At 41.7% G+C, this 60,948-nt stretch overlaps 1 protein-coding gene and 1 pseudogene across 5 annotated transcripts; one reads left to right on the top strand and one right to left on the bottom strand.

Moving 5' to 3' along the window:
- Window positions 1-4,737: 4,737 nt before the first annotated feature.
- On the bottom strand, window positions 4,738-46,074 carry HABP4 (hyaluronan binding protein 4). Of its 5 annotated transcripts, none has more exons than XM_019423428.2 (8): window positions 45,573-46,071; window positions 39,812-39,974; window positions 32,080-32,220; window positions 31,775-31,843; window positions 22,291-22,374; window positions 10,801-10,972; window positions 7,625-7,810; window positions 4,738-6,141 (listed from the first exon to the last, which is right to left on the bottom strand). In XM_019423428.2, exons 1-8 carry the CDS (start codon window positions 45,964-45,966, stop codon window positions 6,085-6,087), a joined length of 1,266 nt encoding a protein of 421 aa, XP_019278973.1. In that variant the 5' UTR covers window positions 45,967-46,071; the 3' UTR covers window positions 4,738-6,084. The 5 variants fall into 5 exon arrangements, with proteins under 5 accessions (XP_019278973.1, XP_019278974.1, XP_019278975.1 ...); XM_019423429.2 differs by having other exon boundaries at window positions 7,726-7,810; XM_019423430.2 differs by having other exon boundaries at window positions 45,609-46,070.
- Window positions 46,075-48,754: 2,680 nt separating this feature from the next.
- On the top strand, window positions 48,755-48,937 carry LOC109251653 (ATP synthase subunit ATP5MJ, mitochondrial-like; annotated as a pseudogene).
- The last annotated feature ends 12,011 nt before the right edge of the window (window positions 48,938-60,948 follow it).

The following is a 60,948-nucleotide window of genomic DNA, read 5'->3' as shown; positions in this document are numbered from 1 at the left end:
CCTTGCTGAAGTGAATATTGTCCCCCTGCCCTGTTCTGCTCTGGCGCAAACCCCAGAGGGCAAAAGAAGGGGCTGGAGGAAAGGTTTCACTCATGAAGGGGGCAGCAGAGGGGGCTTGGCCCTCAGGAATGGGGTTCATGAGTATTTGTGAGACTGGGGCCGGGGGCTCTGAGACAGTGAGCGAACTGCCTTCCTGCCTGAGCCTAGCATATCTCCTGCCATGTGGAGCCACGGAGAGGTCTCCATCCTTGAGAGTGAGGGGTGTGTTGTGACAGAGCTACATGACACATGGGAGCTCTGTAGGCAGGCCAGTGGCTGACAGGTTCTTAAACAGGAGTGGACAGAGCAGGGGCCTGATTCCAGCACCCTGGAGCACTCATGTTCAGGGTGATTCTGCTGTGGCCAACCCCAGATTTGCCTTGCAGTTAACTAAGGAGTTTACAGTGTGCACCGTGGAGTCTTTTCTCTAGCTGCCATATTAAACTAGTCCTTGTCACACCCAGTGACTCCCTAAGACAGGTTCTGGTGTCATAAATACAACTCGTTCTATCTTCTCCCTTTTGCAGTGATAGTTGGCCGTCTCGAGCTGTAACCTTTCTAGACCGGCTTTTAATCTGGCTTGGGATCCGCAAAGACTAGGCCTCCCAAGAAGATCTCTCCTGGACAGCACAATGCTCACCAACAGAAAGTCTCTCCAGGTGCAATTTAAGCCTGTTTCCTCAAGCGTGTGCCTCAGCCTCAGCAAGTGTGTCTTCTATCCACTGGGTATTGAGGGTTCAGCCTGAGGCTAGAGCTGGGCCTACCAGTAGGTGGCCTGGAGGAGTGACTGGGATGGCTCCTCTCTGGTGGCAGATCCCAAGTAGCGTTCCTTGCTTTCTTACATTAGGGGCCCCTGTGACTGACTTGGTGGAAGCTGGTCTGTGTCCCCAGAAAAGTTAATGCAAAATTCTTGAAGAGTTCATGGGCAGGCCCTCTGTGGCCTCCCCGGCTGTGCAGCATTCAACTCCAGGGGCGCTGCTCATACAGATGCAGTGCGAAGGGCGCCCCCTCAGGTGTCCCGCTTCAGAGCCCGTTCACCAGTCATTCCAAGGCCCTGCTCTGGGCATCTACAGATCCTTGGTTAAAATCCCTGAGGGCTGTCTTTCTGCTCTGGTCACAGGTTCCTGGGTTGGGATGCAGTCAGGGTAGGGATCCCCACTTCTCGTGTTAGGCTATGCAGCCTCCACATTTCTCTTGCTTCCTTTCTACCCACCTTGCTTTTTCCCTCTTACTGAAAACTCTTCCAGCCACCGTGCTTGCTCTCCCCTCACTTTCCCTCACCGCCAAACACGCAGGTGGTGGTCATTTTGCATGGCTGAGAATGTAGGACTTACTTTGATACTTGAGTAGTTTTCCTCCCTGTTGCTCGGATGCTCCCAGTATCTAGACAGGTGAAATGCAGGCCAGGGCCACTAACATGGCCGTGCGGGTGTATCCATGTGGGTGAGCTCCCCTGGGTTGAGCAGTGCACCCATGAGGTGGAGGTGTTCTCAGTGCCCCTGGTGGGGTGGCTGTTCTCAAGGAAAGTTCTCTCTACCCTCATTGAGCCCTGGAGACTGATGTGCGCCTTGACACCACTCCATTCTCACCTGACAGGCATTCCCACTTACAGATGACTCTGTGCTCTGAAATCAGGCCACATTTCTGCAAAATGCTTAGAAGGCATTGTGGCTTGGTTGGGGAAATTCCATCACCTTGAGTCACAAGCAGCGTTGTGGCTGAGGAAAAGGGTTTCCAGAGCATTTGGGAGACAGGCAGGGAGCAGCTTGGGCCTAGGAGAGGCATAAGCAGCCGCTGGACCCTGTAGGCTCCATGAAGCCCCCGGGAGAGCCAAACTTCTGTTCATTTCCACCAGTGCCTCACTGGTGACCTTGAACCTAATCTCGTGGCCTCTCAAGTCATGCCATCTCCACCTGTGCAGGAGATCTAATAATAAAGCTGAGAACACTTTTTTTTAATGTTTATTTTGAGAGAGTGAGCGGGGGAGGGGCAGAGAGAGAAAGAGAATCCGAAGCAGGCTTCAGGCTCAGAGCGGTCAGCACGGAGTCCGACGCGGGGCTCGAACCCACAAACTGTGAGATCATGCCCTAAGCCGAAGTCCGAGGCTTAACCGACTGAGCCACCTAGGTGCCCCTCTAAGAACACTTGTAATCCCATCGTGTTTTCAGGAGAATGTGTTCAAGAGGGACTCACTTATGCCACTGCTGTGTGTGGTCACCATGTTACTTGCCCCTGAGCACACAGCAGGTACTCATTGTGTCTTCCTTTATCCCCTGCAGAGGAACCTGTGTCCTCTGGCCTTTGCCCCTCTCCTAGCAGCTTTACCCTGGGGACTAGTAATTGAAGTAATTTTGGGAGTGTGGAAAGAACACTGGGCTAGAGGGCTGGATCTTGTTTCTGCCTTATCTCCTCATCAGGTGCTAGCTAGGGACTAAGAGGACCAAGAAGACTGTCCTTCCCGTTCCCTGACTGGAAAGCATGAGTTGCAAGACCGCACACAGCAGCCACTCCACCACTGCTCATCTCCTCACGCCGCTAGTTTCTGCACCAAGGGTGGGAGGGCGAGCCTGCAGATGTAGAAGACATCCAAATGAAGGGCAAAGCCTTAATGTTAGGGATGACCCTTGGGACTAAGGACAGTGGTTCCTTTCAGGGGAGGGGGAGGCTGTGGTTGGCATGGGCACTGGACAGACTTCTGGGAAAATCAGTTTCTTAGGTGGTGTTACAAGGAAATTTGCATTTGTATCCATATTGTTTTACGATATATATTTTTTCTAAGACTTTTTTTTTAAGTAATCCCACACTGAACATGGTCATCGAATTCACAACCCCGAGATCAAGATTCGCATGCTTTACCGAGTCAGTTGGGTGCCCCTACAATAAAGACGTTTTTAAAATACCTTTTTCCCTTCCTCATTTTCTTCACCACATAAATACAGACCCCTTTGGGACAAAGCTAGGCAAAGCCTCAGACGTGTGGGGCATGTTGAGGGCACTGACCTCAGGCCAGTGTCGGAGGATCTGGAGAGGAGGGCAGATCCCGAGTGGCTGTTTGCACGAACCGTGACCCTTGTGGAGGCTGAGACACAGCAGCAGTGAAAGGAAATGGGCAGGTCTTCTCTCACAGTGAAACTATGCTCATCTGGCTGCATGATGCCATGCGGAGGGGAGGAAAGCCCCACCTGCTGTCAGCAGCGTGGCTCCTGAATGGCTCAGAAGAGGGCTGACCTTTCCCAGCTTGAGACCCAGGTCCAGTAGCTCCATAGGACTTAACCAGCACCACATGGTACTGTCTCAAAAGAAAAACAGTGCCTGCACTGGGGTGGCCCGGAGGACCTAGCCAACCGAGAGGAAAAGCCCTGAACTAGTGACCAGCACTAGAAGTGCGGGTCCCCCTTGCGGCCTCTTGGGCTCTGAGGGCCTTGCCTTGCGTGGGAATGAAGACATCAAATGCTTATCAGCAACATTAGGCTAAAGATGTACAGCTTCTCAAGTAGCCTGGCCAGATGTTAAAAACATCCAATGCATGATTTTAACCTTCCTGAGGCGCTTCCCTGGCGGTAGCCTCTGTAGGGAGTCTGCCTCTTCCCAGACCTTGTCAGATAAGCAGCTTAGGTTTTCATCCAATCAAGACTGGTGCCAACCCCTGCTTCCTTCAGGGGCGACACCTCTCTGTGAGGCTCCCCCAACCTCCAGGCCCTGGGACTCCTCCCCCCCCCCCCCCCGCCCCGCCCTGCCATCTTCAGCTGCTGTCCCCCCAGAGTGGGGCCGGCACATTGACCTTGGCATTCAAACATGTTTGACGTCTGCTTTCCAAGAGTCTTGGGGACTGACACACTAGTTTTCTTTTGTGGGATCAATTTGTTCACTGTTACTTGTTAGAAACAGGACTACACCCACCTCAAAAGAGGAACTTGGATCAGGAAGGCCTTGCCTTGTGTATAAATCCAAACATAAGCCTCCTGCCTGCTTTGATTTTCCTTATGGCATGTTAGGGATTTCCCCTGCTCTTTGCTTCTGCTTGGTCTTCTCTGGGGCACTGTGGACAACCACAGGACCAAACCCAATTATCTATCTACCCCACCAATTGGCAAGACATAGTCCTGGTGAGCAAAGCCTTCTACAGGCTCAGAAACTGTACCCTATCCCCCAGAACGGTTTCCAACTACAGGACCCAAGACTGTTCCATGGCACAGGAATCTTCAGTACATCTAAGAAGGATGCGGTATTTGCAAATACAGTATTAATTCCAGTGCTATGGGCTTTTCAGCCACTATTTACAACATCAGGGAATTTTCTTGAAAGGGATCTTTGTTTTGCCTATCTTCAGAGCCAAGGTGGGCAGAGTAACTTCATGTCACAGCATCAAGCCTGCTGAGGAAAGACACACCCTCATGCTGTACCAGTTGATCATTATGGCTAAATGTGACATTCACTCTCCTGAGACTTGACTTACATCAGGTCACTCCCACTCACTGTGTCCTTTCCAGGGAGAGGAAATAAAACAATCAGTTAATATATCTTAGTATTCAGATATTAATTTAGTAATAAGAGACCAAGGGTGGACAGTCACCCACAGCAAATGTCCTTAACTGTCATATGGCAGGGAGGTCAGCCGATTCCTTCTACTGGGCTTTTTTCCACATTCTTTTCTCTTGACCTGGGAGTGACCAAAAGGATTCAGCTTTCTGTACACAGTTAGGAGGGAATACCAACCTTTATTTACACTTGGGTTCAAGTTCAGAGCCATCTTAAACAGTATAGCAAAGCGGGGGAAAGCACAGATCCTGGGACCAAGTTCAGATTCCAACAGAAGCATATTAACTGTGACAACAGGCAAAGGTTATTTTCAGTTTCTGCAGTCAATTGGAGAGAGCATCACCCCCAGCTGCCCGCAGCTTACAGCTGCCTCCGCCCCAGTCCCTGCCCCGGATGCTCGGCCAAATTCAGGCTCTGGCAGGACTCACTCTGCTGGGCATGGCAGGACTCGGTGAGTTACTGAAACTCTGAGGTAGCCCCCAACCCCAAACGTTCACCAAAGGCAAGAAATAGGAACTCGAACTGGTGTATGGGCTGGGTGAGAAAAACTGCACACGGTGTTCAATAAATACTATTTACAAGTCTTGCCAGGCAAGGACAGAGGGCATCTGTACATGGGCACTGATTTCAGATATTAGTTTCTAGGGGAGAAAAGGATACGATGGTAAGGTATAACACTATTTTGCCTGGACCCCCTTTCTCTTGATCAATGGGTTAAATAACGATTTTAAAAATCATACGCTTAATACTCATCCTGAAAACCACCCAAACACTAAATATGCACATTTATACTAAGCGTGCGTGTATGCGTGTGTACATACACACAGAAACCACGAGGTAGTTTAAATCACCATTAAAAAAAACCCAAAAACAATACTTTTCCTAATTCTCTGTCACAGAGTGGTAGCCAATGGCTGCCCACCAGCTATTTAAAATTATCGGTTAAATGAAAACCAAAACTCAAAAACTTCCAGGAGACTGTAACACAAGTAAACAGTAAGTACAGGTGTATTTTACTTCGTCAGTCTCTGGAAACTAGGCTGTGACTGCTTTCAATTAATGGTCGGTGTTACATGTATTTGCTCTAATGCTAAAGCACACAGCCTTCCCAATCTATACACCTTATGAAGTAGTCTCTGTAGATTCTATTTTACATCTTTACTCTCCAGGTTTTTGTGGAGGATTCAGTACAATCTCTATGTACACATTTTAAACATTATTTCTGAACTTCATTTGGAATTATTTAAATAAAAAAATAATCACCATTCTCCACCTTCTTGGGAAAGTGCCAGACTAAACCCCCCGCCCCCCCAACTGGAACTGCTGCCTTGTGTCTAGAGAAATCCCTACCCCACAGCCCCCAGGCCAAAAAAGTGCAATGAATTCACACTAAACGGGAAAAAGCAACATCTATTGTTCTTAGAGTCTGACTCTTCCCCACACCAAGAAAAGTCTCTTCATAGGTATGCCAATGCTGTTGTAGCTTGCTAGGGAAATAGGGCTCTCTCAGGCCAGAGCAGGAAAGTCCTCAGGGTCATCTGGGTTGGGAGCAACGTCTTGTGTCTAAAGAAGAAAAGAAAAGTTTTTAAACCAACATTCACTTTACCCATTGCCACTTGGGCAGAGCCCTCTGAGAAACACATGCCTGCTCTCAACCAGGTGGGCGCTGACAGTGGGTGTGGCCCAAACACTGTAGGGAGAGGCAGGCTCCCAGTGGGAAGAGACACAGAGAGGGGGGGTGCGGAAGGGTCCCTTCTCAGACTCGCTCTTGTCCCCTCTGCAAAATGGCCACCAGTTCCTGCCTCCCTCCCTTCCTCCCACAAACCCTTACCAAGTGACCCTTTTTGTATCTGGCACCTCCACCATCCAATAAACATGATTTAGAATATTTACTATATGGAGATACAAGGTTGATTAGAAGCAGTTCCTGCCTGACCTGGGGTTCCCTGGGGTCAGGGGAGATGCCCCGAGGAAGTCACAGCCTGGTAACTTCAGCAACAGATGGCCTATGAATGGCCTACAGGAGGGGCACCCACTGCTATTTGGAGGTGGAATGCACATCACCATTAGGTAAGGTTTTCTAGAAGAAAAGGTTCTTCCAGAGATAAGCCTCAGTGAATGAGCAAAGGGAATATGGATCCTCAAACAGGGTAACCTGATGGTGAAGAGGTGGGGGCCTGAGGGCAGGTCTGAGCTAGAAGAGAACAGTATGCATATATTTGTCTATAAAACATTTACAAAGTGCCTACTATACACTTAAATTGTGCTGGGCACTGGGGAAACCAATAATGAGCAAAAGCAGACATGGTTTGTGTCCATCCACTGTACAGACAACAGACACTGATCAACAATCACACCAGTGAGAATACAGTTACAAATGAAGACAATGCTTCAAAGAAAAAATTCTTTGCTCAAGGACTCTGACCTGGTCTGGAAGGAAATGTGACCAAAGAAGACTTCTCTGAGGAAGCAAGGTGAGAGGATCTATTCTAGGTGAGCAGGCAAATGGGCAGAAGGACCACCAGGTGCAGATGCTCCGTGGGGTCAGGAACATGCTTGTGTGAAGAACTAGAGGTAGAGCAGTGTTGGCTGAGGAGCAGGGAAGAATGGTTTGAGGTGACAAGGTGAGCTTGGGGAGGTCACAAGGAGGCCCTGAAGCCTTGGAAGGGTTCTGTCTACCCTGAAAGTACCATAAGGGCACAGGGCATATGATTGGATCACAGTTAGGAACTGTCAGGTGATCTGATAGGATTCCAAGCCTGGGGACTTGTCTGATGCAGATGAGTGAGTTTTCTCTGGTTCTGAGAGTGCATTTACAGCAGTGGATGTGCCCGGTGACCATGGAGGCCACGGCCACTGAATGGTCTGTATCCAACTATGTCCATGCTGCTGACCTCACTGTTCTGAACACCTGGATGCCAGACCCACACTAGATACAGGAATGTACAGCAGACCCTGACAGGCCTCCCAGTGGCATAGCCTGGGGCCCCCTCATCCTCTCACCTCCTTCAGAAAACCGTCCAGGTCACAGAGTACACACACTCACCACCACTTCTGCTCTGGGTCCGTAGTTCTCCACCCTTCTGATCCTTCCCCGGCCTCCCCGTGTGCCACCTCTGGCTCCACGCCCAGGACGAGGGAGGTTACCGAAATTAATCTCCAGCTGGGATGTGATGTCATTGGCTGCTTTCCGGAAAACGTGGGCATCATCTTCATAGTCATCCTTTACCATCTGAAACACAGTTACAGCATATCACACACACACACACACACACACACACACACGCGCACGCACACACCCGTCTCCATGGACACTCACTCGCTCAGCGTCGAAGCGCTATGCCGCCAGGGAGCCAATATGGCATCACAGCGGACAGTGGCCCTCCCTGATGTGCTGTCGGCACTGGGCTACAGGGCAAGGCAAAGGTGGTGACCCCGCTGCTCTGGTTCCAGCACAGGGGTTCTGCACATTTCCCAGCCACATGTTCTCATACTCACCGTCTTAATCCAAACATCTCTCAAATTACTATTAACTCAAGTGACACCTGAGTTTTTAGCAGTTTGGCAGGTTAAGATGTAAGATTTGACATGCCTACCAGCAATCAACATATATCTTTTATACCTAAATGTATTTTGCTGAGATTAAAAAATTTTAATTTCTGCCTTTTATTTGTTCACAAATGCTACTTTGATAAATAAGGAAATATCACCTCCTTAGAATAGAACTTGATGGAAAAACTCCTTTCAATGTGGGTGCTGACTGTACAAATACCATATGTTAAAAACTGCATGATTTACAATAAACAATTCTGACTCAAAATCTAGGAAAATAGTAAAACAACAGAGTATGGTTATCTGATGATTGCTGCAGAAAGAATTCAAGCTGCTTTTTAAGAACTATTTTTGGCCAAAATACTTTGAGAAATTACATTTTATTATATATGAGGTCAAATAAGTTCTGTTTCTTGTTAAAAGAAAACTATATTAAATAAACTTTGTTCCAAATTTGATTTGGCTTCAATTCCTAATAATGGATAAAAAAAAAAACTCACTTTTGAGTAAAACATAAATCTATACAAAATATGCCAATGATCTTGGATGAGAATCTCCAAACGCTATAATGCTAAACATTCCTACTACAACTTGTCCAGAAAATGGAATCAAGTCTCCCTGAACTTATCAACCCCTTTAGGCCATCTGTTCATTACAGGTTCTGTGTTTAACATTTATGTTCCCTTCAAAGCTGCATTAAAATAAAGCAGAGGCCTTAGCTGGATGTACTGTTGAAACTAAAAAGGTGAAGGAAAGAACAATTCAGGAGCATTGACACTCTGGTAAAAAGACAGACACAAAAAACCAGTAAGAGGCGAAGTAATAGCCTACCGCCTGCTTCAGAAAACAGCGGGCTCTGTGTGCTGGAGTGGGGGAGGCCGTGACGGAGTAGGGGGAGGCTGCACAGGAGTAGGGGGAGGCTGTGCCAGAACAAGGGCAGCTGTGCAGGAGTGGGGATGGTCGTGGAGCAGGGGGAGGCTGTGCTGGAGTGGGGGTGGCCGTGCAGGAGTCAGGGGAGGCCCTGCAGAAGTAGGGGGAGGCCCTGCAGAAGTAGGGGGAGGCCCTGCAGGAGTAGGGGGAGGCCGTGCCAGAGGAAGGGCAGCGGTGCCTGGGACAATACTGAGTGCGCTTTCTTGAAAGGGATCAGCTCATTTCACAGGCTGCCGGTGGTCTGAACTTTGCAAACACAAGGCATTTTACTCTATTGCTTTGTCTCTTAGGGTGCCCAGAACAAAGTAAACCAGTGACCCTAAGATTTGGCTTTTGTTGCTCTCAGAACAATTTCTGGCTAAAATCTTCAATGCCGTAACATTAACAAGAGACCAAAGACATGTGCTTCGTGGAGACCAAGCTGGATGACTCAGCTAACCCAGTTGCTTCAGATATTCCAGGAGACCTCTCTCTGGAGCCAGGGAGGATGAATCTGGTGTGGATGCAGGAAAAACAGCTGCTATTTTTACCTAACATGTCAGCTGCACATTTCACATCCTGACAGCACATTTGTTTTAGGAAAAGCTTTATTTACAATGGCCCAGAACAAAAAAGAACAAAAGTGAATAGGAAAAGAGCCAACCCAGTTAGCTGATGGACGTGAAGAAATACCTCACAGAGACTTCCAAGAGAAGGCTCTCCCCTCCATGCTGCCTGTGTATAACAGCTAGTGGAGTGGCTCCAAACTTCTTAGTATGGCCTGGAAGAGACTGGAGGTGGTAAGGCATCCTGTATTATAAATGACCCTCTGATGAAAGTATTCATTCAAAGAACACAAGTAACCGAAGTGTCAATGGAAACACATAAAGCTACACAATTTCAAACGGAAAATCAGTGTATAATATCTAGTGGGAATATCTGTCCACCACCATCATCAACACAGAAATGTGTATTAAGATAAGCAGCTGTGACTGAATGATGTGAATTCTACAGTTTAAAACGAGAATATTCAGGGCACCCTTAAGTTCAGTAACTTAAACAGAACGCGATTACATGACTCACTGATCGTCTGCATCAATATATGCTGGGAGTCCTTTTCAAAGCCGAGGCCTCCAAAAAGGCCTGAACACAAAGCATGAAGAGCAAGGCCCTCACGGGAGGGAGGAACAATGTGAGCAATCCTGGCTGCGGCAGCAGGGTGTGGCCAGGCAGCCGCACTGTCCCAGGGGCTCCTCCTGGGTGGCGGCAGTTACACGGCGGGGACAGAACTGCTGCAGTAACACAGCACAGAACTCTGACAGGTTGCAATGATCAACTCCTCCCAATAAAATGCTCTTATTAAGAACGTGAGCTGAAAATCTAACCTAATCATGAAATGCGGAGTAGTTACCCTTTGAAATGGCACTATTCATGAGACACTGTACCTCTCTTGAGACAAAAACGAGATGCAATTAACATACAGTATTTGCACAGTCAAAGCACAGCTGTGGGTTGAGCGGAAAATGCACTGTCACTGAAACTGCTTTGTATGAAGTGTTGACAGGCCAAGTTTCAACTCTTTTTATGAACAATACAGGTACAGATAAAATTAGGCACACATCATATCTGATTAGTCTTAGGCAGAAACTAGAATGCCAACTACCAATGTCCCATTTTCACACTAGAAGTGGAAAGGCTCCATCTGGTTTCCAGTAAGGTAAGAATGAAGATTACCTCTAGACAAGAAAATGTCATACTTACATCATCTCTATATTTGGACTTGTGTATCACCACTGCTTTGGAAGGGACAGTGGACTCAGGTTTCCGGATGTTAAACTCAGGCTTTGGTCTTGTCTGTTCTTGAAGATTTTTCCACTCATCAAGGGTCATCTCTTGAACTTGAGTTTCCTCTTCTAACTCCAACTCAGGAACTCTATGAAAAATCAGAAGTTTTTGATGGATCTAAAATGTCTACTTTCTCAAAGAAAAAGTTACTACTATTAATTAGCATACTTTCATGGTTCTGCATCTCATATTTACATAAGGTAAGAAAATCTCGGAACTATAAGCTTCCATATTTTAATCATTTTATGCTGTCACTACCAACTGAAGATACTTCCTGTCTGTTTTCTTTTTTATTTTTTTAAGTAATCTCTATGCCCAATGTGGGGCTTGAACTCACAAGCCCCAAATCAGGAGTCACACAGTCCACCAACTGAGTCAGCCAGCTGCCCCACTTCTTGTTTTCAAAGCAGTCTTTGAAAAATAGGAACTGCACCATCCCATTAGCATTACACTTGACCACCAGGCACTCCCTTCCCAGATGGCATTACATACAAAATGAGATAAAATTGCAGAAGAAAAGGGAGAAACTATTGGAACAAAACAACCATAGGCAACCATGAACAGAGTTATAAAACAATGGGTTACAAATACATACTTTTGTAAATATCCTCTTTAAATCTCTTCAAGAATAGATCAATAGAATAAATTTCAGAGCCCAGAAAAAAATCCTCACATTTAAAATCAATTGATTTTTTTTCAAGCAGGTGCCAAAGACAATTCAAAGGAGAAAGAATGGTCTTTTCAGCAAATGGTGCTGGGAAAACAGGGTATCCACGTGCAAAAAAAAGAAGTTGGACCCCCACCTCACACCATGAATATAAGAGTTAGAAATATAAACCGCTTAGAAGACGACACAGGCATAAACTTTCATGACCTTAGATTAGGCAGTGGTTTCTTACATGTGACACTAAAAGTGTAAGCAACAAAGAAAAAGGGGTGCTTGGGTGGCACAGTCGGTTAAGCATCTGACTCTTAATCTTGGCTCAGGTCATGATCTCACAGTTCATGAGTTTGAGCTCTGCATGGGGCTCTGCACGGATGTTGCGGAGTCTGCTTAAGATTCTGCCTCTCCTTCTCTCTGCCTCTCCCCACTGTGCGTGCGCGCTCTCCCTCAAAATAAATAAACTTAAAAGAAAAAGTAGATAAACTGGACATCACCCCCAAACTTCTGACAACTTTTGTGCTTCAAAAGACACCATCAAGAAAGTGAAAAGCCAATCCACAGAATGGGAGAAAACATTTGCAAATCATATATCTGATAAGGGACTTACCTTGGATACAAAAAGGATTACAACTTACAACTTAATGAAAAGAAATAACCCAACTGAAAAACAGGCAATGCTCCGAATAGACATTTTTCCAAACAAGATATACAAATAGCCAATAAGATGTTCAATATCATTAACCATCAGGGAAATGGAAATGAAAACCACAATGACCTATACCCACTCCACATTCAGTAGGATGATTAGAATAAAAAAGACACTTAACAAGTGCTGGCGACGATGTGGAGAAATTGGAACTTCATACATTGCTGGGGCGGGGTGGGGGGGAGGTGGGATGTGAAATGGTGTGGCCACTCTGGAAAAACAGTCTGGCAAATTCTCAAAAATGTAAACACAGAGTTGCCATTTGACCTGACAATACCACTCTAAGTTACACATCCAGGAGAAACAACAGCATATGTCCGTGTGAAAACACCATGGCACTGCCATAAATAACACTGTTCATTTATTTTTTAAGTTTATTTATTTTGAGAGAGAGAGAACCAATGGGGGAGGGGCAGAGAGAGAGGGGGACAGAGGATCTGAAGCAGGCTCTGTGCTGACAGCAGTGAGCCCAATGTGGGGCTCGAACTCATAAACTATGAGATCATGATCTGAGCCAAAGTTGGATGCCTAACCGACTGAGCTACCCAGGTGCCCCTAATAATGCTGTTTATAGCAGCATTATTCACAATAGCCAAAGAGTGGAAACAGCTTGACTGGCCATCAACTGATGAGTAGATAAAATATGCTATCTTTAATACTGTGGAATACTATTTGGCTATAAGACGAAATGAAGTATTGATACATGTTACAATATGAATACACCTTGAAAACATTATGCTAAGTGAAATAAACCAGGCACAAAAAGTTTACGTACGATTCCATTTATATGAAATACCCAGAAAAGGCAAATTCATGGAGACAAAGAGCAGATTATGGTGGCCAGAGACTGGGGACAGGGAGGCCAGGGAATGACTGCTTAATGGGAATGGGGTAATGGAAATGTTCTGGAACTAGATAATGGCAATGGTTACATAACACTGTAAATGCACTGTCACTTAATTGTACACCTAAAATGATTAAAATTGTAAGTTTTATGTTGTATGTATTTAACACCAAAAAAAGAGATAATACACAAAAAAGAAAGAAATGAAAAGATAATATACAAAAAGAAAGAAATAAGCCAGACACAAAAGGACAAATATTATATTCCATTTATATGAGGTATCTAGAATAGGCAAATTCATAGAGATAAAAATAGAGGTTACCAGGGGTTAAGGGGAGGGAGAAGTGGGGATTTACTATTTCATGGAGTTTCTGTTTGTGATGATGAAATGTTCTGGACATGGATGGTGGTAATGGTTGCACACAATGTGAATGTAATTAATGCCACTAAACTGCACACTTGAAAATGCTTAAAATGGTGATTTTTATGTTATATGTGTTATGTAACATACCCCAAACCACTGAATTGTACAGTTTAAATGGCTGAATTTTGCAGTATGGGAATTATAGCTCAATAAAGTTTACAAGAAAAAATAATTAGGTGGTGAGTGGGAAGGGAATCAAATCTAATACCTTCACAGAAGGGCTAATGTAACTTGTCCTACATTATAGGTTAATGATATGAAAACTATTAGTGAAATCAGGAGAGAAACTTAAACACAGACCATTCAAAACAGGCATATTTGTAAAGGGACTTTAAAATATCAAGCCAGTGGGGTGCCTGGGTGGCTTAGTCCGTTAAGCATCCAACTCTTTTTCTTTATTTTTAAATTTATTTTGAGAGAGAAAGTGAGTAAGTGTGAGCAGGGGAGGGGCAGAGGGAGATGGGGAGAGCAAAACCCAAGCAGGCTATGTAATGTCAGTGTAGAGCCCAATGTGGGGCTCAATCCCACAAACCGTGAGATCATGACCTGAGCCAAAATCAAGAGTTGGACGCTTAACCAACTGAGCCACCCAGGTGCCCCAAACAGGGGACAGAGAACATGTTCAACTACTCTACAAAAGTGTCACATTGGAATTAACTTGCACCAGTTCGAACTGGCTCACGGCCAGTTATTATTATTATTATTAAATCAAATTATTATTTAATTATTATTAGATTATTATTAAAAATTAAATTATATAAATTATAATTAGCTATACTAAAGGTAATAATCACAATTCATTATTCCCTAATTATTCCACTATATTGTACCTTTATCCACGCTCTTGGGGTTTATTATACCTAATGTATGTGCATAGTGAAAATGTTACATAATAGCGTACTATTGTTTATCTCTTCCCAACTCTGCGTTCAGTATGACACAGTGGTAGTTTTAAATCAGCCATGGTGGAAATATTTACACCACAAAAACCAGCAAGTGCCAACAGATCCAGGCTTTTTCATTCTAGAGAGCCAGATGTTGAGTATTTACCAGCATACCATTGCCTGCAGGGAGGCACTGAGTAAAATTCTGACTCTGGGAAACATTTTGTGGACATATGACCCAGTTTCTTAGACAAATAAATTACAAGGGAAAGAGAGAACATGTAGATTAACAGTGACTTAAGAATAATCAAGATAGTGTAATATTAGTGTAATATAAACAGACCAATGGAACAAAATATAAAGTACAGAAATAGGCCTGCACATTTTAACAATGGTATTTCATGTGCTGGAATAACTGGATATACATATACCAAAATGAAAAAAAAGGGAACTTTGATCCACACCTCACACTGTATACAAAAATCAACTCAAATGGATCACAGACCTAAATACAAAAGCCCAAATCATTAAACTTATAGGAGAAAACCTTTGTGGTACTAAACTGAGCAAAGATTTCTTACATTTGAGACCAAAAGCAAGATCAATAAAAGAAAAAAAAATTGATAAAGTGGATTTAATCAAAATTTAAAACTTCTGCTTTTCAAAAGACACTGTCAAGAGAAAGAAAAGAAGGCTACAGATTGGAAGAAAATACTGGAAAATCATATATCTGATAAAGGGCTTGAATCCAGAATATATGAAGAACTCTCAAAACACAGTAATAAGAAATAGTTAGAAAATGGGCAATTTCAACACTCTTTATTTTAATAAAGATATACAGATGGGAAATAACCTGTGAAAAAGTGCTTAATGTCATTAGTCAATAGGGAAATGTAAATTAAAACCACAATGAGATATAAACCTATCATAATGGCTAAACATTGTAAAAGCTGGAAAAACCACTTCAGAAAAGAGCCTGGCAGTTTCTTTAAAAAGTTATACATACACCTGCCATATAGTCCAACCATTCCACCCCTAGGCATTTACACAGGAGACGTGAAAATGTATACTCCACCAAGACTACACAAAAATGTCCACAGCAATTTTATTTGTAATAGCAAGAACTGGAAACAACCCAAATGACCATCAGGTAGACAGATGAAGAAACTGCAGTCTATCTGTACAGTGGAATACTGCTTGACAATAAAAAGGAACGAAATATTGATACATGCAGCAACATGGATGCATCTCAAAAGAAGTATGCTCAGTGAAAGAACACAAGACAAGAAAAGAATATATGATGTGTGATTGCATTTATATAAAACTGTAGCAATTGCAAACTAATCTTTAGTGACGAAAAGTAGATCACTGGCTGCCTGGGGGAAAGGGGCAGGAGGGAGGGATTACAAAAGGATAAAAGGAAACTTTTTGGGTTGATGAATATGCTCATTATTTTGATTGTGGTAATGGTTTTACAAGTATATATGGTTGTCAAAGCTTGTAAAACTGTACATACTAAATATATGTCACTCGTTGGATGTGAACTCTCAGTACTGTTTAAAAAAAATGAGATATGCCAATTGAGATGTATATTTCAATATTAATTCAAACAAGTAAGTTGTTTTAAAAAGTTGTCAGGGAAACTGACAAACTGCCCAGATATTTAAGGAATTGTTAAAAACTTTAGATGGGATAACACTACTCCAGTTAAAAAGAGCAGACCTTTAGATATAACTTCGTGAAACATTTATGAATGAATATGATATCCTGACAGAAGAGGAAGTGGGTAGAGACATACATGAAACAAGAATGGTCATGATTTGATAAAATTTTAAGTTGAATAACTTAGAGGTTCATTATACTATTATTTTATATACATCTTTCAGTGATATAATCTTCTAATACAGAGCTGAAAATAAATATTAAGGGTTCATAAAGGTTCTTTAGGCTACTTGTGACAGAATTAGGAAATAATCAGAGCTGATTTCTAGGAGGCTATTCTGATTATAGACTATAATCTAGTTATGATTTCTAGAACTGATGCTGTAAATTTGAGGATTCTTTCATAACTAGGATGAACTAAAGAAGTTAATAAATTCCAAAAAGTTCAGTAAGAACACATCTTTTGTTAAGACCACAAAAGAAGTACTTTTTCTGTTCGCTTATCTTAAAGAACATCATATATAAACATGAAAGGGCTAGAACAAAAAAGGATAAGGCATATAAGAAATGTAGTCTTGGGGTGCCTGGGTGGCTCAGTTGGTTAAGTATCTGACTTTGGCTCAGGTCATGATCTCATGGTTGGTGGGTTTGAGCCCTGTTTCTGGCTATGCTAACACCTCAGAGCCTGGAGCCTGCTCTGGATTCTGTGTCTCCCTCTCTCTCTTCCCCTCCCCCAATTGTGTTCATTCTCTCTCTCTCTCAAAAATAAACATTTTGGGGGTGCCTGAGTGGCTCAGTCGGTTGAGCATTCGACTTCAGCTCAGGTCATGATCTCGCGGTTCATGAGTTTGAGCCCCATGTCAGGCTCTGTGTTGACAGCTCAGAGCCTAGAGCCTTCTTGGGATTCGGTGTCTCCCTCTCTCTCTCCGCCCCTCCCCTGCTTGTACTCTGCCTCTCTCTCTCTCTCTCAAAAATAAATAAAACATTAAAAAAATATTTTAAAAAATTATAAAAAAAAAAAAAAGAAATATAGTCTTTAAGTTGATACATAGACACACCCAAAGTGAAGCAAACAGTGGAGAGCTCAGAAAAGAGCATTTGCTGCAAGTGATTCCCTCCTTGAAAATGATCACCTGACCCTGTTCACTCTGGGGCACTCCATTCACAAGTATACATACAGATGCCCCCTGTACATTCTCCTCTGCCATTTGTCATTGCAACAAGCCGTGTTGGGAGCAGTACAAAATCACCAAGGACAGACTCCTTAACCTTATTCTCTATTCACTACAGATTATTACAAAAAACACATTCTATGAAAGTTCTGTGAGGCAGATCCCATTTCCATCCTATTTGAATTGGCACTAAATGCAGTTTTTACTGGCAGTTTTACCAAAGACTGGATTTTCAACAGGAAGAGATGTATAATTAATCCCTCAGTTCCAGGAGGGATGAAAGCAGTTATATTTCTAACAGTTATAAAAGCATTGTAATTGCTATTTACATCCTCCAAATTTAACAGCACCCCCCCCCCCCATTTTGACTAATTCAAAGTCCTTCACAGTTCTTGGTCTATTACCAAAAATCTTGGGAGATGATTTTCCATCAAAGCTGCTTATAGATATAAGATGGTCTAATCTATGACTTGTAATGTGAATAATGCTATATGCAAATTTGATAGTTATACATTTGTTTCTATATGGGTGAAATTATAGGAGAAATAGAACTGTTTTAACAAACTGTTACTTTATTTAAAACATAAATGGGGCAATAATGGTAACATTTACTGAGTGCTTCCTAGGTGCCAAATGCTATTCAAAGGACTTTACGTTAATTTGGTCGTGACAATTAATCCCACAAGTTAGCTCCAATTAATAGCTCCATTTTATAGGTAAGGAAACTGAGGCAGAGTCATATAGCTCACAAACAAAAGAGCCATGTTGCATACCTATACATTCCATCTCCAAAGCCCAGACTCCACCACCTTGAGGGAATAAGAGGACAGAGAAATGCACGGAGACGGAAGAGAGTCAAGATGTGGGCACAGAAAACATATGTAACACCAAACGTCCAAATATCCATTCAGGCAATATCTTTCACCTCAATATATGAAAGGGTGCAGGGAACCAAAAAAAGTGGGTTCTAGAAATAACATTTTATGAACTAAATACTTAACCAGGGCAAGTGGATTTAAACTGACGTGTAAGTAACACCTCTTCCTTCCTTCCCAAGTACTGAAATTGAAGTGAATTTCATGCTAAACTTTGAGCTCCTCAGAAATTTGCCATATAAATTTTAAAGAGGTGTTTTCCAGCTTTAAGAAAATTCAACACAGGACAATCTTCACTAAGCAAAAATACTTGGAAATGAATTACAATGAAAAATATTTCACTGCAGGTATTTTGTAATGATGCTTCTTTAACACTCTTTTCATAATGGCTTTTTTATTTTTAAGGAAGGAAGGGAATGTCATTCCATGTTACTGAATAGGAAAGTCCTCAGCAACCCCAGCAGCCCCCTCCTCTGCTCACAGAACCAGCAGCTTCTCCCCTGTTCAGTTCTTTGGAGCAAACTTCAAAGCGTTCGTGGCACTTTCAACCGTTCCTACCATTCACTACAGGAAAGAGCATGAATGTCGGTCCCACATCTAGTTGCCACTTCTTAGCAAGCCCTTTAACCTCCGTATCTCCATATGAGGATAGTAACAGTATCTCCTCCTTCACTAAAGGGCAGCAAAGGATTGAGGAGTTAAGACATGGAAGCATTTCGAGTTCCTGGCACACAACAAATGCTCTATAAATGTTAGATTTATTCTTATAGTCTTGTAACAAAATACTCCCGAGAAGTTGTCACAAGCATCTTCAGACACGAGGACACCATGTGATTAAGGAACATGCAATACTTCTATGATGAAAGGGGGAAGGAGGGAAGGAAGGAAGGGCACAGCACATATAATTGTCAACAAAACGTGTCCAATCTGAGGAAAATATATCTTCTTTGGGGTGTACGTTTGAATGTAAGTGAGGGTATATTAAATTAATCTATCAGGAAGTTCTAAACTGAGCGGCGCATTGAATATACATTTTGGCTCGGGGTCCAAAGTCTGAGCGTTAGATCAACGTGAGAAAAAGCTGAGATCAGACAGCATCACCATCATCGAATGTACTTCTCAAATACAAACCTAATTCTGAAATTATCATAAACCTGTAACTGCACTACTAGGAATTTTAGTGATAACTTTAAAGTGTGACGGGGCAGTGCGGAGACAAGAATGTCGCAGCGCGGTCGGCCACTGGTCTGCTAGTGTGGCTGCTCGGCCGCGCAGCTCCTGCAGACCTAACTAGATGCTCACTGCCTACTGCAGGCAGGGGAGGGGAGAAAGCGGGCTGGGCTCTCGTGCAGACACGAGACCGCCATCAAACCATTTAGAATTCTGTCTTTCAGAGTAACTGACTGAGAGAACTATTTTGTCTATTTAATATTAGGAAAGCAAGGGTATCTCAATCAATTCCACAGAGTTATGCTATAATTTATTATTCTGCCTTACATAACCTGAATTTGTATAAATGGTTTATTGGCTCAAAAAAGATACCATTTTTCCTGAAGGGATCTAGTTTAACTCACTTTTTCAACATTTATGTAAACTGTTAATCTACTTCCTTAGTTAAATCACTGTCTAAATATTCATATTGTTAATTTCTCTCTTTACTTGAATACACTTCTTGGTTGTTTTGAACAGTAAATTAACAGCTTTCATAATTATCAATCATTGCAGCATTTTACTTTTGCAATAATAATAGCAGATACTTATATAGCATTAACTACATGCCAGGCCCCACTCTGTGACTGACAGACACACACACACACACACACACACACACACACACACACACACAATCCTTATAACAACCTTATGATGTAGGTACTATTATTATTCCCATTTTACATGTGAAGAAAACTGGAACAGACAGAATAAATAACTTGCCCAAACTAATGAGTGACAGAGCTGAGATTTGAACCCACACTCTGGCTTGGGGTCTGTGCTCTTAACCACTAGACACCTTGCTTCTTGGCAGCTGAAGGATGAGAAGAGTTAAATCAGTGAAGGGGGAAGGGAATTTGGAGAGGTATGGGGTGGGGGGAAAGGCAACAGCACTTGCTGAAACGCTTTGGCATGTATAGGACAGGGGTAGGGGAAAGGTCCTTGAGAACATGACATAAGGGCAACATGATAAACCCAGAGAAGGTACACGAATGGCTGCACTTGAGAGCTCTGCAGGGTATAGACCACGCAGGACCCTGCAGGTCAGGTCAAGGGATAGGAAGAGAACAGCAAGCCACGGGGGGTCTTGCATGAGGGGTGGGTGCATGACAATCAGAATGTTAGTGTGAAAGCCACTGTGGTGCAGAAATGGGCTTGTCCCAGATGAGAAAGCAGGGAGCCCATAAGGAGTTGTGGTGACAGGTTGGATGAGATGATGGTGATGAGCAGAGAGGAGAAGAGAAGGTACAATCACCAGGGCAGGGTGCCAGACTGAATTTCGGGAAGGGAGGGGGTCAAGAGGAAGGAAGTCTCAAGGATGACTCCTAGGTTTCTGGTTTGTGCAGCTGGATGGATGGTGATGGGCTGCTCCACAAGATGGAAATACGTAATGAAGACAGACTTCTCCTGGACACGCGGAGTGGGAGATCTGAAATATCCATGGGGAGATATCCAGAGCAAGCAGCTAGAAACACACACCTGGAGCCCAGGTGGAAGGTGAGAGCCAGAGGTATACATTCTGGAGTTGATACATGAATGATGACCCGAGCTGCAGGGGTACGGGAGATCTTATAAAAGACACTAAAGAGAAGAGGGCCTAAGGCAGAGCCATAAAGAACTTGACATTTTAAAAGACCAGAAAAACAAGGATGAGTCTGTAGAGGAGAAGCTGAGAAGCAGTGGGAAAACCAGAAGAGTGCAGACATCACAGAAATCAGGGAAAGAGAGCTTAAGAAGAAATCAATAAAGTCAAATGCTCTGACAGGTCAAGAAAGATGCAGACGAAACATCTATTAGGTGTGGAGACATGTGGTGACTGTTTCCAAAGGGCAATGGGGACAGAGCCAGATCTGGAGTGAAGTGAGGCATAAGTGAGAGGGAGGAAGTGAAGGAAGAGTACACACAACCCTGAAAAAAGGCAGCTAAATGAGAATGTGGGGCAAGAGTAGAAGACTTAAAATAGGAGACACTGAGCACGTTTAAACTGTTGATGAAGACCTGAGTTGGGAGGAAGGTAAGCAGACTCATGAGGAAGGAGCTGACTGACGGTGTGAGGTTTCCATGCAGTCAGCAGGAGACAGGATTCAAAGCCTGAAGAAGTGGCAGGAGAGATGGTGCCTCTTTCTTACCATGAGGGAAGGAGGCTAGGAGGTATGCAGGCACAGGTGGGTTTGTACCTTTAAGAGCGGGAAGATGATAAACTTCCCAGCTGGTGGCTCTCAATTTCTGTGTGACATAGGAGGCAAAGTTATGTCGAGAAAGTAAAAGAGGAGGTGCAGGTATGGGAAGGGTGGGGGAAGAGTAAAGTGGGGACAGTGTCAGGGCTTAGAGGATACAAGAAGGATGGAATTGGTCATTGTAGAGGGTGGGAGAAAGAATGAGCCCCAGAAAAGGGGACTGATGGGCAGTGTTAAGGGCTTATTTCAGAATGCAGGTGATGAACAATTTACAGGGGTTCCTGTCGGCTCTGCTGTTGGCAGTGCTCAGCTGGCCAGTGCAGGCAGAGAGAGGGCAGCCAGCCAGTGGTCATCCAGGAGGCAGGTTTTGCCTGCAAGGCACAACAGAAGATCCAGAGGCAAAGGAGGTTAAGGACTGGGCAAGGACACTAGAAGTGGACCAGGGACCTAAGCTCCATGAAGAAAAGAGGGAGGATGGACACAGAGAGAATAAAGGAACGAGAGACGAGGGTACTGATAAGAGGGAGAATAATGCAGTACAGGACGCCGATGGAAAAGAGGTTGTGGGCACTGGATGGGATACTTAAATTTAACTCATTAATTATCATTAATAATCATTCATTAGATTATTTGAATTATTAATTAGTTTGATTATTCACTAATACATTAAGGTCAACCTTCTGTGATATAACAAAAGGCTGAGCTCCTTGTTCTGTGAAGCGCTCTTAGAAATCGTTAAGAACAAGGCCAACACCAACTCATGGGAAAAATGAGTAAAACACCCACTTGGCTGGAGATTCCTCCTCCAGGGGGCCCGGGGACTCTTCCACCGCTGTGGTCTCTTCCATTGGTGCAGTCTGCTCCACGTCACTGAAAAGCAGTGAGAATTGCTCTAGTCACACAAATATGTTCACATCAATGCTTTTATATATTCAAGATAGAAAAAAAAAATTCCAATGTCCTTTTTCTTAAGTAAATCTCATTCAAAAAATTACATACACATATAGGTAACCCACATCAAAATAAAAATGACAAAATGTTATAAATTGCTAATCCATTGAAATTATTTTTAAAAATGTTAAAAGTACTTTTAGAAATAGAACTTTCTATGAATGGCCTAAAGTTAAAACAGATTATAAAAGACCAGAACAATTATTTAAGATGCTTACTGTCCTAGGAAATTCCAAATATTAAAAGGGGCCATAAAATTTCTCAGCCTGTGCTTTTAAAATGTGTTCAAACTTCAGTGACCATCAATTTAACACAGACTGCTAAATACACAGGATGTTATATATGAACCTCACAGTACCCACAAACCAAAAGCCTACAACAGACACAAAAAATAAAGAGAACGGAATCTAAACATAACATTAAGAAAGTCATCAAATCACAAGGGAAGAAAGAAAAGAAGAAAGGAACAGAAATGAAAAACAACCAGAAAATGATTAACAAAATGATAGTAATACATGCCTATCAATAATTACTTTAAATGTAAATGGATTAAATGCTCCAATAAAAGACACAGGGTGACTGAATGGATAAGACCCATCTCTATGCTGCCTACAGGAGACTCACTCACACCTAAAGACACACACGGACAAAGTGAAGAGACGGAAAAAACATTTACCATGCAAATAGAAGCAAAAAAAAAAAAAAAAAAAAAAAGCTGGGGTGGCAATATTTATATCAGACAAAATAGACTTTAAACAAAAACCATAACAAGAGACAAAGGGGATTACATAATGATAAAAAGATCGATCTAAGAAGAGAATGTAACAATTGTAAATATCTCTGCACTTGCCACAGGAGCACCTGAACAAAAAGCAACATTAAACAGACATAAAGGGAGAAATCAACAGTGATACAATAATAGTACAACACTTTAACATCCCACTTACATTAATGGACAAATCATCCAGACAGAAAATCAATCAGTAGCTTTGAAAGACACATTAGACCAGATGGACTTAACAGACATAAAACAAACCATCTCCAAACAGCAGAATACATATTCTTTTCAAGTATGCATGGAACATTCTCGAGGATAAATCACATGGTAGGCCACAAAACGCATCCTAATAAATTTAAAAGACTGAAATCGTATCAGGAATCTTTTCTGATCACAACACTATAAAGCCAGAAGTCAATTACAAGAATAAAACTGGAAAAACACAAACATGTGGATGCTAAGCGACATGCTACTAAAAAACCAATGGGTCAATGAAGAAATCAAAGAGGATATCAAAAATACCTTGACACAAATGAAATGAAAACACCATGGTCCAAAATCTTTGGGACACAGCAAAAGCAGCTCTCAAAGGGAAGTTTATAGTGATCCAGGCCTACCTCAAAAAATAAGAAAAATCTCAAACAATCTAACCCTACACCTAAAGGAACTAGAAAAAGAGGAACAAAGCCCAACATGAGTAGAAGAAAAGAAATAAGATCAGAGAAGAAATAAATGAAATAGAGCCTAAAAACATAATGAAAAGATCCACAAAACTAAGAGCTAATTCTCTGAAAAGACTAATTAAATAAACTTTTAGCCAGATTCATCAAGGAAAAAAAAAAAAAAAGAGGACTCAAACAAATAAAATCACAAATGAAAGAGAATTTACAACTGACATCACAGAAATACAAAGAATCATTAGATTCTTATACACCAAAAAATTGGACAACTAGAAGAAATGGGTAAATTCCTAGAAACATACAATCTTCTAAGACTGAATCAGGAAAAAAAAATCTGTAATTGGCCAATTACTAATATCAAAATTGAGTTAGTAATCAAAAAAACTCCAGGAGTAGATGGTTTCACAGGTAAATTCTATCACATATTTAAAGAAGAGTTAATACATACTCTTCTCATATCCCAAAAAATGGAAGAGGAAGAAGTATTTCCAAATTAATTCTATGAGGCCAGCATTACCCTCACACCAAACTCAAAACAAAAACAATACAGAAAGAATTACAGACCAATATCCCTGATGAACATTCATGTAAAACTCCTTAACAAAATATTATTAGCAAACAGCATTCAACAACACATTAAAAGGATCATTCACCATAATCACATTGGACTTATTCCAGGGATGCAAGGATGATTCAATACCTGCAAATCAATCAATGTGATATACTATATTAACAAAATGAAGGATGAAAATGATATGATCATCTCAATAGATGCTGAAAAAGCATTTGACAAAATTCAACATCCATTCATGATAAAAACTCTCAACAAAGTGGGTATAGAGGGAACACACCTCAATATAATAAAGGCCATATATGAAAACTCACAGCTAACATCATACTCAATGGTGAAAAGCTAAAAGTGTTTCCTCTAAAATCAGGAACAAAACAAGGATGTCCATTCTATCACTTTTATTCAACATAGTACTGAAAGTCCTAGCCACACCAATCAGACCAAAAAAAAAAAAAAAAAGAAGTAAAGGGATCTAAATAGGTAAGAAGTAAAACTGTCACTATTTGCAGATGACATGATACTATACATAGAAAACAGTAAATAACTCACCAGAAAACTATTAGAACTAATAAATGATTTCAGTAAAATTGCAGGATACAAAATTAATCTACAGAAATCTGTTGCATTTCTATACATTAATAACGAACCAGCAGAGACATTACAAAAACAACGCCATTTACAATTACATTAAAGAGAATAGCATGCCTATGAATAAACTGAACCAAGGAGTTAAAAGACCTCTACTTTGAAAACTATAGGACATTGGTAAAAGAAATTGAAGACAACACAAATAAATGAGAAGATATTCTATATTCATGGGTTGGAAGAATTAATATTGTTAAAATGTCCACACTACTCAAAGTAATCTTAGATTCAATGCAATCCTCATCAAAATGCCAATGGTATTTTTCACAGAACTAGAAACAAGCAATCCTAAAATTTGTATGGAACCACAAAAGACCCCAAATAGCCAAAGCTCTCTTGAGAAAGAACAATAAAGCTGAATATATTACAATCCCAGATTTAAAACTATACTACAAAGCTCTATTAACAAAACAGTAGTGGACTGGCATAAAAATAAAGACCATAGATCAATGTAACAGAAGAGAGCACAGAGTTAATCCCATGCTTATATGGTCAATTAATCTATGACAAAGGAGGCAATAATACACAGTGGTGAAAAGACAACTTCTTCAATAAGTGGTGTTGGGGAAACCTAAACAGCTACATGCAAAAGAATGAAACTGGACCACTTTCTTACACCACACACAAAAATAAACTCAAAATGGATTAAAGACCTAAATGTAAAAACTGAAACCATAAAATACCCCCACCCCAACAAGAAACCCCCAATCATAGGCAGTATACTCTTAGACATCTGTTTAGCAATATTTTTCTGTATCTGTCTCCTCAGCCAAGGGAAACAAAAGCAAAAATAGGCTACTGGGACTACATCAAACTAAATAAAAAGCTTTTGCACAGTGGAAGAAACCATGAAAAAAATGAAAAGGCAATCTGTTGAATGGGAGAAGATTTTTGAAAATGATATATTGAAAAAGGGATCAATATCCAAAATATATAAAGAACTCCTAGAACTCAACACCAAAAAAACTAAGAGTCCGATTAAAAAATAGGCAGAGGACTTGACTAGACATATGGTCAACATACATATGAAAAGATGCTCAACACCACTCCTCATCAGGGAAATGCAAAAATCAAAACCACAATGATATATATACCCTTACACCAATCAGAATAGCTAATATCAAAAAGACAAGAAGTAACAAGTGTTGGTGAGGATGTGGAGAAAAGGGAATCCTTGTGTACTGCCATTGGGTATGTAAATTGGTACAACCACTATGGAAAATAGCATGGAGGTTCCTCAAACAAAACAGAATTACCATACGATCCAGTAATGACCCCTCCGGGTATTTATTCCCCCTGCCCCAAATGAAAAGACGAATTTTAAAAGATATATGCACCCCTTTTATAATTAAGCATTATTTATAATAGCCAAAGTATGGAAGAAACCTAATTGCCCATTGACAGATGAATGGATAAAATTGTATTATATACATACAATGGAATATTACTCAGCCATAAAAAAGAATAAAGTCTTGCCATTCGCAACAACACGGATGGACCCAAAGGTATTTATGTTAAGTGAAATAAGTCAGAGAAAGATAAATATCCTATGATTTCACTCACATGTGGAATTTAAATAACAAAACAAATGAAGAAAAAAAAGACTCAAATACAGAGAACATTGGCAGTTCCCAGAGGAGCATGGGGGTGGAGGAGAATGGGCAAAATAGGTAAAGGGAATTAAGACATATAAACTTCCCAAAGCAATCTACACATTCAATGCAATCTCAATCAAAATTGCACCAGCATTCTTCTCAAAGTTAGAACAAACAATCCTAAAATTTGTATGGAACCACAAAAGACCTCGAATAGCCAAAGTTATGTTGGAAAAAAAAAAAAAAAAAACCAAGGCGTCACAATCCTGGAGTTTAGCCTCTACTACAAAGTTGTAATCATCAAGACAGTATGGTACTGGCACAAGAACAGACACACAGACCAATGGAATAGAATAGAGAACCCTGAATTGGACCTACAAATGTATGGCCAACTAATCTTTGACAAAACAGGAAAGAGTACCCACTGGAAAAAAGACAGTCTCTTTAGCAAATGGTACTGGGAGAACTGGACAGCAACATGCAGAAGAATGAACTTGGGCCACTTACTTACACCATACACAAAAATAAACTCAAAATGGATGAAAGACCTAAATGTGAGACAGGAAACCATTAAAACCCTAGAGGAGAAAATAGGCAACAACCTCTTTGACCTCAGCTGCAGCAATTTCTTGCTTGACATGTCTCCAAAGGAAGGAAATTAAAAGCAAAATGAACTATTGGGACCTCATCAAGATAAAAAGATTCTGCACCACAAAGGAAACAATCAACAAAACTAAAAGGCAACTGACAGAATGGGAAAAGATATTGGCCAATGACATATCAAATAAAAGGCTAGTATCTAAAATCTATAAAGAACTAACCAAACTCCACACCTGAAAAACAAATAATCCAGTGAAGAAATGGGCAGAAGACATGAATAGACACTTTTTCCAAAGAAGATGGCCAACAGACACATGAAAAGATGTTCAATATCACTCAGGGATATACAAATCAGGGAAATACAAATCAAAACCACACTGAGATCAAAACCACATTGAGATACCACCTCACACCAGTCAGAGTGGCTAAAATTAACAACTCAGGAAACAACAGATGTTGGTGAGGATGTGGAGAAATGGGAACCCTCTTACACTGTTGGTGGGAATGCAAACTGGTACAGCCGCCCTGGAAAACAGTGTGGAGGTTCCTCAAAAAATTAAAAATCAAACTACCCTACAACCCAATAATAGCGCTACTAGGAATTCATCCAAAGTATACAGGAGTGCGGATTCATAGGGGCACATGTACCCCAATCTTTACAGCAGCACCTTCAACAATAGCCACGTTACAGAAAGAGCCCAAATGTCCATCACCTGATGAATGGACAAAGATGTGGTTTGTATATACAATGGGATACTACTTGGCAATGAGAAAGAATGAAATCCTGCCATTTGTAACAACGTTAAAGAAAGACAAATATCATATGTTTTCACTCACATGTGGAACTTGAGAAACTTAAAGGAGGACCATGGGAAAAGGGAAGGGGAAAAATAGTTTCAAAAAAATAGAGTGTGAACGGGGGAGGAGCAGAGAGAGAGGGAGACACAGAATCCAAAGCAGGCTCCAGGCTGTCAGCACAGAGCCTGATGCGGGGCTCGAACCCATAAACTGTTAGATCATGACCTGAGTTGAAGCTGGACACTTAACTGACTGAGCCACTCAGGCACCCCAACATAAGCTATTTTTTGAAAAGCAAAGATAAATTGACCTGTAATAACAGAATTGACTTTCTGCATTTTTAAAAAATGTTTACTTACTTTTGAGGGAGAGAGAGACAGAGTGCGAGAGGGGTAGGGGGAGAGAGAAACACACACACACACACACCACAGAATCCGAAGCAGGCTCCAGGCTCTGAGCTGTCAGCACTGAGTCCGATGCAGGGCTCAAACCTACAGACCATAAGATTATGACCTGAGCTGAAGTTGGATGCTTAACTGACTGAGTCACCCAGGTACCCCTACATTTTTTTATTCTCAATGCAAAGCTATTGTAATGAGCTTAAAAGTGAGTTTTTCTATACAAAATTTGAATAATTTTTTTAAGTTAATTTTTTCTATAATCTCTACACCCAATGTGGGAGTCGAACTCACAGTCCTGAGATCAACAGTCGCCTGCTCTACTGACTGAGCCAGCCAGGCACCCCAAATAATTATTAATCTTTATTTTTGAAAAAGGTCCTAAATCAAATGCACCCTATGTGTGGAAAGATGTGGCTGGCACTGTGCTTGGTGGAGGCCCTGTCACAAAGGCTGCTTCTGCTCATCAGCCTGACTCCAGCAGGGTCACAGGAGTTTCTGGCATCCAGGAGCCTCAAAACCCAGCAGCAGCAGCACAAATTATTCCAACTTTCTCTTTACTCCCTTGGCAACATAATAAACCAAGGGAATAAAAACCATAGGTTTATTGATAGTTTATAGTTTTCAACAATTAAAAATCATAAAAGGGACTATGTACAAACACCAGCATTCTTTTTTTTTTTTTTTGTTAAAAAAAATTTTTTTTTTTAACGTTTATTTATTTTTGAGACAGAGAGACACAAAGCATGAATGGGGGAGGGTCAGAGAGAGGGAGACACAGAATCTGAAACAGGCTCCAGGCTCTGAGCTGTCAGCACAGAGCCCGACGTGGGGCTTGAACTCATGGACTGCGAGATCATGACCTGAGCCGAAGTCGGCTGCTTAACCGACTGAGCCACCCAGGCGCCCCACACCAGCATTCTTAAACTTGAGCAGCTGATTAAAAAAAAGAGAAATCACACATCTCCCTGTGTTGACCTACATTATTTAATGAATAAACATAAAACTAATGTGCTTACGGCTCTTATAGACCCATGTGACCAAAACTACAGAGCAGTGAGGTTTCAAAATTAGCAATAATTTATGTTAGCAGATTTTGTTATTTTGTTGAAAGTAAATCACCAATGTTAGATTTACAGAAGAAGATACAGCCCCAGGGCAGATGTATATATTTTGACTTTAGTTATATGAATGCAGAAAATGCCTGTTTGCACAAGCACATTCCACAAAGTGAATTGAACACCTGAAGGCTTTGTTATCTAGTTCAAATTCAATGAGACTTGAATTACCCAAATCTATGACAGCAGAGAGATTTTAATTGAATGTTAATAAAACCATCTTGCTCTTTGAAATAAAAGTTGGAAGGCACCATTACTGAAAACTGCTTTCGTGTGTGTGTTTCAATTGGTAACAAAGAAATAATATCAGATATTATATGTTTGTAATTACCACAGATGGAGAAAACTTTACTTTCAGGCACTCACTGTCAAACTGCTGAAGAGAAGCATTAACATTGGAAATGGCTCATTGCACCATTTTGAAAACATTCATAAATTTAGTTAGCACTGCCAATGCCTTCAAACAGGAATACTAACTATAGCAAAACCCTCCAGCTTTTAACACACCGTGCAGTGTTTGGCTTCACCAGCCATTAACATCCTTGCTACAGTAGGCTCACCTCTGCTCTTTTCTCATTAATCAAAAGCAGCCCATAACTCCACTGTACTGAACTGTTTTCATGATCAAAATCAAAATCTCCACTTATTAAATAAGAAATTTAAGTCTTATTCTATGAAAATCTTTAAATTACAAATTATTACCACCTAAGAGCTTTGACTTAGTCACTCACAAACCAATCCAAAATGACATGTGTCATTTTAGCACAAGGACATACATGCCAGATCACCTGCAGCACACCCAGCTCCTGGTTACTTCTTCATGTTAAAAGGCCAATGCTGACCCCTTAGGGTACATAATCACTTGACGCCAAAATTATTTTAAGTTCCAATGCCAACTGAAATGGAGTGGCAGCATTAGATAAGGTGGTAAATCAGATGACTCAGAGGTATTTACTTTTTAACATATATATCAAAGTAAAATAAAACAAAATTAAAAGATTCATTATTAACAGCCTATGAAACCCCATACTGAGAAACATTCAACAAGTTTCTTTTCCTTTCAAGGACAACACAGATGTGCAAGGGTAGCACATGTAATATTATATTTAGTATTGTTTTGTATGTTTGTCTTTAAGAACAATTTCAGAAAAATGAGTTTATGGGGGCGCCAGGGTGGCTCAGTCAGTTAAGCATCTGACTCTTGATTCCAGCTCAAGTCATAATCTCACGGTTTGTGAGTTCAAGCCCTGCGTTGGGCTCTGTGTTGACAGTGCGAAGCCTGCTTGGATTCTCTCTCTCCCCATCTCTCTCTGCCCCTTCCCTGCTCATGCTCTCTCTCTCAAAATAAATAAAGTTTAAAAAAAAAGAAGAAAGAAAGAAAGAAAGAAAGAAAGAAAGAAAGAAAGAAAAAGAAAGAAGGAAAGAAAAGTAAGTTTATGTAAAAAGCTTATATTCTGGATTCCCTCAAGGCTTCAAAATCGTGGAAAGTCTTTCCTACAACATGTGCTGGGAGGGATCCATTCCTTGCCTTGTACTGCCCTCAAGTCTTCTTGCTTATTCTTTGCAGACACCAGGAAGGCACTGCCCCTACAGCCATGAAATGACTGAAACAGCAGAACCAAGTACTTCTTCTAAGCAGCAAAACTGGTACAGATCTGAGACACCATGAAACCTCAGAGAAATGTCAGATTTGAACCTTCGGTGAAATTTGTCATTGAGCTTCAACCTGCAAATGATTTCATAAAATCAAGATGCAATGCATATAAGAACTTGGGAAGGTCACAGAAAAATAAAAGTATAGAATATCCAGAAATTTAAAAAGCATTCTGAGGCCTATGCAAATGTAGAGTATCATGCGCTGGGGCATCAGCAAATACACAAATTTGTTTGGCTAAAACAAAAGAACTTTAAAACCACTTTAAAAGTCATTTTCAAATCTAATTACGACATAGCAAACCCACTTTAAAAAGTCACCTCACTAAACCAAAGCCTAAAATCAATCTATACCTAACAGCACACAAGTATAAAGACAATGCAAGCATAGCAGAGAAGACATAATTTTCACAAAAGGAAAATAAAGATCTGGATATTTCCACTTAATTGCAGGTTCACAAAAGGCACACATTTGCACCATACCTGGTATCTTTGCCTGATCCCCAAGTTCGAATTCCACAGCCACCCATGTTGTCTTCAGTTCTGATTGCTCTAGAGAAAGAAAGAATATTCCCTTCAGCTGAAAGCAGGCCTGCAGTCAATCTCCAAATCATAAAAGTTGATCAGAAAAGCTGTCCCAGGATCAGCTCCCTCAGGAATAAGCACATACTAATATCAAGTCAATTCATATTAACACACAACAAACAGATTCATACCGTGTATTACCAAGATCATAAGGCAAAAACAGCAGTTACAGAGGAACTTACATTTTCTCACTCCCACCGTACCTCTCAAAATCTCGTTTCCCTCTCTGGTCAAAACCCTCAAAAGCTCTGTTCCCGGGGCCGCCTCTGCCTCGGCTTCGCATGGCCCCCCTTGGGCCTCCACGGCCTCTCAGTGGTCTGTCTCGATCAAACCTGTCAATGGGTCTAGGAAGAGATGGGTATAATAATAAAAAGCAGTGAACTGGATTGAAGGGCTAAGGCTTTTTTGAGAAAAAAATTCTAGGAGGACATCATGGCTATAATATATTGGAAAGAATGGTAGCTTGAAAAATAAAGTAATAATTAACTTTTACTGAACAATACTACTGAGGCATTGTTCTGAGCACTTCATCATATATAATTCTCATAAACAGATGTATAATATACAACTATTATCCACAGACAATGAAACTGAGGCACAAAGGAGGTAGGTAACTTGCCCAAGGTCATACAGCTGCTAGGTGAGGAAGCCAGACCAGAGAAGCAGGTCCTGGGCAGGTCTTGCTAATCTGTGGAGGGGTACCCCTTTCTCTGGAGGTTTATTCCAGCTCTAATATTCAATATTTAAATTAAATTTGGAATGTTTTGTATAAGAGAAATAGGAAACTTCAAATTATGCCCCTCCCAAACCTCCCTCTCCCAAACACACAACCAGTCAGTGACATTTGGGGCTAAAAGTATTAACCCGCAACAACCTCAATTCTCTTCCTCTTGCCCCACACACACCTCCAAGGACAGCTGAAGCTTTTTGTTGTGAAAGCCAATAGCAACTTTTGTCTTTATGTCATTTGACCCCTATTCATCATTTGACACCACTGACCACTAATTTTCCTCAGACTTCTCTTTCCTTGCCTTGTCCTTAAACACTTATTTTTGTAATAGGTCATACTCAAACATGGTACAAAATTCACAAGATACTCACTCCCCTTGCTTCTTAGGCCCCCAATTCCATTTTTCAGAGGAAGGCACCTCCAGAGTCACATCAAGGGACACATTCTGTATCTTGCCTCTTTCACTTAACTAGTCTTGATGCTCTCCACACAGCTGCCTCCCTCGTTCTTCTGGATACTCGTTTGTCCTCACAGGTGCCGGCATTCCTGACTTCCCATCCCAGGCACACACTGTTCTCATCTCTATGCTATTGCTACATGACCCTCATTCACGTGACCCTGCATCTCTCACTGGGGTCTCTGATTCCAGGCCACAAAGCCAGTTACTTCCTGGACATGCCCTCTGTCCACACCCTGGCCCTGCAGATACATGACCAACACTGACCCCTTGGCTCCCGCTATGGTCCCTAACTCACAGCATCAAACTACCTAAGCCAAGAACCAGATGTCTTCTATACTCCCTTCTTCCTCTGCCACATCCACTGGGACCAAGGCCTAACCACCCACACACTCCTCCTCATACTCATTCTCAGCCATGTCTCTGGTCACCATCACTTTTTATGAGGACTTGCCTTTCTTCCATTAGACTCAAAGCTACTGCAGCAAGGACCACATCTTTTCACCATTACAACCTTAGTTTAATAAGACAGATTATATATTTTTAATTTGTCAAGACTTTAAGAATATTTAAAATTGTAACAAATTACTTACTGAACTCTAGTGGCATTAGTGACTCAAACACCAAAACTAGAGGTATGTTCTAGTCTATGGTCATGGCTGAAATTGTTACATTAAAAAGCTACTGTCTGGGGCGCCTGGGTGGCTCAGTCGGTTGAGCACCTGACTTCGACTCAGGTCATGATCTCACACTCATGGGTTTGAGCCCCGTGTCGGGCTCTGTGCTGACAGCTCAGAGCCTAGAGTCTTGCTTTGGATTCTGTGTCTCACTCTCTTTTTGCCCCTCCCTCACTCTCACTCTGTCTCTCTTCTCAAAATAAATAAACATAATAATAAAAAAATTATTTAAAAAAAGCTACTGTCTGATGGTGGGTAAAAATATATAAAACTCTCTATTATCCTTACTCAAAAAGATAAAAAAACACAGAAGCACCAATCATTAACTTTATGCCAGTCTCTTATAAGAAACATCATCCTAAATAAAATCTCCAGGTTGGGTGTTCTACCTCCCACCTCTCCCATTCCCGACTAAAACAGAGATTATTATAAAATCTATTCCCATTATAATAAATATCTAAAGCAGAGTTCTAAAACAATAACAAAAATGTAACAATAAGTTCTTAACAAGGAAGTTGGACAGGGTCATAAGAGAAAAAAAGTCTACCTAAATATTGAGAGGAAATGAAACACCAAAACATACATGGAAAATAATGTCAACAGTCAAAATTGGGTCTAAATTTACATGAAATCTAGATCAGATACCAACAAAACAACAAAGGCATTTAAAATATAATAGTGATTGAAACCGACCCTAAAAATAGCCCTGTGTGTTCTGGGGTTTATTTTAATCCCTTAAGCCTCTTTTTTTTTTTTTTTTTTTAGTGGTTTTTTAAAAAAAATTTTATTTTAGAGAGAGAGCATAAGCAGGGGAGAGGGGTGGGGAGGGGAAAGAGAGAGAGTGAGTGAGAGAGAGAGAGAGAGAGAGAGAGAGAGAGAGAGAATCTTAAGCAGGCTCCACGCTTAGCACAGAGCCCAATGCAGGGCTCAAACCCATGACCCAGGGATCATGATCTGAGCCATAACCAAAAGTCCAACACTCAACCAACTGAGTCACCCAGGAGCCCCTAAAACATTTTTTTTTCTTTACTCCACAGGTTACCCACATCCTTATCCCCATATTCTCAGGACACCTGGGTGGCTCAGTCAGTGAAGCGTCTGACTCTTGATTTCAGCTCAGGTCATGATCTCATAGTTCATGAGCTCGAGCTCCGTGTTGGGCTCTGTGCTGACAGCCTGGAGCCTGCTTGGGATTCTCTCTCTCTGCCCACCCCGCCCTGCTCATTTGTGCACTCTCTCTCTCTCTCACAAATACACTTTAAATATATATATTCTCAATTGCTTCTTGCTTATAAAATATACCCTCTTTGTGCTCGTGTTGGCAGCACGTATACTAAAAATTAGAACAATAAAACATATTCTCTTTTTATTCAGGCAAGGGAGCATTGAGAAATCCTGTATCCACTTAGGAATCTTTATTTGTTATGTACTCACGAGGAAAAGGATGGAAAATAACATTTCAGCCAAGCATCATGCTTTATATCCCTGTAATCCACTCTCCAACAACAATCCTAATTAAGTAGGCATGAGTACCTGTTTTACAGATAAAGGGAATGATGTTCTTGGAGGGGAGAATGGGGAATTAGTGTTTAATGGGTACAGAGTTTCAGGTGGGGAAGATAAAAATGTTCTGAAGATGGATGATGGGGATGGTTGCACAACAGTGTGAATGTACTTCATGCCACCGTACTATCATACATTTATAAGTGGTTAAAATGATACATTAAAAAAATTTTTTAATGTTTATTCATTTTTGAGAGAGAGACAGGGTGAGAGTGGGGCAGGAGCAGAGAGAAAGAGAGAATCCAAAGCAGGCTCCAGGCTCTAAGCTGTCAGCACAGAGCCCAATGTGGGGCTTGAATCCATGAACCATGAGATCGTGACCTGAGCTGAAGTCAGACACTTAACTGATTGAGCCACCCAGGTGCCCCTAAAATGGTACATTATGTTACGTATATTTTACCCCAATTTTTCTCAACTATTTCCATATGAGGAGGAAAAAAAAGTTAAACATCTGAGTAAGTGATTCTTTCAGAACTGGAACTGACTTTGAATGACCAGCACTAAACTTCAAGAAGAGCCAAAGAAAGAGTCAAAATATATCCAGACAGAGGTAGGCTAATTTCCTAATAGCCTATGTTCAAAGAATTCACTTAGGTTCATCATTTGGAGCCTAAAGAAAAATTCCTTATACATTAAAAACAGTGATCTGGAAGTGTCCTGGTTGATCTCTGCACCTGAGCCACATGGACAGTTACTCCCAGCACCACTTATGACACCGCTTCGATGTGACAATATGTGTTCTGCTTTAGTGGAATAAAAATCACATGAGCTGGCTGTGACCACAATAGCCATCACTGAAACTCCGGGTTTTTGTTTCCTCATCCATAAATTGGGAGGACTGAATTAGACAGTCTGTTAAGATTATCAAGATTCAATAATTCTGCCCAATAAATATGTATAGGTATCACAGAAATGCAAGGTGACACCATTTTTCACTATCAAATAAGCCAAGATCAAAGTTTATTATATTCAACTCTGCAGAAAGAGCTAGGAGAAGGGCTCTAGATTATTAGTGACAGAGTAAATGGACAGGTTACTAAGATAGTGATTGGTCACTACATATCAAAAGATCCCCCTGACTCTAATTTGTTTTCACACTACATGCACCCATCCAAACTTGCATTGAAGCACAAACTGGGTCCCAGGTTTTAATATATGACACCCAGCTGAGAACCACTGCTTTATGGCCCTAACTGGGGTTCCCATTTCTAGAACTTCCATCTAGAGAAGGTCCAACACTAAGGAAATTATTACACTGTACTGCATCCACAACAGCTCATAATAGAGCCATTAAAAATGTTTACCAGGGCGCCTGGCTGGCTCAGTCAGTTAAGCGTCCAACTTCGGCTCAGGTCACGATCCTACAGTTCATGAGTTTGAGCCCTGCATTGGGCTCCATGATGACAGCTCAGAGCTTGGAGCCTGCTTCAGATTCTGTGTAGCCCTCTCTCTCTGGCCCTTCCCCACTTGTGCTCTGTCTCTCTCTCTCTCTCTCAGTCTCAAAAATAAGTAAAAACATTAAAAAAAAATGTTTACCAAAAATTCACAGGGCAGCTGGGTGGCTCAGTCAATTAAGCGTCTGACTCTTGATTTTGGCTCAGGGCATCATCTCACGGTTGAGTGATCAAGCTCCATGTCAGGTTCTGCACTGAGCATAGAGCCTGCTTAGGATTCTCTCCCTCCTGATCCCTCTGCCCCTCCCCCACTTGCAAATGCTCTCTTTCAAAAAAATTTAAAAGAAAATGTTTACCAAACATTGTTAGTGACATGGAAATGACTTTGACCATGTCAAATGGAAAAAGAAAGAATATAAAGCACTCAGTATATATGTATTATCATCTTAATATTTAAGTATATCTATGTATTAAAAAAAAGGAAAAAATTAGTCCAAATGTTAGGAGTAATTACCTTAAATGGTAAGATAAGTGGCTTTAATTTTCTTTATAATTGTATGCATTTTCTAAACTATCCAAATTGTCTTATGGATCTTTATTAATAGAAGAGTACTTTTTAAGAAACTAAGGAAAATATCTTTTCTGATAGCACATGATTTATCAAAAATAATTTCACATTTCCTTGAAAGTAAAACTTCCCTCCATATACCTAACATGATACACTGCGAAGGACACAAGACCTCACTTGTGTGGTATTCCTGCCAAAGTGCATGACATCGTTCCAGACAAACTCGGTTCTGAGCTGTTGTACAAAATAACTGGTCCTTCCTCTTCTGACATGTCAAAGTCAAAGATAAAGGAAGAGTAAAGAGCTGTTCCAAATGAAAGACGACTAAATGCAGTGCACACTCCTGGACTGGATCCTGAACCAGGCATTTTTTTTCTTTTGCTAAAAGGACATTATAGGACAACTGGTGAAATTTGAGTACTCTGTAGATTACATGATATAGAGAATTAGATAACAGTAATGTATCAAGGTTAATATGTTTGATAATTGTACAACGTTTTCAGGAAATACATTTAAAGTATTTAGGGATAAAGAGGTATTTCTGCACTTTACTCTTTTTAAATTTTTTTTAGTGTTTATTTTTGAGAGAGAGAGAGAGAGACAGAGCATGAGTGGGGGAGGGGCAGAGACAGAAAGGGAGACAGAATCCGAAGCAGGCTCCATGCTCCGAGTGTCAGCACAGAGCCGGATGCGGGGCTCAAACCCAGGAGTTGTGAGATCATGACCTGAGCTGAGGTCAGATGCTCAACTGACTGAGCCACCCAGGCGCCCCATCTGCACTTTACTCTTAAATGTCAAAGAAAAAAGGTGTGTGTGTGTGTGTGTGTGTAAGAGAAGGAGAGAGGCAGGGGGTAGAGAGGGAGGGGGTATGATAAAGCAAATGTTAACAGTTGGGGAATCTGGATGAGGGTATATGGGAATTCTGTGTATAATTCTTGGAACTTTCTATAAATCTGAAGTTTTCATTTTTTTTTTTTTTACATTTATTTATTTTTGAGAGACAGAGTGAGACAGAGTGTGGGCAGGGGAAGGGCAGAGAGAGAACGAGACAGAATCTGAAGCAGCTTCCAGGCTCTGAGCAAGCAGTCAGCACAGAGCCTGATGTGGGGCTTGAACCCATGAATCATGATCATGCCCTGGGCCGAAGTCGGACTGAGCCACCCAGGCACCCCAATAAATCTGAAGTTATTTTTAAAGAAAAAAGATAAATCCCTCCATAATCCCATATCCCACTCTACCCCTATCTTCATGTATGACTTCACTTAATAGGCATCATTTTGTGTTAACATATACTCATCCTTTTAAAAGACTCATAGTTTTGCTACTAAAAAAAGCTGGAAACATGAGTTTGTGCTTTTGAGCTATAATTTCCTTATTTCCACAGAATAAATCCCTGAAGTGAGAAAAAAAAAAAATACACATATGCTTCCCCAAATAAGCAGCTCTGATCCAGAAGTCTTTCTGTAAGCAAGCAGACTATGGCCATTACACAGCAAAATTGAAGTACTCTCCAAAAATAGCAGAATTAAGCCTTTCTCTAACCCTCACGCTCCAATATGGTGGCAGATACACTAGCCTGATGTTCTCAATATGTAATTTCTAGGGAATACATCTGTGGGAGTCACCAGCTGCTCAGCCTTCTCAGACTGAGCTACTCTCTGCTGGACTTCTGGGGGTCTTTTGGGGGAAGGGGTGGTGTTTTAATGAGGTGGTGTTTTAATGAACATAGTTTTTACATGTCCTTTGGTTAAAACTTGTAGCCAGGATCCTAAATGGAATCAATAGTCAAGAACTTGGAATACTTTGGGAATAACGGCTCCCTTGACATTAAACTGTTGACGGCTAATAGTGTCAACGTACACTATTCTAGTCTCCTTTAGCCTTTTTTTTAACCTATTTTCCTTGAAATGTGATTCACAAGTTGTTTCAGTTTAATCTAAACTCAGTGCTATAAAGGTTGAATAATTTAACACAAACTTTAGGCAGTAAGCATCTGTCTTGTTAGGGCCAAGCATAAGACACAAAGAACCGCTACGTGTGTACAGGCAGGCGCGGGTGGTCAGGAGCAGTGTCAGGCTGCACCAGCCCAAGACTACCTTCCAGATCAGAGCACTTTCTAGAAGAAGGTATGGCAGCCAGAAATTGGTTTTATACACTGTATCAGTTTTTCTTAAAATGTCATCATGATAGCCAAGTGACCTAACCATGGGGCTAGGAACTTGTTTAAATTTGTTAGTAGTCTAAATTAGTAATGTTAAATCAAAACCATAATTATGCTTAGCTTCAACTGCAAAAGAAAATTTAACCAGTTTAACAGACTCCTGTGTAGTTTTTTTCTTTACAAGAGTGCTTTGTGTAGTTACCAATAAATAACTCATTTTTCACCTTACATCATTTCCTGAACCAAGACTTAAGGTCACCCAAGAAATAAATGGAACATCCTTCCTGTGTCACCTAAAGTGACTGCCAAGGTTGCAAAGGTTAACAGTTCTAGTAAAACCCTCCTGGTTCCCCCCACCCTCCTGACCAAGGTCTGCAGTACGTACTTTTCATCCGTGAACTTCTCAGATGTAAAGTCTGCCTGTCTCTCGCTCTCATAGGGTCGATATTCCCTGTAGGATCTCCGCTCTGCTCTGTCAAGTGTCACCTCTGTCCCCCGGCTGTCATTCCATCCCTGCTGCTCCCCTCTTCTAGGAGCTCGCTTCTGGCCTGCCAAATCAGAAGGGACAGCTGGGACACCAGGTCCATGAGAGCACACCTACAGGGAGTTTTAAATTCCACTTTTCTAGAAGTCGACATCATAGGAAAATCCAGGAAGTTTGGAAATGTTCAGAGAAGAAAAAAGTTATGGATATCATTGTAGCCCACAGTCAACTACCATCGACCCTTGAACAACAGGGGTTTGAAGTGCATGGGCCCACTTACAGAATTTTTCAGATGCAGTACAGAAGTGTAAATGTATTTTCTCTTCCTTATAATTTTAATAACATTTTCTCTTCTCTAGCTTATCTGCTCTACGAATATATACTACATATACAAAATAAATGTTAATTGACTATTACTGGCAAGGCTTCCAGTCAGTAGTAGGCTACTAGTAGTTAAGTTTTTGGGAACTTCAAAGTTATATGTGGATTTTCAACTGCACGGCTTGAAACCTGGTTTCAACCTAACCCCCTGGTTGCTCAAGAGTCAACTGTACTTCCTCATAAAACTTTTTTTTTTTAATTTTTTTAGCGTTTATTTATTTTTGAGAGACAGAGACAGAAGAGGGGCAGAGAGAGAGGGAGACACAGAATCTGAAACAGACTCCAGGCTCTGAGCTGTCAGCACAGAGCCCAACATGGGGCTCAAACTCACGAACCACGAGATCATGACCTGAGCCGAAGTCGGACGCTTAACCGACTGAGCCACCCAGGCGCCCCCCTCATAAAACTTTTAAGATACTTAGGTTTTCTTTCCCTTCTGTCCTAGAAAATATAAGATAAACTACACCAACTGACGTATAATTACAGGTAACTCACAATGACTGTGACAGCTATGGATACACACATTTGCTAAATTAACTACAGTTGTCAACAGCAGCTTTATTAAAACATGGTAGCTACACTCCATACAGAATATTAAAGGATAAATGCCCTATATGTCAGATTGTACTTTCAGATAAACTATGGTTTATCATCGGCTACTAAGGTTTTCATTTCTAAATACAGTTCTGTACTGCTGTTATTTTTTTTGTTTGTTTGAAAACAGATTTTCCTGCTCTCTTGATCTTTGATGGAATTTATACATTTATGATCATACTTTTCAATATGAGGCCAAACTGCTATCTACCAACTGATCCAAGGGACAACACTGGAAGGGGGCATCTCTCGTTCACAGGCCAGCACTCAGCCAGGGCCACTCCAGGCCTCTCTCTCACTTTACTCCTCTCTAGTTTTGATGCTTTAAAAATTTTAAGCAGAGTCTATGTCTGAAAGCAGCTAACACTTGGTAAGTACGTTGTAAGGAACTTTGTCACTTCTTAAATCATCTTCTAAAAATGCATTTTATTTTTCTTAAAAAAAATACTTAAAAGCTCTCCATCTCAAACATGATGTACCATTTTTATTACAGTAGCTTCGATTTTCCTTGGTATAATTTATACCCTTCACATTGGTTGTATGGCTATCAAAAATTTTTTTTAATGTTTATTTTTGAGAGACAGAGAGAGCGTGCATGAGCAGGGAAGGGGTGGGGGTGCGGTGGGAAACAGAGGATCTGAAGCGGGCTTTGCACTGACTGTAGAGAGCCTAAGTGCGATGTAGGGCTCGAACTCACAGCCCATGAGATCACGATCTGAGCCAAAGTTGGATGCTTAACCAACTGAGCCATCAAAATATTAAATGTATTTGAAGTAATGAGTAATTTTTAAAGTCCTGGATTCCTCTCTTAGACAGATATATATAACTCTTAAGGAATATATGTTTACACATATTTTTCTGTCTTCCTACTGAATAGCTTCTATCTGAACTTTGTACTGGGCACATGTACATAGTAACATAGTTCCAGTATCTTACTGATTTCATTTTAAAGCAGAAGTCAAGTCTGTGACACCACAAACATAAAATTGTGCAATTTATTACTTGTTAACATAAAGTATTTTTTCAATGTGAAAAGTTCCACAATAAATCTAAGTTCAGTCTTAAGTTAATGTCCCTTAAATCGGATTTGCATCCTGTACTGATGTTACAATCTGAGCTTGTGACGTGTTTGGGAAATGGGAAAGATGTTATCTTTCTCATAATAGATCATTGTTTCTCTTGCAGAAACAAAACAGAGGGTGACACTTGTCCCAGGAATATGCAATGCCAAATGAGGGCAGGTATATTCCTAATAGAGATCAAATTTGGAATGTGAGGTAGAAAATGTTATTTTGGAAGTTTATTATCTAACAACTTGAAAATTGTAATAGAGTATGACATAACAGCAATCAGCTGATACGTCAATAGTGACAATACTTTTCCTTCAATGCAAAAACATTATTTTAATACAGCTTCAAATTTCCTATTTATAACCTATCTTTAAATAAAACTTGGGGCACCTGGGTGGCTCAGTCAGTTAAGTGTCTGACTTCGGCTCAGGTCATGATCTCATGGTTTGTGGGTTCATGTTCCGCATCAGGTTCTGTGCTGACGGCTCAGAGCCTGGAGCCTGCTTTGGATTCTGTGTCTCCCTCTCCCACTGCCCCTCCCCTGCTCACGCTCTCTCTCTCTCAAAAATAAATAAACGTTAAAAATTTTTTAAAAAAACCTTTAGTATCTCCACTCAGCTACAAAATTACTTAGGAGCTTATCCTACCTCTTTGCTTCCTCAAGGTTGTTGTTGTTGTTGTTTTTATATTGTATTAAATTTGGAATTCACCATTCAAAACTTAAAATGACATTTACTGCATACTTTATATTAAAACTTCTTCCAAAGTTTTGGTGTACAAACTTAAAAAATAAAATTTTAAAAATTAAATAGGGGCACCTGGGTGGCTCAGCTGGTTAAGTGTCCTACTCTTGATCTGGTCTCAGGTCATGCTATCATGGTTCATGAGATCGAGCCATACTTGGGGCTCTGCACTGACAGCAGGGAACCTGCTTAGGATTTTCTCTCCCTCTCTCTCTGCTCTTCTCCTGCTCATGTGCACACACATGTGTGCACTCTCTCTCTCAAAACAAACATTAAAAATACCATTAAATGTAACTGGATATTTATTAGAATAATTATGAATACACTGCAAACACTTGTCTCCCCAAACCCCAAAGATAAAAGGGGTTCAGTTTTCCCCCCACAATTTAGTGCTAAGCGATCAAGATTGCAACTGAACCTAGTTTGTTTTTCTGTGCTGGGTCAGCAGCTCCAAGTGGATAATGCAAACACTGAATTTCTCTAGCCCTTTCCAATAAAACGCTGGCACATGCTGTCTGATCACTGATCTAAATCCAAGCCCATATGAAGGGGCAGAATACAATAAAATTTACAGTAAGATTTTCTACAAAACAAAGTTGAGCTTTCACTCAAAGACAATAGTTCTGAAAGGCTAGGAAAAGGAAAGCTGAAAACAGTCTCTGTAGATTTCAGTAATGAGTTTATAAAACAAGGCTCACCCAAGGGTTAAATATTGAAGGGCATTAAAAACCTCTGTTTCCATGGGAAAATCTTGTAATTTCCACATTCACATCCAAAAATATTTCCATTATATGTCAAACATGTTTTGACTTTGATTCTTCTCTACACTGAGCATTCATTTATAATATTCTAACTAAATTAAAAATTTTGAATGTTAGAAAGGTACAGTCCATATTAATTAGGGCTACAAAACCTTGAGAGAGTAGCTCTCTATAAATTTAGTACTAACTACATAAATGGAAATTAATGAGCTGTTTGCTCCTGAAATAACATTTACTTGAAAAAGAACCAGGATGACAAAATTTCCATCCTATCTACAAAATTAACTAAGAATCTTTAATATAGATCTCAAAACCCAGGTCATCTGGATTATGAACAATTGACAGAAAAAAGTTATAAACCCACTAGATTACAATGCTAAGTGAAACAAGCAGGCTGCAACTCAGTTTACATATCATTTAAATTTAGAAAAAAAGAAATAGCTCTGTTTGTACATAAATAGAAGGTGTTAACCAGTAATAAAAATAGGAGATTTTTGCTTTACTTCATACATTTCAGAATTGCTCAAAATTTACAAAAATTTTATAAATTTGTTATAAAAATTCATGATTTTTAATATTAAAAAGGTTAAAAAGCAGTATATTAACAGCACTAACTGCAGTTTCACACTACTTTAAAGGATAAAATACATTATTTTCATCTGTTAAAAAGCAAAGGGAGAGGAAAAGCTTAGCCTTAGTCAATTCTTTCATTACTATATCTAAATAGATTTATGAGAAAAATCAGAATACAAAACGTACAATATATCTCACATCTCATTCACTGTTTAAATAGGCTCATAAATGTGCTGGCCTACTAGCATGGGGTCTTAAAATATCCAAAAGCATTGAAAATAATTTTCAATATCTTTATTATAGTGACTTGATTTTCTATTTCTCAGGGGATATTGCTGGACTGAAGTTTTCACAGACAAAAGTAAAGCAAACATTACCTAGCTGCACGAGTCAAAGACCCAACACTTAAATCAGAGTTGTAATCTCAGGGCTGGGATGCACAACTGTCATCAAGCAAGGAACAAGCCAGCAAAGCCCAGTTGAATACAATGCCAAACACTGGCTCAAGTGGTCGAATGACACATCTTAATCTTAACACTCTTTTTAAGCAAACCTTAGGACCACTGCTTTATTTTAGGAGAACAGAGGAAATACAGGTGGAGTCTTACAGACTATGAACTGATGCAGTTCAGGTGATGAACGACTCTTAGGTACCCTCCCTCGCTGGATGCGGACAGTGGTACCTGGCTAAATAGGGTGTGGGGAACTTTGAATATTCTTGTTTAAAAGGGTTAAAGGTTAAAAACGCTTTTCTTAAAGCAACCTGACTTAATGACAAGTTACACGTCCCAGCGACACAACATGCTGTATTGAAAAATGATGCCGGCTGACTGCTGGAAGCTACAGTAAGGGGATGGGGTGTACAAGGATGGGGTGAAAGCACGGAGCCTGGCAGGAGCCGGGGACCCCGCGTCCGCCCCCGCCGCATTCGGCTCGCGGCCCTGACGTCACAGCCCGCCCCCGCGGTCACCCAGGCCTTCGCTCCATCACAGAGGCCCGAGCCCCTCATCCCCACGATTCCTCACACACCCTGGGCTCTCGCCACCACCCCCAGAGGCCGGGTGCGCCCTCTTTGCTCACCCTCCCTCCTTCCCCACCACGCTTCTCTTCTGACCTCCCGACCCGAATCTTGCAGAGGTTGGGCTGGAGGATGGAGACCTTCCCTGCTAGCTCTAGATTTGAGCGCCCGGGGTAGCGACCCTAGTTATCCCGACAAACACTACCCCAACATTATCCCTCAACTTTGCCCAACTTGTAATCGCTCAGTTCTGGGATTCTGAGACCCCTATTCCAAGCCAGCACGCCGCCCCCCGCCCAAGGGGCTGGAAAAGGCCAGAAGGGGCGTGACACCCCCTCCCGTTCTCTTTTCCTACCTTCCTCCGCCACAAGGACCCTCTACGTAACCCCTCTTCCCGGGAGCCCCTTCCCTTTCTGGATCAAGATCCTCTGACCCCGGTCTCACAGTGAGGGTCGAGGGACGGCAGAGGAGGGGTGACCTCCGTGACCCCATTCTCCTTCCCCTCCCGCCCACTGCGCCTACCCGGGGGTGCCCAGGTGCCCGGCGGGGCGCGCGTACCGGGTGGCAGCGGGCCGCCCCCGGGGCTGTCCGGCTGCTGCGCGCCAGGGGCCGGGAGGCTCTTGCGCTCCTTCTGGGACTCCCTCCGGCCGCCGCCCGCGCCAGGTCTGTGGCCCGAGGCCCCGGCCGGACTCCTGCCGCCGCGGTTGCCGGCCCCGGCCGCCGCCGCTGCCTCGTCGCGCCTCTTGCGCTGCAGCTGCTGCTGGCGCCGGTGCTCGGCCTCGCGCAGGATGTCGAACGGGTCCGACTCGTCGTCCAGCAGCTGGTGGAAGCGGTTGGCCACGACGCAGCCGAAACTCTCCTGCATCGCGGCGCCTGCGGCGGCCGCGGCCACGGGGCTCCCCAGAGCGCCCTTCATGCCGCCGCGGCCACTGCGGGCCCGCCGCTGGCAGCCCACGCGAGCGAGTCTCAGCAAAACCGGCGGCGAGGACCCATCCCGCCCGCTGCTACCGCCCTCCCAGCCCTGCCTGGTCCCGTCCCTCCCCGCGCCCGCCCCCGCGCCGCCGCCGCCGCTGCCCGCCCAGCCACCGCCCGACAGCCAATCAGCACACGCAGACACGCCCCCTTTCCTTGTCGGCGCGTCTGGAAGCCCAATCAGCGGCCGGAGGCTGTCACGTCACGCGACCTCTATGCCCCTCCCCCGACTCAGCAGAGAGGGGCGGGGCACAGGGGCGGAGCTACTGGGAGGAGCAACGAGTCTTGTAGTCTTGGCGGCCCCGCTGTGCGGGTGGGTCACGGCCATTATTTGTATTCTCTCTGGCGCTGGATACACATTGGTAATGGGCCACTCATCTTTGAAGTTCATGTATTCATCTAGCCATTCAACTACATATTGAACACTTACTATGTGCCAGGCATTATGTTGTAAGAGATACTAGCTCCGTGTTTTTGCGGATCTTAGTCTAGAGACAGAAGAGTGCGGTAAAGGAAGGGACAGACTTTCTACGCGCCAGTAGCAGAGACCTGACCTAATTAGGAGGCCTGGAAAGGCTTTCCCTGGGAAGTGACGGTTAAACTGACATACTACCAAGGATGACAGGGGCAGGAGCAACCACACGTGAAGATGTCTTGATGTGGGATGGAGCACAACCCATTGAAACTCAGAGGATACCATTGTAACTGGATTGCAAAGAGCTGAGGGACGGCTTTTTTTTTTCCCCCCTAGGAGCAATAGGAAGCAAATTTTAAGTCTAAGCATGTATTTGAAAAGGCTACTGTAGTTGCACTGTGAAGGACTAGGTTGGAGGCAGGTCCAAATAGATGTAAGGAGACCAAGCAAAAGACTGTTGCAGAACTCCAGAGAAGAGTTGATGATGACAGTGACTTGAATTAGAATGGTTGAGTGGAGGTGAAGAGACTCATTGATTCAAGAGCTGTTTGGGAGGTTGTATCAACAGGACCTGGTGATGCGTTGAGGGTGTTGAGGGAAATGAAGAGGGTATGATGACTCCTATTTCTGGCTTGTGCAGCTGGAATGGTGGTGCATTCCAAAGAGATAGAACACTGGAAGAGACCATTTTGATGGGAATCATGAGTTAGTTTTGGACATATTGAGGGTTTTTAAAATTTTTTTTAAATGTTTTTATTTATTTTTGAGACAGAGAGACAGAGCATGAGCAGGGGAGGGGCAGAGAGAGGGAGACACAGAATCCGAAGCAGGCTCCAGGCTCTGAGCTGTCAGCACAGAACCCGACACGGGGCTCGAACTCAACCGACTGAGCCACCCCGGCGCCACCCCCCCCCCCCCCTTTTTTTCTTTCAATTGAGAACTGGAACTCAGAGGACTCTGAACTGCACAGTCCTCCGGGAAGTTTTGCCTGGCACATGGCTGTCTGTCCCACTCCTTCCTTTTCCTCTTACATTTTCCCAGAAGCTGTATTTTGTTAGGACATCAGGTGGCTGTATGCCCCAGGGGAAGCTGGGCTTCTGGCCAGCCTCAAACTTGCTTAATCCTAATCATGCACTCTAATTCCATTCCCTTGCCAATGATTGGTGTAGGAATATGCTCCTGGTGCAAATCTTCCCTGAGGGGAACTGTTATGGAGGATTCCTGGGAACATTTTTCTTATATCTAAAAAAAGGGATTGAGAAGGGATCTGTTATTTCCCACCTCTGTTCTCTGCTCTTTGTTATGTGAGGAAGACATAATGCCTAGAGTTGCTGTTCCTTATTGCAACTATGAGAATGGCAGAGCAGAAGGGTAGAGAAAACCTAATTCCTTGGTGCTGATTTATCCCACTGGGAAGACTCCCTACCTCAGATTTATTATATAAGAGGATAAATAACATTATTGTTTAATCTGCTCTTAGTTTTATTTGTCTTGATTCAAAAGCATCACCTTAGAGCTTCTTGCTCAGGTGAGTCATCACCAGCATGACTGCTGCCAGGTTTGTGTTTTACTCATTTAATTTTCTGTCATTCCTGAGGAGGATAGGGATGATGCCTGTCATTCATTGCTTTCTTATTTGTTGCAGTTTACATGCCCAGTGCTTCAAATTCTGGGTAGTTGTGTGGTAGGTTCTCAGTAAGTATTTGCTGAATGAATATTTTAAGATATTCAGTCATCTCCTTTTTGGAGTCAGCAGAGGTTTATGATCAAAAGCCTATTCTTTTTACCCAAAAGAATTGATAGCAGGTGTTCAAACAAAAACTTGTACATGAGTGTTCGTGGCAGTACTGCTTGCAATATCCAAAGGTGGAAACAGCCCAAATATACATCAGTGGATGAATGGATAAACAAAATGTGGTACAATGGATTAATATTTGTGTATAAAAGGGAATGAGGCACTTATACATGCTACAATATAAATGAATGTTGAAACATTATGGCCAGATACAAAAGGCCACACATTGTATGCCCCTTTATATAAAATGTCCAGTATAGGCAAATCCATAGAGACAGAAATCAGATTAGTGGTTGCCAGGGGTAGGGGGGAAAGGAGATGGGGAGCGACCATTTAAGGTGCATGAAGTTGCCTTTTGGGGTGAGGAAATTTTTCTGGAATTTATAGTGGTGTTAGTTGTACCAAATGTGAATGTAGTAAATACCACTGAATTGTACACTTTAAAATGGCTACAATAGCACAACTTTCCGAGTTTTTGGCTATGAGGATTGGGGCAGCCTGCGACAGGGGTCCTGCACTGAGATGCCTCAAATCCTTGTTAAAAATGTTTAGGCCCCCATGAGGCCCCACACTGTCTAAGCTAACCAGGAGATTTAGGTAGGAAGGGGATTGATGGGCTTCATTGTTTATAAAATCAGTTGTGCTGATAAAAGAAGTAAAGCTGGGAAAGCTTTGAGTCCGGCACCTGTTCATGGTCATCATTAACCAGCTTTACCTGGAGTACACATCAGATGGGACATCAGTCTGGCTATAAATTTCAGCCAGCTGTTAGATGGGAACATGGAGTATCGCTGTGCACCTGCAGATGTGTTATTTCTTTTGTGGCATGAATAAATGTATCTGTGATGTACAAAAAAAAAAAAAAAACTACAATAGTAAATTTTATGTGATTCTACCACAATATTTAAAGCATATATTTTGGAGTTCTATCATGATTTGAATCCTGGCTCTGCCACTAATTAATTTTGTGACCTTGGACCTGTTCCCTATTTCTGTGCCTCAGTTTTCTCATCTGTAAAATGGAAAAAATAATGATACCTATTTCTGAGGGTTATTGTGAAAACTGGGTCAGATAATGCATATGAAGTGTTGAGCACCATACCTGGCACAAAGTAAGTCCTCAGTGAAAGTCATTATCAACATTATTATTATCATTTTGAATCACACTTAAGACTAGGTAGAGTCATAATGAGCCCTCATTATTATGAGACGAATGAAATTTCCAAAGATTCTTTATGCACCAGAATTACCACATGTACCAGAGACCATATTTTGAGAAGCACTGCTTCAAACCAGATGTCTCCGGCAACTTTAAGCTGCCCATCACCAAGCAACAACAAGGGACCATTACCACTTGAGAGAGGACCTGTCATCCTCTAAATTTTTTTAAATATTTATTTATTTATTTATTTATTTTTAAATTTTTTTTAACGTTTATTTATTTTTGAGACAGAGAGAGACAGAGCATGAATGGGGGAGGGACAGAGAGAGAGGGAGACACAGAATCGGAAGCAGGCTCCAGGCTGCGAGCCATCAGCCCAGAGCCTGACGCGGGGCTCGAACTCACGGACCGTGAGATCGTGACCTGAGCTGAAGTTGGATGCTCAACCGACTGAGCCACCCAGGCGCCCCATAATGTTTATTTATTTTTGAGAGAAAGAGAGAAACAGAGCACAAGCAGGGAAGGGGCAGAGAGGGTGGAGACACAGAATTGGAAGCAGGCTGCAGGCTCTGAGCTGTCAGCAGAGAGCCTGACATGGGGCTCGAACCCACAAGCTGTTTGATCCCACAAGCTGAAGTTGGATGCTCAACCAACTGAGCCACCCAGGCACCCCGGGCTTGTCATCTTACTAGACATCTGGAGACAGCTTACTGCCCCATTGCCCTCCTATTTCCTTTCCAACACCACCAATCACAACAGTTTCTTAAGGCATGCTCTGGGAGCACTGCATTCTAATTTCCAAATCATAACTGCCTAAAACAGTTATAAGTCAACCAATCCTGAATACTTTAGGATTAAGAACACCTTTAAAACCAATGAAATAGAGATGAGTAGCTTCTAGCTGGTGTTAGCTGGCCGTGGGTTTCCTTTGGGGCTATTAATTACTGTAGAATTTACTGATGGAAACTTATTAAGTAGCATCACATTTTTTCCTGACAATTTTTCTGCTGGAAGATTGCATCCTTAAACGCGTTCCTAAAATAACAACTCTTATCACATGAGCATGAGTTATTTGCAATGTTGTGTTTAATGTGATCAATTTAACAGACTTTATTTTTTATTTTAAGTTTATTTATTTATTTGAGACAGACAGAGACAGTGGGGAGGGGTAGAGAGAGGGGGAGACAGAGAATCCCAAGCAGGCTCTGCATTGCCAGTGCAGAGTCTGATGTGTGGCTCAAACCCACAAAACCGTGAGATCATGACCTGAGCTGAAACCAAGAGTTGGACGCTTAGCCGACTGAGCCACCCAGGCACCCCTAGACTAATATTTCTAATAATCCAAGGTATAAAAACTATCTTTAGTAATTATAATATCAAACAGAACACACACACACACACACACACACACACACACACACACACACTCACACACGGCCATATAACTTAGAAAATAAAGCATACCAAAAAAGCAGTGGGGTGTGGATGCTGAATAATACCATTAGCCCTTCCATAGCAGTTATTTATTGGCACCAGTGGAAATGCATGCAGTTTAACTACATACAAATTGCTAATTACCTTGAGTTACTTAATATACAAATTCCATTAGGAATAGTAAAATAAAATTCACTAAAATCTTCCAGATTGACTTGAAATTCTCAGGAAGATCAGTCCAAAGTTTAAAAACATGTAGTTGTATTACTTAAAATTTTTTTTTATCATGTTTATTTATTTTTGAGGCAGAGAGAGACAAAGCATGAGTGGGGGAGGGGCAGAGAGAGAGAGGGAGACTCAGAAGCAGGCTCCAGTCTCTGAGCTGTCAGCACAGAGCTCGACACGGGGCTCGAACTCCCGAGCTGTGAGATCATGACCTGAGCCGAAGTTGGATGCTTAACTGACTGAACCACCTAGGTGTCCCTTTAGCTATATTACTTTTAGTTATATGCAGGGAAAAATGCCTAAGAGAGGGCCAAGGCACAGGGGTCAGTCAGGATGCAAAGGGTTTGCGTTTTTGTGAATCACCAAAGAGTTGCAGTCTATATACTCTGTTTTGCCACTGAGTTGCTGCCATCCCTTTGCCTACCTTTTCTTCTCTATGAAATTAGGATGATTATAATCAGTCCTATGTTCCACATATGGTTGATGGGAAAAGAAAATCAGAGAAGTAAATTGAAAAAGGTAAAACGGTATTATATTATTTTACAATTGTTTCTACTTCCTTATATCATATATGTAAAAAAAAAAAACTATTTTTCCTAATTCTAAGAGGATCTCAAATGTTTTATGCCAGTTGAGTCAATTGTGATAAGATCAATAAAGTTATAGTTCCTGGTTTAGTTGTTACAAGATTGATAAGTGAATTTGAATTCAGTGTCCCACAGAAAATGAATAAAGCAAGTATGTAGTCTCAAAGTTAGGGGTTATAGAACCATAAACCATTGACATCAGGATGTGACAAGAGAAAATTTTGCCAAGCCAAAATACATTATGATGACCAGACACAGAATATTTTAAATCCAGAAAGGACCTGTACCCACCTTACAATATTTGTATTCTTAGTATCACTGAAGTTCTTTCCAGCTTTTTTCCTTTTTTTACAAAAATGTTTATTTACTTTTGAGAGAGAGAGACAGACAGAGCATGAGTGGGGAAGGGGCAGAGAGCAAGAGAGGGAGACACAGAATCTGAAGCAGGCTCCAGGTTCTGAGCTGTCAGCACAGAGCCTGGTGTGGGGCTTGAACCCACAAACCGCGAGATCATGACCTGAGCCGAAGTTGGACACTCAACCGACTGAGACACCCAGGCGCCACTTTTCCTTTTTTTTCTTTAAGTTTATTTATTTTGAGAGAAACAGACAGCCGAGTGGGGGAAGGAGAGAGAGAGAATCCCAAGTAGGCTCTGTACTGTCAGCACAGAGCTAGAGTTGGGGCTTGAACTCACAAAGCCGTGAGATCCTGACCTGAGTTGAAATCAAGAGTCAGATGCTTAACCGACTGAGCTACCCAGGTGCCCCTCCAGCTTTTCCTCTTATGACAAGATGTTACTGCCTAACCCTGTTTGTATCCTCAGACCACAGTGCAAATAGAACAGAATTTTATTCTATGTTCTTACTATTAAAATCTTGATCTTGGTCATAGCTTTAATAAAAGCTAAATAAAATAATTTGGAATTTAGAACTTTTTAGTTCCACATTTATTCATGAGGCATCTTAGAATTAAATCACTGGCCTGTCTTTGGTCATTTGTACACCTTTGAACCAGTTGCTATAGTGAAGGGCATTTAATTCTCTGATCAGTCAGGCCGGGGTCGAAAGGCCAACCTGGAGTCTGATTATAGTCAGCCCCCTGAACCCTGGGACTGTGTGGACGGGGGTGGTTCCCCAAGAAAAATAAGGTTTCCAATACTTGCATATAGGAATAGGTGCTGGGCAGGAAACTCGGAATCCCCCATCAGTGATGATTAGCGTGAACATGTTATTGATATGCCTCTTGTAGCACTGGATTCTTGTGCCCCCATTATAATTCTTTCTTCTTATTTCTCCTCCTTAAGACCAGAAAGTGTACCTAACTCCTTTCTGAATCCCTTCTTTCCCTTCCTTCTGGCCCCTTCTCTCTGGTCGCATCTTCAGTGCCTGGAGAGGTGCCCTTCATTCAGGAAATATTTGTTGTGTGAATGAATTAGTTTCTTGCTTGTATGCATGTGCTCCTGATAAATAACTTTGCATGTGTTAAAAATGCAACAAATTAATTAATGTGTGAAAATTAATTAATACATGTTACGTGATCAAATGGATGTTATACTGTTTCTGAAAGAATCATTATTCTATTCTATAGAATAAAATATTCTATAGCGAATATTCCATTTGCTAATAATCATAGCCAAATTTTATATAGTGCTTACTAGGTGCTAGACATCATTCCAATTCTGTTCATTTAATCTTTACAACCACCTGAAGAGGTGGATGCTTCTACTGACCCCATGATATAGTAAGAAGAGTGCCTTGGTAAGTAACAAGAGTGTGCACTGGAACGCAGGCAGTCTGGCTGTCCTAACCATTATGCTTTTCTGCTAAGTAGTGAGCCAAAGCTGATGTATGAGCAGGATATGGTTTCTCGCTCCTTTTTTAAAAATTTTTTATTTGTTTTTTGAGAGAGAGAGAGAGAGAGAGAGAGAGAGAGAGAGAGAATGTGAGCGGGGGAGGGGCAGAGAGAGAGGTGGACAGAAGATCTGAAGCGGGCTCTCGTTGACAGCAATGAGTTCAATGAGCTGCTCAACCTCACGAACCTTGAGATCATCTGAGCCGAAGTCAGAAGTTCAACGGACTGAGCCACCTAGCTGCCCCATGGTTTCTCTTTTTAAAAAGCTATGTGAGGGGCGCCTTGGTGGCTCAGTCAGTTAAGCGTCTGACTTTGGTTAGGTCATGATCTCACAGTTGGTACATTCGAGCTCTGCGTCGGGCTCCGGGCTGACAGCTTGGAGCCTGGAGCCTGCTTCAGATTCTGTCTCCCTCTCTCTCTGCCCCTCCCCTGCTCACACTCTGTTTCTCTCTCTCTCAAAAATAAACATTAAAAAAATAAAAAAATAATAAAAAGCTATATGAGCAGAGGGCAGATATTGTGTGTACATAAGTCCTAAAAAGGAGCTGAATGGAGACCCATAATTATATCACTAATAGAAATTATATGAGGGAGTGCCCAGAGAGGCACTAGTGGGGGAAACGGTTTATTTAGACGCCCCCCCCCAAATAATTTTGTGGGATGAAGGCTATATTGTGTCCATGCTAAGTTTGAGTGGACTAAGATGTTGAAATAGGACTGCCTTTCTGTTGAGATTATATTTCAGAAATGTATTTAAAAATGAGCTAACACTTCACTCTCTAAGAATGGTCTGTGGATAAGCACCTGCACAGCACTTGGGAGGTTGTTAGAAATGCACAACCTGGGGCACCTGAGTGGCACGGAACTTCGGCTCAGGTCATGATCTCACAGATTGTGAGTTTGAGCCCCACATTGGGCTCTCTGTTGTCAGAGGGAAGCCTGCTTTGGATCTCTGTCCTCTTCTCTCTCTGCCCTTCCCCCCCGCCACTCCCTCTCTAAAATAAATATTAAAATAATAAGTGAACAATCTCAGGCCTATCTCAGAGCTACTGAATCAGAATCTGCACTTTACAAAATCCCTAAAAGATGTCTATGCACAATAAAATTTGAGAAGCACTGAGTTAAAGTAAAAATACAAAGCCAGCAATTAGATCTGTCAGTATCATCTGATGGAAACCTGGCTGTCCTTTGTCACTGACATAGTTTAGCCTTATCTAGCAGCTGGTATGTTTGAGGTACTCAGCCTGGCATGGAAGCACCTAATGAGAAAGAGCCTACTCTCCCTCTCCCCCAAAGAGGACAGAGGCCCTGCACCAGCAGGGGCTCAGGCCACCTCTTCCACTGAAAAGTCCCTACCACATATCCTTTGATGAACTTAACACCTTACCACAAGGTTAAGGGGAATGAATTGGGAAAGGTTCCAAAGAGGAGGAAATTTTAGGCCAGTTTTGATGAATGATTGAGCTTTAGATTAACTAGAATTTCTGTGTAGAATGTCAGACTATGGGCTATACCAATAAGGATGGGCCAGACCTTGAATTACTGCATAAGCCATAATAAGGATTTTGGACTTTACCTTTTAAACCCAGGAGTGTCACCCAGTGAATATTGTGCTTTATAAAAATATGTATTTGGTCATTCAGACCACCAAAATATATTTTGCATATATATTTGGTCTTTGTTCACAATTCCTGGCTCACAGCTCCCCAAACCCTCAGAATTTGGTTTCATGGTTAGTTGCCAAAGGAGCCAACCATGTGATTAGAGGGTTGGCCCTTGCACTGCCACTAGAAGTTGAATCTATCACCAATGGTCAATGATTTAATCAATCATGTGTATGTAATGAAGCTTCCATAAAAACTCAAAAGGATGGAATTCAGAGAGCCTCCAAGTTGATGAACATGTGGAGATTTGGGGAGAGTGGCATGCCTAGAGATTGCTTGGAAACTCTGTGCTCTTTACCCATACTTTGCCCTATACATCTCTAACCTGGCTGTTCCTGAGTTGTATCCTTTTATAATAAACCAGAAATCTAGTAAGTAACATGTTTCCCTGAGTTCTGTGAGCTGCTTCAGCAAATTAATTGAACCTGAGGAGGGAGCTCCTAGGGCACCTCTGATTTATAGCCAGTTAGTCAGAAGTATAGGTAACAACCAGCACTTGTGATTGGCATCTGAAGTAGATAACAGTCCTATAGGACTGAACCTGTGGAATCTGACACTGTCTCTGGATAGTGTCAGAATTGAGTTGAGGGGCACCTGAGTGGCCCAGTTGGTTGAGCATCCCACTTTGGCTCAGGTCATGATCCCACTGTTCGTGAGTTTGAGCCTCATGTCAGGCTTGTAGCTGTCAGTGCAGAGCCTGCTTTGGATCCTCTGTCTCCTTCTTTCTCTGCCCCTCCTCCACTCACTCATGCATTCACGCTCTTTCCCTCCCTCTCTCTCTCAAAAATAAGCATTTTTTAAAAACTGGAAAAAATATTTTATTTTATTTATTTATTAAAATTTTTTTTTTAACATTTATTCATTTTTGAAAGGCAGAGAGAGACAGAGCGCAAATGGGGGAGGGGCAGAGAGAGAGGGAGACACAGAAACAGAAGCAGGCTCCAGGCTCCGAGCTATCAACACAGAGCCCAACACGGGGCTCGAGCTCATGGACTGAGAGATCATGACCTGAGCTGAAGTCGGCCGCTTAACCAACTGAGCCACCCAGGTGCCCCTGGAAAAAATATTTTAAAAAAGAGAATTGAGTTGAATTCTCAGACACCCTGTTGACATCTGGAGAATTACTAGGTGCTGTGTGGGACCCCCTCCCTGCAATGCACACATTGGATTTGGTGCCAGAACCAAAAGACCCAGGGAATATCACCAGGGTTTTTTGAGGGTTGGGAGGAATTATCTTTATTGCTTTGGTTGAAATTATACATACTCATGGAAAGAAAGTAAAACTAAGAACAGTAAAACTAGTAAACTAAGAAAATAAAACTAAGACAGTAAAACATAAAACCTCATCACCTACTGACATTTTCTAATGTTCTTCTAGTTTTCTTCATGTGTATATACACATATAATTTTACATATCTGATTTTTTCACTCAGCAATGTCATAGACACTGTTCTATGTCAATAAATACATCTACATCATCATTTTAATGGACACAAAATATTCTGTTGTGTGCTAATGCTTTATATATCAGTCTGGGTTCAAACAGAAGACAAGAACACACAGTAATTTCAATGGGAGAGTTAATATAGAGAATTATTAACAAGAGATAGGACAGTAACTACTAAGAAAGTACAAAAGAATGATATCTTGCCATTTGCAAAACATGGATGGACCTACAGGGTATTATGCTAGGTGAAATAAGTCAGAAAAAGACAAATACCATATGATTTGACTTATATGTGGAATCTAAAAACAAAACAAATGAATAAACAAAAAGCAGAAAGAGACCCATAATACAGAGAACAAGCTGATGGTTGCTAGAGGGGAGGTGGGTGGGGGGATGGGGAAATTGGGTGAAGGGGAGGAGGAGATAAAGGTTTCCAGTTATGGAATGAATAAGTCATAGGGGTAAAAGGCACAGCATAGGGAATATAGTCAATGGTATTTTAATAGTGTTGTATGGTGATAGCTGGTACAGCTGGTGGCAGCTGTGATGAGCACAGCACGATGTCTAGACTTGTTGAATCACTATGTTATACACCAGAAACCACTGTAACATTGTCATGTATAATAAAAAAAAAAAAAAGAAGAAGAAAGAAAAGGAATTCTAAAGGGTACTTTAGGGCTAATGGAGGGTACCCAAGAAAGGACAAAGTTGGAAAGGAGTTCAGACTTCATTAAGGAAGGTGTGTTTTGAGTCCACTGGATGGTGGAGAAGTTTGCTGCTTTGTCAGGCAAGGATGGTGCATAATCACTGGGAAAGCAGAAATAGCACTCCAGGGCTCAGAAGAGTGAAGGCTTATGGGGGAGGGAGTGCACAGAGGGAGACAGGTGCCACTGTTGGCAATGCTGGGACCAGAAGCTGGGGAGGTCCTGCTTTGCAGGAATGGAGCATACTTCTACGTGTAGCTTGGGGTGGGGAGTCTCCAGGACACTGCATGGAAGAAAATTCAGTGGCTGGCTCATTATATGGAAGTCAAACAGGCCCTGGTATGTGCACACAAGGGACAGAGGAGATGGTACCATGAGCAGCCACCGGTGCTGAGCTACAGGCACATGCACTCTGGCCTTCTGGCTATCCAGCCTGTTGAGAGCTGTTAAAAACAGAAGCCTAGCAGACAGTAGAGAAAATACCACTTGGAGTTAGGCAGTGGAGAAAAAGCATATTCTGCCTGAGCCTGGTGACAATCTACTGGAGAACTAGGAAGAAAAAAGCTCTTTTTCTTTTAGTGGCCTTCCATCACCCTCTGTTGACTGAGTGTAACATCTTGTGTTGGCAAAGAAAAACTATTTAATGGGCCCAGATCCATTTTTTCAGAGCAGGCAATAAATATGAATCTGGAATTGTGTGGCAATAAGTAACAGGCACGTTACAGCATACTTAGCCTGTTCTCTAATAATGGATATTTTTGTATTCCCAATGTTTTACCATTCTGAACGATGCTGGTATGCCTGACTCTAACACTTGAGTGATTACTAGAAGAAAGTTTTAAATTGTGGAGGTGGACATGAGATTTACATCCATTCTTAGATTAATCAATCAAAGCTACATTTGGCTTGGGGAAATGCTGTGAAAATCAGCACCTGCCTGGGTCATTCAGAGGTGGCCAAAAGTTACTTCTATTGTTGGCCAGAGATGCTTTTCTAAGAGTCACTATAGCTACCAGGGAGAACTTCTATTCAAGAAGTTGAATACACCTAGGCCTCATCTCCCACATCCAAATGGTCATAAAAACCCAAGCTTTTAGCCATTCGGGCCTGTCCCAGTGTAACAGATCTCTACCCTGCCACCTCCAGGACCACTAAGACTCTTCCAGATCCTCCTTTACTTGGCATCTCAGGAATCTATTTTATCCCCCTTGGGAGATTCATTTATTCTCCTTGGGAATATTTGAAAATTTGTATTGTTAGATTAGGTTCCACATTTGTAGATATTAGAAAACAGAACTAAGGGCTCCAGAGGGCATGGAGGCCTTGCCCTGCCTTTCTTCTGCCTCCTACACCCTTACTCCCTACCTAGAAATCCGTCAAGTTCACCCTAGTGCTGTTCACTTCTTGCAGACATACCTTAATCCATTAATCAGCTGAGTACTGACATTATGCCAGGGACTCCTTAGGAAATTATAGTGAAAAATCCTCTATGGTTTCTCAAGGGCACAGAGGCAATAAGCAGTAAAACTGGAATTAGAAACCAGACCCCAAGTCCAAGTATAGCTTTTATCATGTTTTACAAAAAATATAGCTAGCGAGAGGGAAAAAAGCCCAATAGGCTTGCTGTTTACTATATTGGCTCAAAAAGTCTCATCATGCCCAATGGTCTCTCAATGCCCCTACAGAAGTCCCTGCCCTGCCAGCTCTGGATCTGATGGCTTGGCCCTCCTCTGGGGACCATTTCTGTGGATATCTGAACACCTCTTCACATACCCATAGTGGTCTTTGCTCCTCCCCAGTCCCTGTTCTGTCCTTTGGAGTAATCAGTCCCAGCCAGGAGTCACTGGCAAAAGGGCAATGGTTGCTTCTGAGAAGATGGGGCCTTCTCCCTAGAGAATCTCTTAGAGGTGGTATGCTGGCTGAGACTATTAATGAGCAGTTGAAGATTTTGCCAAATTCTATTGAACAACAGCTGTGTACTAGGCCTCATGAGACAGAAATGTGGGGTGTGGATTCTGCCATCTTTGTTTTTTATTATTCATCCTAGAGGAGTTGGCCATCCTTTTACTTTTGCTTTCTTATATATTTGTTTCTAATTGTAAACTTATAGACACAAAAAATTTAAGGAACTCAATCACCAAAATGTGTGACAGAAAAATCCTCATAATTTGTCCTTTTTTAAAGTTTATTTATTTTGAGAGAGAGATAGAGAGAAAGAATGTGTGGGAGGGGCAGAGAGAGAGAGAGAGAGAGAGAGAGAGAGAGAGACTCCCAAGTAGGTGCACTGCCAGTGCAGAGCCCCACACAGGGTTTGAACCCACAAACTGTGAGATCATGACCTGAGCCGAAATCAAGAGTCAGACTCTCAACTGATTGAGCCACCCAGGTACCCCCATAATTTGTCCTTTAACCCCACCCCCACCCTCACCTCATCATCATTAACAATTCAGCTTTTTTTTGTATTAAAAATTTTTAACAAACTTTATTTTTAGTAGCAGTTTTAGATTCATAGCAAAATTGAGCAGAAAGTACAGAGATTTCCCATAGGTCCCCCTGCTCCCCAACAAGCAAAACCCCTCCCACTGTCAATAACTTCCACCAGAGTGATACACTTGTTACACTGCAAATATAGTGTACAAAATATAGTCTACAAATTAGTAGGGGCGCCTGGGTGGCTCAGTCGGTTAAGCGTCCGACTTCAGCTGAGGTCACGATCTCGCGGTCCGTGAGTTCGAGCCCCACGTCGGGCTCTGGGCTGATGGCTCAGAGCCTGGAGCCTGCTTCTGATTCTGTGTCTCCCTCTCTCTCTGCCCCTCCCCCATTCATGCTCTGTCTCTCTCTGTCTCAAAAATAAATAAACATTAAAAAAAATTAAAAAAAAAACAAATTAGTGAATCCACATTGATGCATCATTATCAACAAGTCCTTGTTTACATTAAGGTTCTTGGTGTTGTACATTTTATGGATTTCAACAAATGTATGATGACATGTATCCACCATTATAACATCATACAGAATAGTTTTACTGCTCTAAAATCCTAGAAATCCTTTGTACTCCATCTATTCATCCCTCCCCTTCCCACAATGTCTGACAAAGACTGATCTTTTTAATGTCTGCATAGTTTTGCCTTTTCCAGAGTGTCATATAATTGAAACCATACAGTATATAGCCTTTTTAGATTGGCATATGTTTTAGATTAAGTTTTCTTTAAGAGCACAATATCATTTGTTTGTTTACTTATTAACTAATTAAATAAATAGGGATAATATCAAACGTGTTCTTTCTTCATGTAATACTGTATCTTGAATACATTTTCTTATCCGTGTATTTAAAAGATAATGATAGCAATATAATAGTTGAATCTATTGAGCATTCACTGTGTAGCACATATTGTTCTACTATAAAGGTTTGTCATGTCTGTTATGGGCTAAATTGTATCCTGTCCCCCCAATTCATATGTTGAAGTCCTCTCTTCTGTACCTCAGAATGTAACTGTATTTGGAGATAGGGTCTTTAAAGAGATAAATAAGTTAAAATGAGGTCATTGGCGTGGACCCTAATCTAATCCGACTGATGTCCTAAGAAGAAAAGGACACAGAAATTCACAAAGGGAAGACCACGTGAAGACACAGGGAGAAGAC

This window comes from Panthera pardus, unplaced genomic scaffold (genome assembly GCF_024362965.1).
Source record: "Panthera pardus isolate Hobbes unplaced genomic scaffold, ASM2436296v1 HiC_scaffold_20, whole genome shotgun sequence".
Lineage (NCBI taxonomy): Eukaryota > Metazoa > Chordata > Mammalia > Carnivora > Felidae > Panthera > Panthera pardus.
Note: the sequence above shows the minus strand (reverse complement) of the source record. Positions and strands in the feature narration are given on the sequence as shown.

Excerpts from the sequence above, each read along its gene's own strand:
- HABP4 (XM_019423426.2), bottom strand. The coding sequence starts at position 45,966 with ATGAAGGGCGCTCTGGGGAGCCCCGTGGCCGCGGCCGCCGCAGGCGCC. Across the intron at positions 31,844-32,079 it reads GGGAAACGAGATTTTGAGAG|AGCAATCAGAACTGAAGACA; the intron begins GTACGGTGGGAG and ends TTCTTTCTCTAG. Across the intron at positions 22,375-31,774 it reads GGATCAGGCAAAGATACCAG|TGACGTGGAGCAGACTGCAC; the intron begins GTATGGTGCAAA and ends ACTGCTTTTCAG.